Below are 71,401 nucleotides of genomic sequence, written 5' to 3'. Positions count from 1 at the left end.
GAGCGGATGTGGGGACCCTTCTAATGGAGTGGTCGTGTTACCAAGGGATTAGTATCTGATGTCACCTCAGCACCTGTCATCGTTTTTGTTGGGGGATTTGATCGATAATGATTTAATGATGTCATCTTGTGGTTTTCCATGTGCTGGTGTGTAAAAACATAGAACATGTCCGCAGGGGTCAGCTTTACTGCTGGCTAGCACTAGAGAAGAAGGTGTGATGTTGTTACTGGGGTGTAATGGAAAACGTTACAGGGCTAGTTGTTTAGTTTGGTTCGTTTGATGCCCAACTGGGTATATGGGCATTTTTATCTGGCATATTAATGTGTTAGTGGGTGTGTGTTTGCGTGCGTGTGTGTGTGTGTGTGTGTGTCAGTGCGTGCATGTGCATGCATGTACTTCAAAATCTTGTAAAGATTAGAGTGTTCGAGTGTAGTATGCATGTTGTGTTTGTGCTTCTTTCTCTCTCTCCCTCTCTCTCTTTCTCTCTCTCTCTCCCTCTCCCTCTCTCCCTCTCTCTCTCTCTTTATGTATGTGGTAGGCAGACCTTGAAGTCTGCCAAACACAAACCCTCTGTGTCATTGACAAAGTTGTTGCAATAGGGGATGCAGTGGAGGCAGCGTCTGTACCACATTTGGGTCCAAGTACCCACAGGGACCCGGGTTCGAATCCGACCCGCGGCCATTTTCCCAATTGCACTCTATCTCTCTCTCACTCGCTTCCTGTCACTTTTCACAGTCAAATCTAAATGGGCAGAAAGTCTCTAAAATATACTTAAATAAATAAAAGAAAGATGAAGAAATAAACACATGACCAAACAGAAGGGCCAGAGGAAGACAGAGGACAGAGAGAGAGAGAGAGAGAGAGAGAGAGAGAGAGAGAGAGAGAGAGAGAAGGTTTACGGACCACTCACCAGATAGTTTGAAGAGAACATATTTGGAAGTCTAATCACGAGCCGTAAAAGGCAGCTGCGTAATTGAGTCCAGAGCCAAACAGCGCACTCTTCGCCGTGAGCTTTGTGACAGTTCCATTAATCTCATTTCTCAATCTGCAGGCCAGATGGAGGGAATTAGGAGGAAGAGAAAGAAAGAGAAGGAAAAAACTGCAGCTCTGTTCCCATACTCCCACATGCAAGACTGTCTGTGCGCTGCTCTGGAGAGAACCCTAAAAGAACTAGCCTGCCAGGGTCTCCCCCTTCTCTTTCTCTCGATGTCTATCTGTCTGTCTGTCTGTCTGTCTGTCTGTCTGTCTCTCTCTGGCTCTCTCTCTCTCTCACTGTCTCACTTTGTGCGACGTGGCGTTGAGAAACTCTGGTGGGAGATCTGTGTCAGAAGTTCCAAAAAGCCATTGCGACAAAAAACAGAATCACATGAGTAGCGTCAGTCAGGCCAGTGTCGGTGTGCAAAGGTTGTGCACAGCTTGAAGAATGTGGGGCTTGTAAAAGCACTGGGGGAGAGAGAAAGAGAGAGAGAAAGAGAGAGAGAGGGATAGAGAGAGAGAGAAAGAAAGTAAGATGCTCTTCTCTTCTTTGACAACATGATGAAAATGGGAAAAACGGGCAGTGGGCTGAGGAAGGCTAATGTCAAGGCCAAGGTTTTTTTTTTTTGGGAGGGGAAAACCTCAAATGGTCTTAGTCAAAGGGAATGGAAGAGATACAGAAGGTCAGCTTTTATATAATCTCTGAGACCTTGGCAGTGCAGGCAGGACCACTGGGCTTCCTTGGAAGATTTCAGAAAAGCAATGCAGCTGTGCCAAAATAAACAGCACAGCAGGAATAGAAAATACTCCTGAGGGACACAACTAAGTTGGCTGTGTCTAAACCCCTGCTTCTGTTTCAGTGTGCTTTTTGCCCCTTTTTTATACTTTGGCTTCATGACAGTATTAACCAGAAGGTTTGTATGAGTCATAGGCGAACCCCCCCCCTTCCCTTCTTTTCCTTTATTTCTTTTCCTCCCTCTCTCCTTCTCTCTCTTTTTCTTTCTCTGTGTCTGTCTGTTTCTTTTGGTCTTTCACTGTGTCTTTAATCTCTACACAACCACAGGAAATGGGAGGGGCTGGGGGCTGGGGACAAATCAGCTCTGAAATCGACCAAACATGAAGGATAATTTGGAATCACAGAGGACACCCACTTCCTCAAGAGGGCCACAGCCCTGCGTAGCTATGTATCACCCACCACCTAGTCTTGCCCCCAACCCCCAACCCCTATGCCAATCTAAACACCACCACTTCCCCTGTCTCATTTGTTAGGGACGATTATTTACCTCTCCATGTGTGGGATGCAACCTTCATTTAACCATGATTTAGAGTAGCTTAGGGGGTTATAAGATGTGGAGAGTGAAAGAGAGATGCATGTCTGCTTGCGTGTGCATGCACACACACACACACACACACACACACACACACACACACACACACACACACACACACACACACACACACACACACACACACACACACACACACACACACACACACACACGCCCCTATCATCCTAGTATACTATTGTTTATTCTGTGCTCACATTTATACCCACATTGCTGTATCTCTGTGTTCTTTCTTTTGTGATACTACTGTGTTATTTGTAACACTATCTTTGGCAACACTGTACCAAAACAGTCATGCTAATAAGGCTCCTTTAAATTTGACTTTGAGAGAGAGAGAAAGAGAGAGAGAGAGAGAGAGAGAGAGAGAGAGAGGAAGAGGTGGAGTTTGAAGAAATTATTTCACGATATTTTCCAACGCTTCTAAACTTTCATTAGGCATAATGAAATGACTCTAGCATGTTCTTGCCCTGGAAATAATATATACAGGAACCCCTCACATGTGCCTCTATTACCAATAAATGCTGGATAACAGCACTGCTGAACTGACACTGCTGAACCATCCTTCACCATTATCATTATTCAGCAGCATGTCGCCAGTCAGTCAGTCAGCCCCAGCTCAGCACATCTCTATTCCATAGTCTCTGTCTGCTCTCTGGTGGTCACCTCTGGAAAATGAGCGCAGTAGGGCAGGGAGGAACGGGGGCAAATGTGTGACTGATCACCTGTTCTGTCTCTGTTTTGACATGGTGATGCTACAGTTTTGTAGTGCGTGTGTGTGTGTGTGTGTGTGTGTGTGTGTGTGTGTGTGTGTACGTGTGTGTGTGTGTGTGCATGTGTGTGTGTGTGCGTGTGTGTGTGTCTGTGTGTGTGTGTGTGTGTGTGTGTGCATGTGTGTGTGTGTGTGTGTATGTGTCTGTGCGTGTGTGTGTTTGTGTCCTACTACAACTGCAGCTCTGTGTGTATATTTGCATGTCTTATCAAGATTATTGCAGCATAGATGTGATACCTTTGGTCAATTACATAATCCAGTATTCCTAGTATGGAGCCTATGCATACATGGTTGACCGCACAAGCACATGAGGTGACAGGACATGATTCTGTTTTGCGTTTATTTTTAGGAAATTTTGCAGATGCTTTTGTTCAAAGTGACTTACAATGACAAATTACATTACATTACATTAACATTAACTCATTAATGATTCCATTATTGAATTTCCCCTTGGGGATCAATAAAGTATCTATCTATCTATCTATCTACCTATCTATCTATCTATCTATCTATCTAATGTCCATACACTCTTCAAACAAATGTGATTTTACTATGGGATTTCAAATGATAAATAATACATCAGTTTTAAGTCTTTGTTTTTCACCCAAACTCAATATCTCTGATACTTTGTTTCATCCTCCCTTTCACATACACACATACAAATACAAATATATCCACAAAAGTCATTTTGAAATATAATAAAGTGCTATTCTGTATAGATCCATTTAATATGTATTCCTATGAGGTTTTCAAAGAATCAAAATTCTGTTTCAAATCTCACATTTGGACCCAAACTGTGCATCTCTGACACTTTGTGACCCCCTCTCTTACTCAGACAGACTCCCCCCCACCCACACACACAAATATACACAGACACAAACTGACTCACACACAAAAGCTCACATACTCAACATAAACACGCTGACACACTAATACCCACCATTTAATTAACATTATATTGCATTATATCACAAAACCTGTACGAAAGGTAGCTTACATGCGACTCAATTTCACCATGTAGGAAAATCTGATACGTAAGCCTGTCACCCATAAGAGTATTACGTTTTTTGACCATGTGATCATAGGAACCTGCATTTCCACTTGTGTTTTTATGAATACTGAAATATAAGTAACCCCATGTGACTAACAACTAAAAATAGTATGGTAACATAAATGCTTATATCTCAGAAACTAGCTTCTGAGGTAACTACAAGCTAGTTACATCAAATGCCATTGGACTCAGGGGAAGTTGAGGTTTAATAATATGTGTGGCACTTTAGTATGAATCTGATATGTTTCATGTCAAATTGTTATTGTTATTATAATGTTTTTTTGAGGGTTTTTTTTTGCCAAAAACACAACTTTGACTTCCAATTATGGCAACTCTGTCAGGAAAAAATATATATTACTCTTGTTGTGTGTGTGTGTGTGTGTGTGGGTGTTGTGTGCTGTTTCAATGAATATATGTTTGCTTGCTCTTTGTAACAGAAGCTAAAGATTGCACAACTAGAAAAGCTACAATCTTGAAAAAAAAAATCTTGAACTTGGGTATAGGGTCAGAGTCAGTGGCCTTGCCTCAAGTGGGCCTCTTGTTTTTGTCAATGGGGCAGCAGTGGCCCAGGAGGTAGAGGACTCATTCATCAACTGGAAGCTTGCTGGTTCGAGCCCAACTCCTCCTGACCCTTTCGAAGTGTCCTTGAGCAAGACCCTTAAGCCCAGTGCTCCCGATGAGCAGGTTGGCGCCTTGCATGGCAGCCTCTGCCATCGGTGTGTGTGTGTGAATGGGTGAATGTGAGGCATGACATTGTAAAGCGCTTTGGGTGCCCGCAGGAGTCGAAAAAAGCGCTATACAAATGCTGTCCATTTACCATCTTGTTTTTGTCATGTGCTTCCACTGTTTTCAACTGTCTTCCACTGACAATCAACTCAACTATGGAACTTTAGACTCAAAAGGTGCAATGAAAATTCATTGGAGTCATCAGTATGTGTGTGAGAGAGAAAGAGAGAGTATGTGTGTGTGTGTGTCTGTGTGTGTGTAATGTTTAATTCTCACACATACATTTATTTGTTGTGCACCTTCATGTATCCTAAAGCTAGCTGCACACATATTTTATCTCTGTGTGTATTGAATGTAGCCTCAAGCTATAACTTCTCCTCTCCGTAATTTTTACAGTTAAGTGCACGTATAGTAACTCACAGTATATGAATAGAATTACATTCTAAAACGAACCCGCTCTCACCTGTTCAAAACAATTTAAGTCAAATATTCAAATAATATATTATATAGATTTATAAACTAGATTAGGGGTGTCTTGGCCTTAGATAAAATTAGTCAATTGAAACAAAATTCACAGACATAGGTCCTGTTACTGTGTTTAATAAAGTCATCTATAAAGACATCAAAGAGTACCATCCAGTGGTTTCATAATCACCATGCACAAATACAAAACGGATGCTGTATCATTCAAATATTCAAAATCACCTCACAGAGTACTCACAAAACATTATTTATCTAAAAACTAGGACCCATTTCATAAATTATAACATTTTGTGCAATTTGTACATTAGTATAAATAAGTATGTACAGATAAGAGTCTTACTTCACTTATTCGTCAACAAAGCATCTTCGTTAGTCTATTTGTATTGAAGATTAACATTTTAGAGTCATATACAAGACTAAAGCAAAGAGCCACCACTATACACCATATACATTGTATACATGCCATACTCAAAAAGGTATAGCTCAATTTACAAATAACAGAAAATGACCTTTAGCTATGTACAACATTTAGATAACACTAAAACGTTGACGACATCAGCTCTTGTCAGAAGACACAGTTCTGTAGGGTTGAGGCAAAATGCTCCATTACAAGAAAGGCCTCTCGTCTCCATAGCTGAGAATTCCAAGCGATGTTGAGGACCACGTGAGCTCAGTCAGAGTCCTCACTACTGCAGGAGCTGTAGGAGCTGTCATAGCACTCGGCCGTGTAGGGGAACTTATGGACGTTGGGGTTCAGCTTTGGTACCCAGGACCGGGGCACCAGATATGTGGCCAGGTTGAACAAGTCCACAAAGACTTTGTAGCGGTCACTGGAATGAAAATTTGGATATAAAGAACAAAGTAACACGTTAACAAGGTCATTAGTCATTTCTCAATAACTTAAGTGCAAATACTGGATAACCAATCTGGGGTGAGGTGAGCAGTGTATCATAAAAAGAACCATTAAGTAAAGCTGCAATATTACTTTACTGCCTGTCACTGATAGGAAAAGATACAAGCGAGTGTATCTTCTTGAAGAGGTTCCCTTGTTTTTTAGCCTTCCATATACTCTGAAACTAGAGCATCGTCCTAATAATGTTTTGTGTGCCCTGTACCAGTCATTGAGGAGTCAGCTCACCTGACAGTGGACCGCAAATAGTGGTAGCCAGATGAGCCTCCCGTGCCAGCCTTACTGCCAATCATGCGGTGCACCATGCACACATGGTTATCTGATGGAGAATGGAAGGTGGAGACAAATGAATATCTATACAGTTAATTGGTTAATTGACTGATTGAAAATCAAATGTATCCGTTGATTGATTAATTGATTGATCCAGTTGATTGATTGATACTTACATCTCCATTTGGTCATGAGAGTGTCAATCTCCATGAGGCAGGTCAGGAGCTGAAATGGAACCTGGAAGCGAGGCTCCTCCCTGGAGAAGAAAGAGAGTGTGATCATAAGCACATAGATTTCTATGGCTCAGAGATCCTATCCATAGAATATGCTGAGAACAGTATACTTTACCTATAGAAGTTTATCATCAGAGCTCCTTGGAGGGCTTTGAATGAGAGCCTGCGTTCACCTATGGAAAATGTGACAAAACAAATCTGTTTATTTAAAGCATTTTTTTAGCAGTTAACAGTATCCGAGAAAATGAGAATATGAAGAATGATTATACAACAACATCTGATTACCACTGACCTTTGCTCAGAAGATGTTCATGGCGTTTGGAGTCAAACAAGGATGTGAAAAGTTCCACCTGCTTGTTCAGATCATCAAGCATTTCCTCTTTGGTATCTGATTCCTGCATTTTCTGTGATCAGTTAAAACATGAGGGGACTAGTGTTGAATCCATTCATGTGTCAGATGGCCACAACTATGTCAAAATATTGTATCATACCGTACAAACCTCAATTTTTTGTCTCTCGCACTTGAGAGCCTGTTCGACGTTAGCTTGAAATTTCCCCCAGAAGTCGAAGCCATCCTTCTCCAGGCCAGGCGTTCTCTCCAGCCATAGCTTGAGGGGGAAGCGATTGCAGTTAGTGAGCGAATGAGTGATGTTTTCGAAGAAACCACTGTCACGTGGCCACAGAAACCATGATAAGCTGAGTTTGAATCCTGAGTGTGTACTAGGGTTTACCTCAACTAGCTTCAGTAGTGTTGGATCCTGCTCTGATTGCAGGAGACTTTCACTGTCCAGCCCTTGGAAGTTGTCCCTGTAGTGGCGTCTGTTGTAAGGTACCCTGAGGTTGTCGGCCACACCAATCTTGTTCTCCAGAAGACGGAACTGAAGGCTCTGGAACCCTGAGGCTGGGGTAAGGTACTCCCTGTTGACGAAGAACCGAGAACATATTATATGCCATCATTATAGATTTTTCTTTTACATCCAGCAAGACATTTATGTTAAAAGACATTTTATGTTAAAAATCAGCCTCAATGTCCTTAAAATATAAGGACAGAATTTATGAAATTTGAATTAGCAGAATTTCATAATTTATCTCTCTCAGTATATGTGCTGCATGATACCTGAAGTCAAAGAAGTCCATGGCTGTCATGGTTTCTAGAACTGCAAACTGGTCAACTAAGAGTCGGAAAATCATGGTAATCCGATGGATCCTGCTGACGACCTTAAGCATATTCCGCTCATCTCGCACCTGACAGCATAAAACATCACCACAATTTATATATCAGACAACAAAAAACAAATGTACTACGTTACAGGGCATTATTAATATAATCTGTATTAGCAATGAATGATTAGAACTACTCACGCCATCATTTATGAACAGCTCCCGAACCGAGTCAAGCTCCCACAGAATCTGCTTAAACCAAAGCTCATAAGCTGCAGAAACAATCCAGAAAAAAAAAATATTATTCCAATGTGCACACGCGCACACACACACACAAACATACAACATACAATTTATTTCCACTGACAGTTCATATATGAGCCCACAGGACTATCAACAACTAAATAGTTGCTGTTTTCAGTCTTCAGTAAACTTAATTACTTGGATTCTGCTTAACAGCACTTGTGTTTTTTTGCTGAATGCAAGTATGTCATGACCACATTACATGCATTGTTTGAGATAGGAAACCTGAATGGCCCATGCAGTACCTTGATGGGTCACGATGAAAAGGTGTTCATCATGGACTTTGTTTCCCTTCAGTTCACTCTGCAACACCTGAGCATCCAGCACCTTGTTCAGCTGATTGAATGAAATGGTTGGAATGGACCAGTTAAAATTGAGAGGATGTAAGTGAAAATGGACCTGAAACATATTTATCAGCTGTATAATGAACTAATCGTGAACTGAATCATGAACTAATCTTCAGATTTTGAGTTGAGATCTTTAACATTGAAATAGAAATAGAAATAGAAAGCATTTACCTCCAGGTAATCTCCATAAATGATGCCTCCCTTGCTTGCATTGTTGATACCTTTCTGTGCATCATCCTCCTCAGTCAAGTGTTTGCTCGTAAACAAACTGTTGGCATGATTTAAACAGAAATGAGGACTCTAAACATGTAAAATACAGCATACAGTACATAAGCATCTTGTATTGTCTATGATCAGCCATCCCCTACAGGCTAATTTGCACTTAAAGTTAGGGTCCAGTTTCTGTAACATTAGTGATAACGTATAACATTAAATAACTCAAATTGTCAAACTGGCAAACCTTTTAAAAGAAATCAGACCAAACATCAACCTACTGATTCTTTTTGGCAAGGAAAGGACAGCCGCTCATGATACTTCCTCAATTTCTTAGCTTGATGTTTGGTTTGATGGATTCCACTGTAAATATGATCTGGAAGGCTCAAAGATGTTGCCTGTTTTAAAGGTTTTGGCGCAGCCTTGGCGCAGCCAATCAAATGGCCCGTCTCTGACCCCTGCCCACTCACTTTTTGCGGGTGGCCAGTGGGATGAGTGTGTGTACACACCTTGTTTAAGGGACGGCCTCGTTTAAGGGGCGGCCTCACCTCTGATTGTTATCTGAGTAATAGGACAAGTCACGTTAATTCTTCAACAAATGCGGTATCATCAGTACAACTGGTTTGTCAGTGTCACGTGAAAAAGTATGTGTCTGTGAATTCTCTGTCATAGGTGATGAGTTACTTGTGTGCGTGAAGACATTGACTTCACGTTGGGAAATTAGAACAGGTCATATTACTGGAATTTTCTGTTGAAAATCTGTTGCCTTAGTAGTTATGGCATGTTATTAAGGCACATTTACAGGCGATATTATGTGTTCATTGAGTCACATGAATTTTTTTTATTTTTTTATTTTCAAAACATTTTGTTTCTCAGAACATAACTAAAGTAAATAAAGTGTGATAATTTGATGCAATTTCAATTTTATTTTTCAACTTTGAGATGCAGCAGAGAAAAATACGAACAGTTTGGCGGGAACAAGCAGTAATTGGGAGGAGATTAATAGTTGGATCAAATAATTAGATTGCAGCTGCATCCCTCAGTGGAGATGTAGGGCAGGAGGGAAGAACGATACACAAAACAGGACAGAACTTAGTGTCGTAGGCTGCCTTACATATACATATAGATTATGATGGTAAGGAACAATGTTACCACAGTCATCAGGTTTAGAGGCTAGTCCTTGATGGGAGAGAGCAGAGATAAGTTGTTGAAGAAATAAACTCTTAACTATATAAGAAACACAGGACATCTGATCGCAGGGTGACATACTGATTGTTATCAGTGTCCAAGTTGCTGCTAATCTTAACTCAATGTTACACAGGGCAAATTGACACAGACTGATAAACAAACAGCGTGGCATGCCTCATGTACTGTAGCCTACAGTGCACACGGAAAGTTTTCCACATGTTGTTATGTTTCAGACTCATCTTAAAATGGATTCAATCCCCATAGGTGTTGGCAATTTCTGACCTCCATGCACGTTAGCATTTTTTTAATGCGTGTTTGTTGATCATCATTCAGACACTCCATGTGAACACACAGATACACAGATAAAAAGTGTAATAATTGAAGACTTATAGAACTGAAGAATTATAAAGATGAATCCAATTAAGTTGGCTACAGGAGATAAAGCCACTGATACATGTAGGGAGACTACACCTACCATATATACCACACCACATACAGTACCACCACCACCATCACTACTATACTACTACAACTGCTACTTCTACAATTATCATCGTTGATAGAAATATTTAGTTATCATTAACTTACTCAACAACAACTTAGCAATCAAAACAGAAGCAATGTCCATTGACCTGAACACATCTCAATTAATTTGACTTTTTGTCCTTCTCTGGTGAATAAATGTCAATCCTATTGACACACACCATTGCATTTTCCTTAAGGGGTCATCAGTTCATGAAGTGTGTTTAAACATCAGTTATGTAAAGGTGAATTGTTTGTTGTTCACTCTTAAGGGACATTCATGCCATTACAGGAATTCCCTCACAGGAACACCTTCATCTCGCTAAATGTTGGATTGGGCCCAAGTAAATTGCGTCTACACTGATGACCTAAAACAACGCAGGTGATTCGACAGCGCCGTGCCTTTGACCAAAGGTTGCCTGCAAGAGAGACTCTTCAATATTTGCTGTTTGGCTAATAAGTAATTTTACAGGCAAACAAAACTGAAAACAAATGACGTGCCAGAAAATGGGCGAATGAGGGATGGATGTGACATAGACAGAAAGATTACATTTGACCTTTACACTCCTCAGTGTCATATGCTGACCTGAAAGTTTGTATTGTGACCTTGAAGTATTTTATGGGCCTATAGGCTAGCAGCTGACAGCACGTGAGTTCATAGAGTGTATTTATGAATACCGCAAAATTGTGACATGACAGTTTGTATATTGTACACATAGAGAGTAACAATGCACTTTTTATTTATTTAGTTTGAAAAAAAAGGTCTAACAGTATTATTGGAATATGACTAGTGTATAACAGACAGAGGAAGAAGAAGACAAAGAATAAAAAGAAAAAGGAGATGATGAAGAAGAAGATGGAGATTATGGTGATGATGGTGAAGATTAATACTTGTCTTTGAGTATTTATGTTATATTTTGATAAGCTTTATAGCTGTCACATTCTATAAAGTGACAATGTGAGGCCAATGGCCTTGTGGTAGCCTACTTGTGGTAGGCTTTGAGTTGTTGTACTTTGCGCCATCTGTAGGTTAGTTTCAGTATAGCATGCACAAAAAACTGGCCTGTGTTGGTTTCAGCAAGGTGTTGATTTTCCCTAACAAAGCAATGAATTTGTGTTTGATTTTGAAAGCTGAAAAATAGGCGTGTTTCCTGGCAGAGCTGGTGGACAATCAATACATTCTCGGTAAAATCATCTTCAAACTACTCATCCATGCAACGCGTGCATTACATACCAAATCAGTGACTTTCTTTCTAACAATAGTAACAATCCACCTACAATTGTTGCTAACCATAGACTGTAAAAACAGTTTCTAACCTGATGAGGACGTGTCTGTAATTTACGACTTCCTGTCACTTTTTCAAGTGTACAGGAAGTCGTCATCGTGTCAGAGAACCAAGGAAATGGAGAGGAACAGGGCCTTATCGATGCAGTAGCAGACAACATATTTTTGGACATACAACGTTGTTATGTTAATTGACGTTTATATGGTGGACTAATGTAGATAGTCGGAAACCAATGGAGTCCCATGAGGAAAAGCCTATAATCTACACCATGGAAAACAAGCCAATTGTGACGTGTAAGTGCGCCTTTGAGTTGTTGTTAGTGTGTTAGCTAGCTAGTGTGTTAGCTTGTCTGCTGGTCGTACGATGCAGTGCCTACTGCAGACCAGACTACCTTGCATTCCGGCTAGCGGCTTAGCCTGACAGCTGTAGTAGCAATGCTGCTAACGTTATTCGGGCAGCCACCGGACAGTGGTGTGAAGATGTATATCTTAGCATTGATCCATTGATTCGGCTCCTGATTTCTTCTTCACCTGTCAAGCAAAAAAATATGATAAGAACGTTTAGTCACAAGCAACCCCAATATGATTCACAGAAGATTGTTTGTGCTCGCGATACAGTTTCGTCCGGCTGTGCATGCACATTCTTATTTTCTGAGTGGACGGCTCGGGTGGCCGCCTAGGTATTCTGAACCCAATCAAGGCCTGTCATGGTGCCCACAACCGGCATTTGAATGAAGCCTGGACATAAAAACGCGTGCATGTTTGACTGGTGTTATTCAAACCCTCTAGCTACTTACACAGCCCATTCACATATTGAGTCACCTGATGAGGACATGTTCGTTGCCAGGTTAATGCAGATTTTGACACCTCTTGCTTTATTGATATTCGTTTCAGTCTGAATTTCGGTAACCTCAGGCGTGCAGTTTTACAGAAATGTCTTCGGGTGTTGCCACAGTTGGAGTGTCTCCAACGTTAGCCGAGCCAGGTAGTGACCTTCTATTTGAAGTGCTTACGTCTGTAGTGTGGACAAGCATCGGATGTACCAGGGACATCCACCGCGGTATATTTTAATTCTTGTAACGGACAGAAGAGGATAAGTTAGGTACTAAGCTCAGAAATGTGTTAGGCTACATGCTCCAGTCGCACCAGTTGTGGAGCTTTCCTTCATTTTGTAGTAATTAGGCTTACCTGAAATCTTTGGTTCAGCCCTAAATGGGGCTAATGGAAAGCATTAACAGGACTGTCTTTAAATGGTCTATTATGCATGGTCAGGCCATGTGATGTAACTAACTATTGTTGATGCCCTCAATAAACAGTGTAACCATGCACCACCAGGTTTAGTGTCTATTGGTGTAATTTGTATTCCAGAAGATCACTGATCACAAAGCTCAGACACGCCTACTAACCTATATGTCCTATACCTCTTTCACCCTCTGTCTGTCTGTCTGTCTGTCTGTCTGTCTGTCTCTCTGTCTGTCTCTCTCTCTCTTTCACTTTGTGTGTGTGTGTCTGTGTGTGTGTGTCTGTGTGTGTGTGTCTGTGTGTGTGTGTGTGTGTGTGTCTGTGTGTGTGTGTGTGTGTCTGTGTGTGTCTGTGTGTGTCTGTGTGTGTCTGTGTGTGTCTGTGTGTGTGTGTGTGTGTGTGTGTGTGTGTGTGTGTGTGTCTGTGTCTGTGTCTGTGTGTGTCTGTGTGTGTCTGTCTGTCTCTGTGTGTCTGTGTGTGTCTGTGTGTGTCTGTGTCTTAGGTGCTGGGGACCAGGCCTTGTTTGCGGCCTTGTACAGTGCACTGGCACAGCAGCTCCCGCGCGAGCCCATGGAATGGAGGAGGTAAGAGACAAGCAGAAGAGCCACACCAAGAGAAGTGCAGCGTTGCGCAACTCAAGCGCTTCCTCCAGGAGGTCAACAGTGCCTAGTCATGTGCCTGCTTCCTTGCGGGCCTCTGTAAGGGGTGGCTCAGCTGTGCAGTTGTAACCCTTTGGCGCCGGCCCAGTGCGCAACATAGACAGCCAGTGCTGGAGGTTATTGATCATGATGCATGTTGTTTTTCCACTGTGGCATTTTTAAAGAGGGAAGCAAAATCAGGGATTTTCCAAAAAGTAGCCAGTTAGTTGAGCCAACACAAACAGTTCCACTTGCTGGCAACAAGGTATATTTGTACCTTTGACAAGCCGAGGTAGCTGAGAATATCTGGCCTTGAACGGCCATTTGCCAGAGAACCTGTTATCAAATTGTTCTGTCGGAAATCTTTCAAGGTTCTTCTGTAGAGCCATGCTGATGAGGTCAGAATTGTCCGTCTCCAAAAGCAGGGTAGGGTGAACTGCACATTCAGCGTAAAGGGCCTCTTGGTCACTCCGTAGACGTAGAAAGGAAATGAGTTTGCAGTGTTCTGATGAGAACACACAAAGGCAGCAGTAGATCCATGCCGAGGCCAAGACTATTGGATCAGAATAAATCAAATTGGCACTCTGCAGTCTGCACTAGAACTGTCATGAGCGAGGATCACTCTTTTCCCGATGTGACAATTCATCCGGGTGAGATATTTGTTGTTGATTGTGTCTAATTAATAAATGGCAGTAATTTATGCTTAGTGTTTTCTGTAGCTTAACTGGTAGACTGTTAACAACATCAAGGTCATGGATTTGATAGCAAAGGTGAACATGCAGTGTACAGACCAAATGTAGACCTAGGCTATGTCTTTACACAACAGTAAGTTACTCTGGATAATAGCATCTGCTAGAGGACAGAATGTAAGACCACTAGAATGAAATCTAAAATGGAGCTTGATGTATGAGAGCCTTATGGCTTTGATGATGATTGTTTTTCTTGCCTCTCAGGTCCTATGGAAGAGCACCAAAGATGATCCACTTGGAGGCTAACTTTGTCCAGTTTAAGGAAGACCTGCTCCCAAAAGAGGGGAACAAAGCTCTCTTGACCTTTCCCTTCCTTCACATATACTGGACGGACTGCTGCGTGAGTATAATCTGTGATTTTATTTGAATAACATCTGACCTATCTGTAGATATGGTTGTTTGTATAACACCTGGTGGGTGTTTAGTTCTGGTTGTTTGTAGTTATTTATTTTAAGTGGGCACTGGGCAAATGTTCAGAATTGGTTGTGTGGTTGTATAGTTTCAGAACTTCCAAAATCCCTCCTATACTGCCATAATTGAATAGAATTGCATAGAACATTCAATAGAATTGAATAGGATTTTGCATAATGTTGTGCAGTGGTATGAAACAAGTACAACAACAGCAGTGAGTGTGCAGTCAATATTATTGTTTAGATATATTGATTTAAGATTTTGGAGTTTGGAGTTAAGCCACTGTCCTGGAAAGAGAACCAATAGACTGCAAACGGTAAACTGACAAATCATTATAAATAGCAGGATTTAAGATTAAGGATTTGTCCACAAGGCACTAAAGGCTAGGGAGACATGTATTATGAATAGGAAGATCTGATCTTGTTGGAGTCTTCTCAGTCAGTTAATGGTCCATTATAGTTCATCCTTTATGAATTACGAGGGAGTAAAATCTGACTTGTAGCTGAGGAGATTGATATAACCTTAGAAATATGATTGTTCAGAGAAATTGTGCAAGTATGCACAGTATTAATTCCGAATATTAGAATACATCTGACTGGTTAAAACAATCCATAATTGACCATGTAACGAGGTGGAAATTATGCTTGGCATGGGATTGGCGTTCTTTTCCCGGCGTTGAACTAGGCTTTTCCCAGGCCTGCAGCTTAATTGTTTCCAAGTTTAAAAAACAAATTGTCATTGTATACAACCTGTTGATTCACTCTACTGATTAATTTGACTGACTTTACATGAGGTTAGCGTGTTCAAGTGCATTGGTTTCACCAAAAGTTCAAAAAAACAAAACAAAAAGGAAATTTAACTGAAAAACAAAGCACTAATGATGTCCAGCTGAGATGTGGATTTGGTATTTTTGGTGAAAGTGTAAGAATGATATTCCACAGAATTTTCCTGAATCACAAATATTGCGCAGATATTATTATTGTTGTTATTATTATTGTGCTACTAATACTGTTTCTAGATGTTTTCGAGGTATGACCCAGTCATACTGCATAGAGGTTTTAAAGTGTTAAATGGTGCCGGCTTGAGCCTCCCTCATTTTGAGCCAAGGATCCCCCTCTAAGTGTTGGTGTAATAGACTAAGTGCCGAATGTCCCTCAGGATACGGAGGTGTACAAGGCGTCGGTAAAAGAGGACATGCTGCGCTGGCAGACCACTCTGAAGCACCATGGCTCCCAGGACTGGCTCATCGTGGTGGTGGAGAGCGATGCCAAGAAGAAGAACAAGACCAACCTCCTGCCCCGTACCTCCATCATGGACAAGATCCGCAATGACTTCTGCAACAAGCAGAGCGACCGGTCAGTACTGTACATGGCTGAGGAGGGACTTATGTTTGTTCAGGGAAAAAAAGAAAAACAATTATGTCAAGGCTTCCAGAAAGTTCTCTGTGAGTTTTAGGGTGCATTCCGATCGCCTCGTCGTGGACTGTGAAGAGAACTGTACAGGGTGTTCAGCCATGTTAAGTGATATTCCGTGAAGTTCCCTGTGAATTTTACACCTTGTGCAGTGGGTAGGTAGTAGGGAATTCAGCGTAGGGACCCTTGTAATTGGAACGCAGCCTTAGTTATTGTTCTGTTGTTACGGCGCAAGCTGAGATTGTCAGGATTGGTGGCAGCCTTGCGCTGGCTTGATAGATGCGATCCATCATTTGATACCTTCTGGGACAGTCACAGTTATAATTGGCCAATTTACCCACACACAAGAACTTTGACTTTTCAAACCTAGATTGCAGATTCTGTTGTGAAGTATAACACACGTTTGGAAGGAAAATAAGCACAATTTGGGTCTTGTTAGTGCTGAAACTGAAGGCTGTAAGGCTGTAAGCTATGTGGAATTCACTGATTTGAAAACTGATCTGTGGGCAGCAGCTGAAGTTTAAAATGTCCTGCACCCGTCCCTCCTCACCTGACCCCACAACAGCAGTGTCTGGCACTTTTTGTCAATTATATGATATCTAGCTGTCAAAGACATAAACTTCACACATTATTGGCGTGTTAAAAGAAAACAAAAACTATTTCCTGGGTGATTTAAATAGAGAATGATTCTATGAAGTAGAATATTTATGTTATTTAATGGAACCCTTTCTACAAAGAACCATCACTTGGAAGAAAATGGTCTCTTCAGGGGTGACCAAAAGCAGGAAATCGGTCAGGCAGGCATATTCTGAATGCATACAGTATAAAGAAGCCTTCACTTATGTTAAGTGAAACCTCGAGTTCTTTGATGGTGATGCACCCCCCCCCCATCTCCTAGGTGTGTGTCCCTGGCCGACCCCCTGAAGGAGTCCTCGCGCTCGCAGGAGTCGTGGAGCGCCTTCCTGACCAAACTGCGCACGCTCCTTCTCATGTCCTTCACCAAGAACCTTGGACGCTTCGAGGACGACATGCGCACCATGCGCGAGAAACGCACCGAGCCTGGCTGGAGCTTCTGTGACTACTTCATGGTGCAGGTGCAGTAGCCCCTCGGCCGGTCATGACTGTCCTCCCATCCCCGGGGGGGTGGGGTGGGGTGGTGGTGGTGGTGGTGGTGGTGGTGGTGGTGGTGGAGGGGGAGGGGGAGGGGGTAGTTAGTGTGGCGAAGGGGATGTTTGTCAGGGGCTTGTGACGGGTACAGGTCAGCAGTTCTGGAGGTGCACCGGTGATGAGAGAGGAGAGGAGATAAGCCTTTAGTTGTGAGAGGGCGGAGAAAGTAAACACAGTGAAATCAGTATGGCTACTATGGGCCCTAATTTTAATGGTGGGCAAAGCGCAAAGTCTTAAGCCTAATTGACGCTAATTTGATAGCTTGGCCAAATCAATTTTCTAAATTAACACCATGGGCAAAACATTGAAGTGCAAACAAGAGTCAGCTCAGTGCTCCACACGATGACTTCATGCACGAGAACTTTGCTTGTTGATAGACTTTGCACACCATTTAAATTATGGCCCCTAAGTCCAGAGGCACAAAAGTAGGATCAAGACATCCAGGTTAAGTGACTGAGCTGAGCTCAATGAATCCAAAACAAGAGCGTCCAGGCTTTATTGGTTGCACAAAGACCAAGCCACGATGAGCAGACACTGATTCATTATTTTTACGGGGCAGCCGTGGCCTACTGGTTAGCGCTTCGGACTTGTAACCGGAGGGTTGCCGGTTTGAGCCCCGACCAGTAGGAACGGCTGAAGTGGCCTTGAGCAAGGCATCTAACCCCTCACTGCTCCCTGAGCGCCGCTGTAGCAGGCAGCTCACTGCGTCAGGATTAGTGTGTGCTTCACTGTGTGCTGAGTGTGTTTCACTAATTCACGGATTGGGATAAATGCAGAGACCAAATTTCCCTCACAGGATCAAAAGAGTATATACAGTATACTTATACTCAAGCCAGGTGAAACCGATCCTGGATAGGGGCGTGCTCACGGCTCCCTCAAATAGACCCAGCCACTGATCACAGATTCACTGATTCACCATGGCAAGTAGAGCGGCTTCATTGCTTCTTCTACGGTGTAAAGTAGGTAGCGATAGCCTTTTCACAACAGCAACACCTCTGTTTAGGAGAATATTGCAGCTAGTGTTGCGAACACCACGCACTAGTATAAATGGTTACGGCGCTCCCGTGACCGTCACATTGTCGCACGACAGGTCGAGAATGGCGAGTATGTAAAAGACATAATTAAAAAGAAAGGCAACACCGCCACAGTGATAAAGCAAAGCAATCTTCCCTGATGACAGTGGTCGGCTGGTGAGGGACCAATATGTGTTAAATTAGGTAATATGCGTGCTTTAAATTTAAGTTAAATATTTTCTGCAGTGGCAGAGGAATTTGGATTTGGATGATTTTTTTTCTCTGTGGCCCTAATATTCCGTCATTTTATATATAGCCCTATAGTCTATGGGAAACTGTAAATTATCTAATGATTGCAACATCATCTAAAAATCATCATTTATCTAAAATGATTGAAATCAATGATCACAAATGTTTAAATAATGACAGTGGGTCTAGTTATATGTGATAACAATGTGTAGTGGGCAGAATAACTATTGGTTTCCGTTTGTGGTGACTGCTGACTGAGATGAGATTAAATAGATCCTGGAACTTACTAGGCTAGCTCCACAGAATAAATCTCCATGGTAACTTATACCATAACATATCCTACTGCCCCCTATCCCGCTTTTGTGCAACCAGATCACAGATAAATTGAGTCAGGATAACCATGATATCCTGGCTTAATCCCTTATCCTAGTTTTGTGCAACGGGACCCTGGTCTAGGAACGTGAGCCACTAGACATGTCTGTCACATTTGCGTTTGGTATTTTGTTTGGCTGAACAGGTATGGGAGAGGAAGCAGGGTGATGCTGCATAGAGGTGAAGTGTTGTGAAGTGTTGAAGTAGATGACTGAAGCTGTAGTCTTGCAACTCTTGTGTCCCAATCGTCATATTGTGATAGCACCTCAATACTGAGGGCCTGTATCCGGCCGGGAAGAAAAAGCTCCATTGTTTGGTCAACAGAACACACACCAGTGCAATCTGTACACAAGGGTTCAGGTTGTTCAGGTTGGCGCCTAGTTTTGAAGAAAGAATGTGTATGTGTATTGTTGGATGGATGTGGGACTGTCACATGCACATAGCCCTACCCTAGCATGTATTTTTCTAGCATTTGTTCCTTGGAAAGCAGTGTAAATGCACTATATTGAAAAGCAGTGTAAATGCACCATATTGAAAAGCAGTGTAAATGCACTATATTGAAAAGCAGTGTAAATGCACTATATTGACTGTAAGTGTTTTCTGTCCAGACTGCCCATCCTTTGTGACTGGCCGACATTTTGATGATGATTGTGTATGTGTGTGTGTGTGTGTCATGGCGTTTGTGTCGACATTTTGATGATTATTGTGTGTGTGTCGTGTCTCAGGAGGAGCTGGCGTTTGTGTTTGAGATGCTACAGCAGTATGAAGACGCGCTTGTTCAGTACGATGAGCTGGATGCACTCTTCACACAGTATGTGCTCAACTTCGGCGCAGGAGGTACTGTCATATTTCACATGTCATTATCTGTGTGTGTGTGTGTGTGTGTGTGTGTGTGTGTATTTTGATCAGTGTATAAGCATCGTGGTGCCCCCCCCCCCATGATAAAAGACAGCAGCAGTAACTAATTACAATTCTCAGTGCTTCACCAACTCATTGTGGAGGTGATGTCATGTAATGCTGTTCTGTCTGAGCCACTATTGGATTGCCGCAGTGGCTTTTTTTGAATGCACTAAAATGGACAACACTCAAGTGCTAAAAGCACTGAGGACGTAACCATGGACACACCCTCCTCTAGTGTCAACAGAACTTATCTTAGGTGAAAAGTACACCTCATTGAATCAACATGATGTGTGTGTTTTATTATCTCTGTTTGCACTTGTAAATGGTATATGCACTCTATAAATGTGTGTGTGTATATTGGTATGTGTGTGGAAATGTGTATTTGTGTGTGGTTAGCTGCATACATTTTTGTTCATACTGAAAAATATGCTTTCATGCCAAAATACATTATGTGAGAACAATTTGTGTTGTGTATTTGTGTGTGTGGGTGGGTATGTGTGTGAGTGTGTGAACAAGAGTGAGTGAGCAAGTTAGCGAGTTTTCTTGTATCTGTTGATGTATATGTTTGATGTATGCTCAGATGTATTGTCCTACTATATATGTTATGACTACCTTGGCAATGCAAGTGGCTATTTGTCATGGCAATAAACATGGCAATAAAGCATTTTAAATTTGAATTTGAGAGCGTGAGTGATTGAGTTCATATTCATGAGTTCATCCATTGCCACATAATGTGAAGCATCTCTCACTCTCTCTCTCTTTCTCCCTCTCTCTCTTTCTTTCTTTCTCTCTCACTCTCACTCTCTCTCACTCTCTCTCACTCTCTCTCACTCTCTTTCACTCTCTTTCTCTCTCTCTCTCTCTCTCTCTCTCTCTCTCTCTCTCTCTCTCTCTCTCTCTCTGCAGACGGCGCCAACTGGCTGGGCTCCTTCTGCCAGCCCGTGCGCAGCTGGAACGGCCTGGTGCTTCGGCGGCCCATCGACATGGAGAAGCGCGAGCTGATCCAGCGCAGCGAGGCCAGCCTGCTGGACCTGCGCAGCTACCTGTTCTCGCGGCAGTGCACGCTGCTCATCTTCCTGCAGCGGCCCTGGGAAGTGACGCAGCGCGCCCTCGAGCTCCTGCACAACTGCGTCCAGGAGCTGCGTCTGCTGGAGGTGTGTGTGTGTGTGGGATGGAGGAGGTGGAGGAGGAGGAAGAAGGGGATGATCGATTAGGAGGAGGAGGAGGAAGGGGATGATCGATGAGGAGGAGGAGGAAGAAGGGGATGATCGATGAGGAGGAGGAGGAGGAGGAAGAAGGGGATGATCGATTAGGAGGAGGAGGAGGAAGGGGATGATCGATGAGGAGGAGGAAGAGGGGGATGATTGATGAGGAGGAGGAGGACGGGGATGATTGATGAGGAGGAGGAGGACGAAGGGGATGATCGATTAGGAGGAGGAGGAGGAGGAAGGGGATGATCGATGAGGAGGAGGAGGAAGAAGGGGATGATCGATGAGGAGGAGGAGGAGGAGGAAGAAGGGGATGATCGATTAGGAGGAGGAGGAGGAAGGGGATGATCGATGAGGAGGAGGAAGAGGGGGATGATTGATGAGGAGGAGGAGGACGGGGATGATTGATGAGGAGGAGGAGGACGAAGGGGATGATCGATTAGGAGGAGGAGGAGGAAGAAGGGGATGATCGATGAGGAGGAGGAGGACGAAGGGGATGATCGATGAGGAGGAGGAGGAAGAAGGGGATGATCGATTAGGAGGAGGAGGAAGAAGGGGATGATCGATTAGGAGGAGAAGAAGGGGATGATCGATGAGGAGGAGGAGGAAGAAGGGGATGATCGATTAGGAGGAGGAGGAAGAAGGGGATGATCGATGAGGAGGAGGAGGAGGAGGAAGAAGGGGATGATCGATGAGGAGGAGGAGGAAGAAGGGGATGATCGATTAGGAGGAGGAGGAAGAAGGGGATGATCGATGAGGAGGAGGAGGAAGAAGGGGATGATCGATTAGGAGGAGGAGGAGGAAGGGGATGATCGATTAGGAGGAGGAGGAAGAAGGGGATGATCGATTAGGAGGAGGATGAAGAAGGGGATGATCGATGAGGAGGAGGAAGAAGGACTAAGATGAGGAGTGGCAGTGGGATAAGGTAGAGGAGGTGGCGGAGGAGGAGGAAGAAGAGGAAGAGAGGGATGATGAGGAGTAGGAAGAGGAGGAAGAGAGGGAGGAGCATGAGGAATAGGAGCAGCTTGATGAGGAGGTTGAGGACTAGGATGAGGAGAGGCTGCAGGATAAGGTAGAAGAGGTGGAAGAGGAGGAGGAAGAGAGATGAAGAAGAGTTATTAGGACGAGTTATTAGGATAGGCACTTCTCTGTCTTTTGTCTTTCAGTTTCTCAGTCTTTCACACTCCCGCTGTCAATTTGGTCTCGCCACGTCTCGCACACTTTCTGCAGCCATTTCTCTCACTTTCACTTGCTCTAGTCTCACGATGTGCTCATCTGTCACGTGTCGTCCGTCTAAGTCCTTAGCTTTTTTCAGTGTGTCTAGTAGAGGGATGCAAGATGACGACTTTCTTTCATCTACTGTCTGCGGTCCTTTCAATGATTTTGTCTCTCTGTGTCCTTGTTTTTGTTGGTCTTCCCTTGTTCGTCCATGTCTATTTCTTTCAGTCTGCGTCTTCTGTCCTTCATCTCTCTTCAGTGTTCTGTCTCTTTCTTTTACTTACATCCTGTTTTTCGGCGTGGCTCCTCTTTTGACCATCCTTTCTCATTCCTCCCATTCACCTGTCTTTCTACTATTGCTCTGATGTTGTCTGACTGTGAACCATTTATGTGCTGTCCCTGAAGGCATGTTCAGGGACAGCTAAAGTCCATGAGTTGGCTATGGCAGTAAATCGAGCTCATCTTGTGTCGCTGCACAGGTGTCTGTACTCCAGGGGGCGCTAGACTGCTGGGTGTTCCTCAGCTGTCTGGAGGTCCTGCACCGCATCGAGGGATGCTGCGACCGCACCCAACTGGAGGCCAACTGCTCCCACACTGTGGGCCTTTGGACCTACGCCACAGAGAAGGTTTGTGCATCACCACAAAGAACCTCTCAGTCAATGCATTTGGCTGTAATTGAGGCTTTTAAAGAGTAAAAGTCAGCAATCTCTGATTGTTATAACAATAACGCAGACGCAAATACTGTAGAGATTGTTATGTTATTTGTCATACCAATCTTGGAGGATGATCGATTACATCACGATTGTCATTGCAGCTGAAAAATTGTCATATTTCATTGTATGGCAAGTGTATTTTGTTTTGGAACGAAGACACCTCACAAATAGAACCCATTACAGGACATCACTCCTGTAATTCTCTATGTAGATGGCTGAACACATGCTGTTGTTCTGGCAGGCCAGTGGGCAGGACTCTGTGAATAAACATCTGAAGGACATGAGGAGGCTATTTATCAGATTTGGACACATTGGCCACCTGCAGTCTCACAGCAGAGTCTGGCTGAATGAATGCTGCTTCAGTTTGTTTGGTTTTGTGAGCTAATTGTCCACCTGGTTCCTGGATGCCATTTCCAGCGGGCTTCTCTCTCTAGAGCACGACTTGTTTGCAACAAGGAAACCCATTTTCTGTGGATTTGTGGAGGAGATCGCTTTGATATTGCTTCCTAATAGAAGCGGGGATTTGTCTTCCTTCCTTCTTCTGGGAAAACAAGCCCTTATTGGATCCCTTATTGGAAGAAGAACAATGCAGTCCCCACTGCTCACAGGCCTTACTAGTTCACACAGATACCTAAAAGAACATAAACACACAAGGTATTCTAGCGCAGATGCTTTCATAGTCTGTGCAACCAGAAATGGCTTAAAAACTCAAAGGTTCCTGGAATATCTCAGTGAAATCTGAAGGGTTCCTCAGTGAAACAGCCACCTGTGCTGTGTGTTTGTTATGTGCATGTGTTTGTTACATGCCTGTGTTTGTTACGTGCCCGTGGTTGCTCTCCATATATCTCTGAAACGTCTCTGCACTGTGGGCCCTATTTAAAGGTTGTATCAGCGATGACAGGGTAACGTCACTTCTGTTGACGTTCAAACAAAACAGAGAGCTAGCTTGCTACTCCCTCCCCTCCCTGCCGTGCAATTGGAACTCTCCTGAACGCGCATCTTGTCGGTTATTGGTTGGAACGCTTTATTTTGCCTTTGAGTGGTTGGCAACACTTGTTGGTAGCTATTGTTTTTGTGTGCAGATCTCAGAGCCTAGGCTGCCTGCAGAGACACGTTTTTTTGATGGCCTGCTTATGGGGCGGGCAGCTAACAGATCATTAGGAAAGATTAGACGAATGTGATTATTAATGTTTGGGCCTTTTTTGGGCCTGCAATCGCTGATACAACCTTTAAATGGTGGGCAAAATGCAAAGTTGGCCAACAAAGCTGTCAAGCACGAAGTATAGTTACCGTGTGGCACATGGGAGCATTGAGCTGACTCATCAATGTTTGCGCTTCAATGCCTTGCCCATGGTGTTTAAATGGCAAATTAATTTGACCAAGGGCAGTACCACGCAAAACTGTCACGTCCATAACGCCAACTAAATACCATGGCATTGTGTTGGTGTTATGGACGTGACAGTTTTGCTCAGAATTGCCCCCAACTAATTGAATTAGACTTAAGACTTTGCACTTTGCTTATCATTGAAATTAGGGGTCTATGTTTCACACCATGCTTATTGACCAATGTGGACTATTGTTTGTGATGTGTGTCCTTCTATACACTCAATGATATTAAGGTTAACTTAACTGTTCTTGGCCCCATAGTTGAAGTGTCTGGGAGAACTGTGCGGTTTGGTGTCTAAGAATGGGCCCGACTCAGAGGACCTGAACCGAACAGTGGACCTGCTGGCTGGACTGGGTGCTGAGAGACCAGAGACGGGTAAGTCAGCAGAACCAGAATCAGAACCAGATGTTCTGGACCACCCATGTTTCCAACAGTAGTTACAAATGACATGATCACAGGATTGAATTTATAGGAGAATAAATGTTGCATCTTCTTTGTCCATTATGAGATTGTATTCAGAATGTGCCTAGACCTCCTTCCCCCTCCCCCCCATCAAACTTTGGTTATGATTCAGAGCAGTGTCCTTGTCCCAGCTAATTAGTTCAGGGAGATTGAGCGGGCTTTAATGAACATGACTGCTGTTTTGGCAAAAGCCATAGGCCTCACTGTCTTGGGAGGGTCTTTGGCAGGCAGTAATGACTGAGCAGTGGTGAATCAGTGTAACTGTACATGAATCATGGTCTCTAAATAGACTGCCAATTTGCAGCTCCTTTATACTAGGAGTTAAAAAAATTGGCTTCATAAATCTAAGGGAATGAGTCTGTGGTGAGTCTGAGATTAGTGCTCTTAGTGCATAGAAGTCACACTCAAGGATATGGGCTGCTACTTCATTTGATGTGGGTGGGGGAGCTCACTCAAGACGTAGGCACACGAGATGTCTCCAAAAAACGAAACACTTCCATGGAACACTGTGGCCTCAATAAATACAGAGAGGAAAAGAGTGGAAAGAATAGAGAGAGACAGAGAGAGAGAGACAGAGAGAGAGAGACAGAGAGAGAGAGACAGAGAGAGAGAGACAGAGAGAGAGACAGAGAGAGAGACAGAGAGAGAGACAGAGAGAGAGACAGAGAGAGAGACAGAGAGTGAGACAGAGAGTGAGACAGAGAGAGAGACAGAGAGAGAGAGACAGAGAGAGAGAGACAGAGAGAGAGACAGAGAGAGAAAAAAAAATGTGACGTGACTACTTGGAGGTCTTTCTGATAGAGTGGAGGCTCAGAAAGTGGATGACTGTGCTATGAGGTCATTGAGGCTACACACAAAGGACAGCCTGTGAGTGTGTGTGTGTCTTTCTCTCTCTTAGTTAACAGCCTGCAGAGCCCCTACAAGAAGCTGAAGGAGGCCCTGTCGTCTGTGGAGACATTTGAGAAACATTACCTGGTGAGTAGGGTGCCGAATCAGCACGTTGATGGTTAACCCCTGGCCGAAAATAAAACACTGTCTTATCTCTCACTCACTCCCCACGATCACACTTTCCTTTCTGTCTCTTTCACTCTCTTTTATGTCTTTGTCCTCTTCACAAGTTCTTTGTATTTTATTTCATAACTCCAATGGAAGAAACACAAAATGTAGGTCAAACATGAAGTTTGTGTGTGAAATTAATTAACCTACGCACTCTATGGTCTTTACATCTGATTATCTTTTTCTTATTCTTCCTCTTCTCCCTCACCCTCTCTACCTTGATCATTTCTCTCCTTTATCTGTTTCTTTATGGCTTTGCTGCATCTTTCCCCACCCGCCCACCCCTACTACTCTTTCTCCCCCTCTCTCTCCCCCTCTCTCTCCCTCTCTCTCTCCCCTCCTCTCTCCCTTTCTGCGGTCATTAGGAGCTGTCTCATGCTGCTATGGAGATGTACACGGCGATTGGCCGCATGCGGTCGGCGCGCCTGGTGGGCAAGAGTCTGGCGGAGTACTACATGTGAGTGTTCGGCTCATGTGAGCAGTAGCTCACACGTGTATATACACACACACACACACACCACACACACATGTTCACGGACACATTAACAGAGATGCACCTGGACTAGTAGTTCAACCCGAATGGGGAGGTTGGACGTTCACCATTGTTGACTGACCTTGAGTGTGTGCTCATATAAATGACAGTGCACAAAACACATGCATTTCATTTCTTCTCTATTTCCACTGGGTAGATTTGACACTATACACCAGTGGTTTACCCCCCACAAAAAAAACAGGAGCCAAGTCTCACAACCTCCTTCTCTCCCAACACCGATTTGACAGCGCGTACTGTCAGCTGACCTGTCTGTAGAGTGTTAACCACGGTAGCAATTTATTCTTTGCAACAGGAAGAGCAATGCAAAAGCACCAGTTTATGTATTTGTCAGACATCGAGATCTTAGCTACGCAGTATGTGTCGACCCTTTCTCAATTTGTGAGCTGAAGAAAATGGTTTGGAAAATCGATTGGTATGGAACTTGGTAGAGAGATATAACCTGTCCCCATGAATAGGCCCATTACATTACAAGGTTTCAGTTGTCTGAAAGTAACTGTGTGTGTGTGTGTGTGTGTGTGTGTGTGTGTGTGTGTGTGTGTGTGTGTGTGTGTGTGTGTGTGTGTGTGTGTGTGTGTGTGCGGGGGTGTGTGTGTGTGCGGGGGTGTGTGTGTGTGTGTGTGTGTGTGTGTGTGTGTGTGTGTGTGTGTGTGTGTGTGTGTGTGTGTGTGTGTGTGTGTGTGTGTGTGTGTGTGTGTGTGTGTGTGTGTGTGTGTGTGTGTGTGTGTGTGTTTCCAGGAGGAAGGGGGACCCACAGAGTGCGGATGGCTTTCTGCAGGACTCTCTGAAGTCGTACGTGGCTGAGGGCTGGTCCCTGCAGGTCACGCACACCCGCCGCCAGGTGGCCGAGTGCCAGAAGCTGCTGGGACAGACCGAGGAGTATCCTTCACCAGCGGTTAATGATGTACATTGACATGTGGGCTGAGCCTTCATAGACAAGTCTTTTACATAGACGTGTGGTTTACTTGTTTTCCTGTCAGCAAGCAGTATATTAGTTTCATCTAGACGTGCTCTTCAATACGCTCTGAGTCAGCATACTCACACACACACACACACACACACACACACACACACACACACACACACACACACACACACACACACACCTGTGCCCAATCACTCCATATTTCAACACAACACAATCTGTTTTTAACTCTTAACATGCTTTACGCCAGCACAGTACTGCCCTGTGCTGTTCTAGATCTTTCCTACATCTGACGCGATGTATTTTCGGCTTGGCCAGAGCTCTGGGCGGTAGAAAAGTAGTGTTATATTACATCCACTAATCCCCCTGCAAATGGCACCATCCTATAAAGGCTGTTAAAAAAAGACTTTATAGCCCACGTACACAAACTATAGAAAGTGACTGATATATCCAATTTAAGCTTTACCCCCCCCCAAAAAAATAAATAAATAAATAAATAAATAAATAAATCAATCAATCAATCAAAACATAAAATGTAACATGATTATTGTGCAGATGTTGGAGCAGCTTGGTTGTCACCATTCATAACTGTCTGTCTCTTAGGAAAGATCCAGTGTAAGCACTCTCACTGTCACAATCACTGTCAGTGTTCCCTGTTTGGGTCCTTAACCGTCTGTGCCAGGTATCTCCAGACGAGTGCCCTGCTGGCGAGCGACGCCAACCTAACGGATGAGGAGCGTAAGCACTTCTGCCAGGAGATCCTGAACTATGCCAACCAGAGCAGCCAGAGCCAGGGTGAGTTGGGCAGATGGGCCGAGAATACTTTGATTTAATCCGAACCAAGAAGATGCTTTTCTTTAATCTGAAGCCAATAGATTACGCAACGAATGAGATCTATTTCCATTCTTACACTTCTGTGTGTGCTGATTGACACCCAGCAACTCTGCTAAGCTTGTTCTCTCTCCTCCCTCTCATTTGATCATGTTGCCTTGCTTTGTCGCTCTATCATCTGTTGTTGCGCTGGCTTCCTGTTTTCCCTGACAATTTGTTCCTTTCATTTCTTCTCCTCTTTCTTCTTTCTGTCCATCACTGATGCATGTTATTATATCTCATCAGTTCATCCACATTCTTCTCCTTCTTTCTCCCTAATTGTTTCCATATCCCTTCTTTTGTTTATCTTTGCTTCATCTGATATTGCTTTGGTATATTCTATTATGTATTTGAATCTATTCTTTTTAACTAATGTGGTGTTCATATATTGTAAGTCGCTTTAGACAAAAAGCGTCTGCCAATAACCATAAACATAGACTGCATGTCTCTTCTCTCTCCATGGTGGTGGTGTCAGCAGATCAGAAGGTGGCCCTGAGCATGGCGGCGTTCGCACAGCTGCGTGAGCTGCGCTTCCAGCCAGCCTGTCCCAGCGTGCACGTTGGCGCCGCCCTGCAGCTGGAGCTGCGCATGTGCAGCCTGATGCCGGTGGCCGTGCGGCTGGAGCAGCTGGCCGTCAGCGTCCACTTCAGCTTGGAGCAGCCCGGGCAGAGGGGGCCCGCGGCCCTCTCCACACCCCAGCGCCGCAACCCGGGCACGGGCACGGGGACGGGCACGAGTGGCATGGTGTCCAGCGGGGTGAGCCCGGATGGGACGGTGGTGTTCTCGGCGGTCAGTCCCGCCGGAGGGGTGCTGTCAGGGGCCGGGCCAGGGGGGCTCGGAGGGGGGGGCTCGGCGGCGGCCGCCTCCGCTCTGGAGCTGTACGAGATCCACGACCGGAGCCCATCGGACAACACGCTCAACACCACCGGCGTGGTGTGCAAGAATGTGCACCTGATGCTGCGGCGACAAGACAGTGCCACCTCCCTGGACACGCCCAGCGCCGGTGGCATCTCCGTGGCTTTGACGGGTACCGCAGCTGTTGCCATCGAAGACAGCACCCAGATGCTGAAGACTCACGATGTGACGCTGTTGCCTGGCAACAACAGCATCCCTTTTACTGCTCCAGTAAGGGCATTTAATGACCACACTTCTGATTACATTTCTGACATATTAATTAAAAATGATTCAGCGTTTATAATGCTTACTGTCTCTTTCTTCCCTTTGGTTGTTCTCTATCCCTGTTTTCTGACATAATCCCATTTCCCTTTCTTTCTCTTTCCCTTTCCTTTTGCATTCCTCCCTCCCAACCTCCCTCCTCTCCTCAGAGTCAGAAGCCGGGTGCATATACGCTGAGGCAGTTGTGTGCGACAGTGGGGCGGGTGCAGTTTGTGCTGCCGCACATCTACCCCACAGTGCAGTATGAGGTCTACTCCCAGGAGCCCCAGCTCACCATCGAGCCCCTCACAGGTCTGTCTGTCTGTCTGTCTCTCTCTCTCTCTCTCTCTCTCTCTCTCTCTCTCTCTCTGTCACTCTGTCACTCTCTCTTTCTCTCTCTCTCTGTCGCTCTCTTTGGCTGACTCTCTTTGGCTCTGTTTGTCTGTCTGTCTGTCTGTCTGTTTGTTTGTCTCTCTCTGACTGTCTCTCTCTCTCTCTGTCACTCTCTCTTTCTCTCTGTCGCTTTTTGGCTGACTCTGTTTGTCTGTCTGTCTGTCTGTCTGTCTGTCTGTCTGTCTGTTTGTTTGTCTCTCTGACTGTCTGACTGCCTCTCTCTCTCTCTATCTCTCTCTCTGGCTCCCTCTTTGTCGTCTGTCTGTCTGTCTGTCTGTCTCTTTTCCTCTTCTCTTTCATGCCTGTGTTTCTCTCTCTACCTCGGTGTCTACCTCTCTCTGACAGACCGTCTCTCCTTGGTCTCTCCTCGGAATCTCCTGAAAACTTCTGTCTGTCTTAGTTTGTCCTTCTGTCTGTGTTTTTGTAATCCTCTCTGCCAAGTGTTATGTCTGTCTGTTTGATCTTTATTCTGTTTGAATATGTCTGAATTTGTCAATGCAGTCTATTCAAATGAATGGCTTCTAATCCAGAAATGGCTCAAGGGGTGAATCAGTACTTTGTTTCCTAGACAACCTGTTGGCAGGGCTTCCTCAGAAGGTCAAGTTCACCATAGTAACAGGACACTACACGGTGAAAAAGGGTGATGCCCTGCAGCTTAGCAACACAGACTCAATGCCAATACTGCACACAAACTCCTGCACGGCAAGAATCGTGTCCAATACAGGAGGTGAGACGATAAATGTGTACACACACACAAATACACACACACACTCATATATACAGCGGGGAAAATAAGTATTGAACACGTCATCATTTTTTTCAGTAAGTGTACTTCCAGTGAGGCTATTTGCATGAAATTTTCACCAGACATTAGTATTAACTTAGGTAATCCACACATATAAAAAATCCAAACTTTAATGTCCATAAGTAGAGTTATGAGCAAAAAAGTGGAATGGCACAGGGAAAAAGTATTGAACACGCTAAGAAAAAGCAGTGCACAAAAGCAAGGAATGGCCAGGAACGAGCTGGAATCTATACGCAGTTAGATAGTAATTATTACTCATATCTGTGCAAATTAATATAAGATGTATCAGTACATATTATGAAATAAAAAGGTTTTTTCATTACCAAGGTGTCACACAATAAACATTTCATAATGGGTAAAAGCAAAGAGCTCTTCCAAGACCTTTGCAACATTACTGTTGCAAAACATATCAGTGGAACTGGTTACAGATGCATTTCAAAACTTAAGAATCATCCAGTAAGCAGTATTGGAGCCATTATCTGCAAGTGGAAGGAACATCACTGCATCATCAATCGGCCATGCACAGAATCTCCTCACAAGATTTCTGACCAGGAAGTCAGAAGAATAGTCAGAAGTGTAGCCTAAGAGCCAAGGACCACTTGGAGAAAGCTCCAGAAAGACTTGGAGGCAGCAGGTTAAATTGTTACAGAGAAAGTCATAGGTAATGCACTCCACCGCCATGGCCTCTATGCACGCTCACCCCGCACGACTCTATTACTGAAGAAAAACATGTCGAAACTCGTTGAAAGTTTGCTACACAACATTTGGACAAGCCTATTAAATACTGAGAGAATGTATTCTGGTCAGGCGAAAGAAAATGTTAACTTTTTGGATGTCATACTACACACCATATTTGGAGGAGAAATGACACTGCATCACCCTAAAAATACCATTATGAGGTTTGGAGGTGGAGGCATCAAGGTGTGGGGCTGTTTTTCATCTCATAGTACTGGCAGACTTCACACAGTTTCACAGAGCGAATTTTCCTAGGAGAATCTTGCCATCCACCAGGACGATGAGTATGAGACGTGGCTAGACCTTCCAGCAGGACAATGATCCAAAGCATTCAGCAAAGGAAACTCTCAATTGGTTTCAGAGAAAGGAAATCAAGGCCCTGACTTTAATCCAATTGAACAATTTTGGAAGTTACCTAAAGATCAGGATTTACAAATGGGACCCCTGGAATCTTCAATATCAAAAGGCTATCTGTTTAAAAGAATGGGCCAAAATCACACCTGAATACTGCAACTGATTAGTTTAGTCATACAGGAAATGCGTTGAAGCTCTCATTACAAATAATGGCTTTTTCACAAAGTATTTAAGAAATTTCAGTAGGCGTATTCAATACTTTTTACCTGTGGCATTCCACTTTTTTACTCATAACTCTACTTATGGACATTAATGTTTGGATTTTTTAACATGTGTGGATTATCTAAGTTAATACTAATGTCTGGAGAAAATTTCATGTGAATAGCCACACTGGAAGTATACTTACTGAAAAAAATGTTGACGTGTTCAATACTTATTTTCCCCGCTGTAAACACATACAACCACATAGACCCAGATGCGCACGCACGCACTATTACCTATACACCAAAAGACCCAAAACAGACACTCATCTGCAAAATTATACGAGAGAAATACTGTTACTTAACCAACACCTTCTTTTGTTCTTTCCCTCTGTCCTTCCTTCCTTCCCTCCCTACTTCAGAGCTGGTTGGAGAGAGCGCTTTGTCCATCCACTCTAGCGAGAAAGTGACCAGCATCTCCCTGCCGCCCACCCCTCCCTACCACACGCTGGACTTCCAGCTGGACGTGCTGTGCCACATCCCAGCGTCACCAGCGCGCCCGGAGACCGAGCGCCTTACCAACGGCGAGGTCCGCCACCGGACTAAGAGCAGGACCCGCTACAACAGTGGCATGGCCGCTGTGGACCAGAAGGTGTGCAGAGCTTCAGTGGCAATGCCTGACGAGCATCGAATCCATAGACGCGAATGTCGCTCGCCAGTGGGCGTTTGCCTTCATCATGGTCATTTCTTGAGGACATTGTTTGATGGTGTTAAAGCAACACTATGCAATGATAGATTTTTTTGTTATCATACAGCTAGTTTGGACGTCATCTTCACATTCATTTTGATGGTGTATTATGTCATGTGAAGAATAGATAAACGCATGTGTTGTTCCTACTATGCAGTGCAGTCCTGTGTTCTGGGTACAAGGATACAAGGAAGTTTATTGTCACATGCATATAGTTACTGGAAGTAAGAAATGCAGTGAAATTATGTCTGGTGTCAGCCTATTTGTGCATTAATGGGGGGGGTAAAAAGTGCAGTAGAAGAGGGGTTTAGTAGATTAAGTGGCAAGGGCTGCATAGGTGGGGGAGGATTGGGATTGGGGGGGGGGGGGGCACCAACAAGGAGCACCCAAGAGCAACAGGGTACAAAAGGGTAGAAACACAATGCAGAAATGGAAGAAAACCTTTCACAGCATGACATTTTCTGATTATTGTGAAAAGCCACCAGTTAGCATATTGGCAACCTTCCAGCAGTGGCAATATGACTCTGGTCAGTATTTGCAAGGGTTTGCTTGCCTTACAGGAAGTTACCTCGCTAGCTCTAGACTACAATAATAGTGCTGCTTTAAAGTGTAGAAAGAAAATGTGAAATCCTGTTCTGAAGTTTAGCCTCCCTTGGTGTTCACTGTCAGCCTTGTAAAGCTGCAACTGTTTTAGATTAAGTTAAGTAAATCCCTTTAGGATTATCTGATGGGTTTTGCTTTACATTACATATACAGCTCTGGAAAAATTAAAAGACCACTGCACATTTTTCTGATGTCATCCTACAGTTGCTAAGTGACATTTTAATGAGTTGAGTTGGTCAAATTTGCAGTGGTCTCTTAATCTTGAATATGACAGTCAACTCATTTGAATTTCACTCAGCAACCGTCAGAATCAGAAAAATGTGCAGTGGGCTCATTTCCAGAGCTTTATATAGTACATATTGATCGATATTGAAAGAGTGCCTGAACTAGCCTGGTGTGTATATGAAGATATATATATGTGTGTGTGTGTGTGTGTGTAACGTGTAATTTCGGTTCACAGGTGTCCATAGACTGTCCCTGGTCCATCTACTCAACTCTTATCTCACTGACCTTCTACATCCCCTTCAAGGCCAAGCACTCCCTGCTCTCGGCAGGGAAGAGGTAAGGACAGGCACACAACACTACACATACTTCCTGCACTGAAATGCTTCTGAATAGTAGGTACTGTGCTTTCCACTTGTATTTACTGCACATATATTAATCCCATTCACATGTGCATATGCTGTTTAAATGAGATAAAGCAGGCCTACTGCATAAATTAGTTATTTTTTAGGATTACAATTTTACAAAAAATCGAACATTTTTAGGATGTTAAATGTATGTAATAAGTATGATTTATAGATGCATATGAAAAGGAGGCAGTTTGAGCGAATGTAACCTCGTGCTCTTGATTCTCCCCACAGGAAGTACATCCAGGTGTGCCTGCAGAATGTGTCGGACACAAACTTCCGGCTGACTGACCCCAGCCTAACGCAGCGGCAACAGAACTCATCACTGGAGCTGCACTCCCTCAATGCTAAAGCTGAGCAGGTGAGTACACACACACACACACACACACACACACACACACACACACATATAAATGTTTAGATGGCATAACAAAAAGAAACAGAACAGAAGTCAGAAGTCATGGAACAGAAACCAAAGTCAAGGAACACATGCAACAAGATAACCAGAAGATAAATGGACAAAAGAGGACCAATCATCAAACATCCCAATCATAAAATGCTGTGGTTTATATTTAAGTTTGCCTTCCCGAAGTGTCGCTCGCACTCTTCAGATCATCCTCAGTTGGTACATGTTGTGTCCATCTCCCTCTTCTGCCCCCCTGTAGCTGGTGTACAGTAAGCAGTGTGTGTTCTGTAGCTGGTGTACAGTAAGCAGTGTGTGTTCTGCCCCCCTGTAGCTAGTGTACAGTAAGCAGTGTGTGTTCTGCCCCCCTGTAGCTAGTGTACAGTAAGCAGTGTGTGTTCTGTAGCTGGTGTACAGTAAACAGTGTGTGTTCTGTAGCTGGTGTACAGTAAGCAGTGTGTGTTCTGTAGCTGGTGTACAGTAAGCAGTGTGTGTTCTGTAGTAGTTGGTGTACAGTAAGCAGTGTGTGTTCTGTAGCTGGTGTACAGTAAGCAGTGTGTGTTCTGTAGCTGGTGTACAGTAAGCAGTGTGTGTTCTGCCCCCCTGTAGCTGGTGTACAGTAAGCAGTGTGTGTTCTGCCTGTGGGAGGCCAAATGGGCCGTGGAGCCGCCCGCCTGTCTCCAGTTCAGCTTTGCCGCCAGCTTCTCCCCTACCGAGCCGGCCGACGCCGAGTTCAAGCCCTACTGCTACGACTTCCAGCTGGAGAGGGTGTCCGTGAGTTCTCACACACACACACACACACACACACACACACACACACACACACACACACACACACACACACACACATACACATACACACACACACACACACATACACACACACACACACACACACACTTTTATAAAACACACAATCAGTCTTTTGTTTGTCACTGAGTCCCTTAAAAGCTGTTTAATGTGAAATATGAAACCAATAAGTTGTGTATTTGTATCACACTGTAGGGAACCATTCTCCCTGTGCGTTACTTTATGTTTATGTTATGATGACCTGGTGTATTGTGCTCCTCAGACTCTGTACTGTCTGAGGGCTGAGATCCGGCCCGCGGATGGGGAAGAGCAGTGTCGCACCGGCACCCTCTGTGGGCTGGAGGTCTCAATCACACGCCTGACTGAACCCAGTGACTCGGAGCGGGAGGACGAGGAGTCCACTGAGAGCGAAGGACTGCGGACCACCAATCTCATGTATGAGGGTATGTAAGCATGTGGATGCTTTACTTCTGATCTGAAAGGAGAAAGATAAACAGGGCTGGGCAAGCTGCAGCTGACCCTTTTGCACAGAGAATCACAGGCTCAGTCCCTGCCTCAGTCATTGCAAGCGCCTCTGATTGACACCACTATGTGGATACTGTTTTTAGAATGACTTAGATTAAGTGTTAGTTAGTATAATTTGTATTTTTGTAATTTGTATTTTAGTATATTTTTATATATTGTATTAAGTGTTAGTTAGTATAATTTGTATTTTAGTATATTTAGCATATTCTTTATCTTCTACTGTCCTTATTGCTTAGTTGTGTTTTTATATTATATACTTTAATTACTCTTTCTGATGTTAAATAATGTGTTTGTGTTGTATGTATGCTGCTGAGACCTTGAATTTCCCCTAGGGATCAATAAAGTATCTATCTATCTATCTATCTATCTATCTATCTATCTATCTATCTTTTCTCTTTCTTTAACATTTTAATGTCTATTTGACCACATGTCTCTGTCATCATCAAGGCAAATGTTTTGAGACACTGACTGTTTATAGCTGAAGCATTTCGTAATGGGGAAAAAAAAGTTTGATATACAAGAAAAATGTGTTTTTTTTTTTGCTTTTGTTTCTGTGTGTGTGTGTGTGTGTGTGCCTGCATACAGTTGTGGACAACAGTAGCAACTGGGCAGTTTGCGGTAAGAGCTCGGGCGTGGTGTCGATGCCCGTGGCAGCCAGTGCCACCCACCGGGTGCAGATGGAGGTGATGCCCCTGTTCGCCGGCCACCTGCCCTTCCCCAGCATCAAGCTCCTCAAGTACTTGCCACACAGTGCCACCCCTGCCATCCAGCCTGACACAGGTGGGTGCAGCCCCCACATGCCAGCTGGCCCATGCACCTCATTCTAAAGGAAATGTGGATCATGTCTCAGTGGCCAGTGTGATAACATGTGCACACACACACACACACACACTGGTGTTTCTTCTATGCGTTTGACCCATCCATGGATTGTGAATACACACACACCAGGGGAATTGAGTACACCAGGATAACCTCCATTTTACTGAATTATTTAGAAATTTTATTATTGTTTGTTGTGCATTCCAGGTGATATGAATTCAACTGCAATTTGATTGTTTTGCTTCAATTTACTTAACTTAAACAATCCAACTGCAATTTGATTGATACCTGGAGTGTACAATAAAAAAGCATGATTTATGAATATGTTATAAAAATGGTGATATCTGTGTTTGCAAATGAACACTTTAAGTTTCTTCATAGCTCTTTTCAGGCAATGGAATGTTCCTCTTGTCTTTGACTACATGGAGAAATAATTGTAGGTACCGGTAATGTGATGTCTGGATCTGAGCCTGATAGCTCGGAACATTGTATGGCATTCAGACCCAGCAACTCGGAGTAGGTATAGATGCAAATTCCTCACCTTTTTGATATGAAAATAGGTTAAAAGGCCGACGCCCACTAGCGGCGACATTCCTGTCTATGGATTTGACGCTCAGGAGATAGAACAATTTTCTAAACGTTGGCGTCGATGCGCATCAGACGCTGCAAGTGGGCTTTACTCCGTTAAAAATAATGGCGTTCTAAACTTTGGCTTCACCTGACACCGTCAGTGGGTATTGGCCTAAAGAGATTTGTGCCGGTCAGAGGAGAAATAATCTAAGGCGGGTAGTTGGTTGGAGCACAGCAGCGAATGTATATACAGTATACTCTTTTGATGGTCTCTGCATTTATCCCAATCCGTGAATTAGTGAAACATACTCAGCACACAGTGAACACACAGTGAGGTGAAGCACTAATTGCGACACAGTGAGCTGCCTGCTTCAGCGGCGCTCGGGGAGCAGTGAGGGGTTAGGTGCCCGTTCCTACTAGTCGGGGATCGAACCGGCAACCCTCCGGTTACAAGTCCGAAGCCCTAACCAGTAGGCCACGGCTGCCCCAGGTAGACTTAAGGAATATTATCCAATCAGACGTAGACTCAAGGAGTGTTATCGAATCAGAGGTAGACTGGCAGTGGAAAAAGATTCAGTACTCATTCTAAAGAGGAGACTGTCGAAGAAGCAGCTGACCATGGACACAAGACCAGAGAAAAACATTTAAACGTTTTATATATTTTTGGGAATATATATTTTGGGAAGTCAATTTTACATTTTCTTCTCTAATTACTGTTTATAGAGGTTGTTTGTATCAGTCTTCTTTTTTTTTTTTTAAAACATGAAAGGGTATGGGGATCAGGGTTGTGCACAATTCGAATTGCAATTCTGCTTCCTGTTTGCTACCTCAATTGAAATGCAAGTGAAAATCAAGAATTGAATTGGAATTTAAGAGCCAGTTTCAATTCAATTCTGGAATTTTGCGCAAGCCTGATGGGTATCCAGAGACAGTGTGCTGGCAGCCATACAGACTGGCCAATATGGTTTGACCACACCATGACCATGACTGGCCAATATGGTTTGACCACACCATGACCATGACTGTGGTGTAATACTTCTATAATTTCTCATACATAACAGGGCCCTACTGCTGTTGGTCAGTTGACCATGAATGTTGATTACATGACCAGTGCTCCTATGCTTTTTTTTGTCCTGCCTAGTGGTTTCTTATGGAGATGAGATTGGTTATTATAAAATACTTCATGGTTCATGCAGTGCACCAGTTGGATCTGTTCAGCGCTAGTTCCATTTGTATCCTGTTACTGTAGATGAGAACTGCAATTCATTGACCTGGAAATCTCTCTCAAGGCTGTTCAGTGAGCGCTTGACACAAATGGAAGTTAGTTTCTTTAGCTCTCTCAGATGAGACGGGATTGATGGCATCTTTGCTCATTCCAATACGTCATAGTTTGGGTTTCTGTTATTTTTCTTTACATATTACCCTCTCTCTCACACACACACACACACACACACGCGCACACACACACACACACTCTCTCAAACTCACTGTCTCTTATTAATTTAGACCTGCATATCATGTACGTACATATAGCCGTATTTGTGGACATGCACATTAACACTCATCTCTACCCCCTACCCGATGCAGACAGCTGCCTGGAAAACGACAACCTCTCCCTGCTGGACAAGGGCCTGGAGGACCAGGCCGACACGGCCAGCCTGCGCAGCCGCGGGAGCATCCACTCCCTGGGCAGCACCGACCAGCCGCTGCCCCCAACCCCCCGGGGCCTCCCCATGCCCCGCTTGGAGCCCTTCAGTCCCGGCCAGGTCTTCAACGGCAGCCAGGGCCGACAGGTTCTGGTGCTCCCGGCCACTGACGATCACATCCTGGAGGTCAACGCCACATGACCCCTGTGTGGTCGGTGACCTCGGGGCCCGTCTCTGCTTCGTGCGCCCCTCTCCCCTGATCTGAAGCTCCACAAAGACCACCCCCCCCCCGCCCCCCCACCCTCTTCAAGGCGTGGGCAAACCCAGGAGGACCATGTGTACTGTGCTCCTCCACGTTTTGTGTTGTGGAGAGGTACTGATAAGGGGAGAGGGGTGTTCAGGAGCTGAAGCCACCCCATCTCACTTCCCCCCCCCCCCCCCCTTCGTCTCCATTTTCTCTTGACTGCCAGACAGGAAGGAAAAAAAAAAAAAAAAAAAACAAGGAAAAAAAAATCTAAACGGAAACACAAACTTTTGGGTCTGAGCCTGAGAATTTGTTCGCTGTCTCAAGGTCATTCTGCTCTTTTCTCCTAAAAGCACTTCAGTTTATGTTTACCCCACTCCCTTCCCTGACTTATTCTCTCTCTCTTTCTCTCTCTCTTCCTTCTTTTCTTGAACATAGCAAAATAACTTGGGTCACAAGAGTGCTTCAACCTTCCTCTTTCCTCTAAACATTCTGACTCATGTCCTCTGTCCTCCCGTCACCCTGACTCTTCAAATGGGAACAGCTGCATCTATATACACACACACACACACGCGCTTACATATGGAGACAGACACACTTACATGTGACGTCAGACACACACACACACACACACACACACACATACACACAGACACACAGACAGACATTAACTCGGTCATTAGATTGTCAGGGAGGGCAGTGGGACTGCCTCGCTGTGTTTTGCGCATGTAAAAGCTTCGCGGGCTGTGTGCATCTGTCTTCGCACACATGACTCATGACCACCAGCGAAGAATGGTGGTGGTGGTGGTGGGGGGGCTGAGGAGGAGAAAGGAAAAAGAAGATGGAAGGAGAAATAGTTGGGGGGGGGGGGGAGAAGAGCGCAGAGCTTGTCAGTCCTGCTGATTATTGTCCTGTCGAGTGCTGCTGCTCCATTGTACTTCTCAGTGTTTCTGTGTTACGTGTGTGGGTGTGTGTGTGTGGGTTATCACTGTGTATTGTGTATGAGTGTGTTGCTGGATGCACAGGTGTGTGTGTGTGTGTGTGTGTGTGTGTATGTGTGTGTGTGTGTGTGTGCACGTGTGTGTGCGCGCTGTGGGGGGGGGGGGGGGGTTCTCTGAGGCACGTCAGATGCTCTCACACTCACCACGACTGCTCTCTCCTTCCTGCAGCCATAGTGCCATCTTCAGGCCTCTGTAAATACTGTTAATACATAGATATTATTTAAGGAGAAAAGAAATCACTGTATAGGCTGCACCCAAAAAAGAACAACTATACAGTTTTAAAGCAGGACATAAACAGAATATCCTACTTCTTTTGTTTTTGTCAGTGCTGAGTGTGAGAGTCACATAATCAAACTACTTAAAAGCGAAACTCTATCCAGCCTTTTTTGTGTTTTTTTTTTTTTTTTTGGGAACGATTATATTTGCCTTATCATTTTTCTTTTTATTTTCATTTTATCATTTGCTCTGGTTCAGAAATGTCGAGCACTTTTTCTTTGTGAAAGAACCTTGGAGCATGTACAGATGCAGTCAAAAAGCATTTACCTTCTTCGTCAACTTCCTTGCGGCTTGTCTGTCGTCGGCGTCGATCATTCAGTCGTCTGATGTCCCCCTAAGTGCGGGCGATCGCATTACTCTGGCGCGTGTCAGGATTTTGTTGGATCCCCATGGCAACAACAGCCTGGGGGCGGGGGGGTGACAGGGAGTGGAGCATGGTAACTCAGCCAGGTGACCACAAACACGTTTCAGTGTTAGTTTTTTATTATTATTATTTGGATTTTTTTTGACAAGGTTGTTGAGGACAATCCTGTCAAGTGTGTGTGTGTGTGTGTGTGTGCGTGCGTTTGTGAACGTGATGCTAATTTGTGGTGATGTGCTGCCGCCCTTACACACTGCTGTTGTTGCAGACCACTTAGCCAATAGTTTGATGCCAGTCTCGGATACTACAGAGAAAAATGTCACTGACCGTATTAATCATGGGAGCCTATGAGGGCTTTTTGGGGCCTGAGGCAGAGCATGTAGGATTACCCCATCCATCTGGAGAGTGCATTGGTCATATGCCTTTGGAACATGTGGGGCTACCTCTTCCTAGGTGATTGTGCAGCCCCACTGAAGACAGTAGCTCTGTGGAATCTACTGTATGGCAGAATCTGTTAACAGGGTAACGCCTCACTTGGCTGTCTCTCGTCAACAGCTGCAGCTGTTGAGGGGGTGTCAGGATAGTATCAATGGTCTTGACCTACTGAAGATGTTTGATGCACAGAGACACAAGTAATTCTAGGTAATGTGGTTTGCATTCGGAATATCCAACTATTCACTACATGGTACAGTGTATAGTGAATTATTATTCACTACATGTATATAGTGCAATTTGTAGTGAATGCATGGATGTTCCAAATGCAGACTTGATCTATTGAAATTTAAACTAGACAGTGTCTGTGGATACAGTCTAATACTGGTGGAAAGGGCCTTGTCAGTTCACCCATCCATAGATGTGTTGAGGCTTGGAGAGGTCAGAAGCTGCTCTGTTCTTATCATGATGGCCTCAGGTGTAGCTGTCTCCAGTGTAGTGTAGGAAGGACTCAGAGGAAGTTGGTGCACTTTTTGTTTGTTTGTTTGTTTGATTGATTGATTGTCTTTATTGAAGTGTGTCTGTTCTCAGTCTGAAATGTTGGTGGGTGCATTGCATAAAATTTGAAGACTGCTTTTGCCTGTGCTTGTTGCTCTGTGCTCTGTGTAATGCATCTGATTCTACCCTCTATTTATTTTGCAAATGATATTTTTTTTCATGCTTTTCTTTTTTTATAGACTGTAAGTAATTAAATTATTCAGCAACTAGAGGCTGGATGGGGATCTTAGCCTTTGTGGCTTTCACACTAAAACAGGACCTCTGCTTTAGTCATGTGATTCTTTAAGGGTTCCAATGACAATTTTTCACTTTTTTGTTTGTACATTACTCCATTAGCATCCAGCACCACAGATTGTATTTAGAGTAATTATTTAAATGAAAAGAATATGTACGCATTACACAATTGAAAATATACTTATGTTTTAAAAGGATGGATTGTGTGGCTGGTGTTTTGTTTTACCATTAGTGGACAAAAGGTCATGAAGAAGACTAGTTCTGCTTCTCTGTCCTGATTTGAATAGTTCTGTTTATGTGGTTGTAAATGCTAGCCATGCATTTTAAGGCTCTGTGTGTTTTAATGATATTTCACTATGAACTGTGGAAGAACTTAATTTAACACTGTGGGAGAATTTAATTTAATACATTCATTGTCATTCAGCATTGAACAGATATCTAATTCATTCACTAAACAAGATATATACATCGTAACATTTTGAAACATATTGCATTACAATTTCCTAACCAGACTGTATAATGTAGATATTGCAATTTTCCTATAAAGAAAGTTCACAGTCCTCTTCAGTGGATGAAGTAGTCATATCAATGCATTTGTTACCAATACTTTTGAAAACAAAGGTTTGACTTTTACATCCTTAGCAATGAACTAGGGTGTGTTTACTGAATAAAGGAGTTCATCATTTTATGAAGACATTAATGTTTGTTTAAACAAAGTTAATATCAAAATTGTTGAGATATAATATAAAAAAACCTTCAAGATGAAGGACATTTATTTTGATAAGTCGTTGCAGGAAATGTTAGCGGAAATACGAGGCATTTTTCAGGAACTGAAATTTGGCAGGTATTTGTTATGATGTAACGTTAACTAGCTGGAGCAGGTAACGTTGGTCTACGAACAACGAATTTAAAGATGAAAAAGTCAACCAAATTTATACATCGACCTGCTATTTTGCCGATTATTTCTACTATCTGGAGCAAAGCCGAACACTCAAGAAATGTTGATATGTTATTCTTATGTTACATGTAACCACATTGCTAGCTCGCTGGTCATAGCCAGCTAGCTAGCTAAAACTGGCTGTGGTGTGTCGCTGTAGCCTTGTCACTGGTTTTATTTTTGCTGCGTTAACGTTACATTTTGTCGTGAACCTGTGAACCATGGAAGGAATGCTTTACAAGTGGACTAATTATATGACCGGTAAGATGTGCAATCTACATGTCACACGACATTGCCAGCTGTAAGCTAACGAGGATGTTAACTTGTCTCATGAACATCATAATATATCCAGAATGTGTGTTTCGTCAAAAGTTACTCCGAGAAAGTACTATAAAAATGTATGTTGTGGAACATTGTAAAAACATATTCGGTTTTGAATTAGGAGGCAGCATGACTAACGGTAGCTACATCAGATGTAAATCATGTAGGCTATATTGACTTAGCATACAAACCAACTTTGAGACTTGACGCCGTCCATTCGCTATCAAACTTCTTGGATTATTATTATTTTCTCTGCATGAGTCTGTGCTGAAGAATACTAGCTAGATATCATATTGCACTCCCTAACTTAATCCAACGTTAGATGAGAGGTTTCGTCTTATCTCTGTCTGCTAAAATCAATTTGCAGGATGGCAGCCACGCTGGTTTGTTTTGGACAGTGGAATAATCTCCTATTATGACTCTCAAGATGATGTTTGCAAGGGGAGCAAAGGAAGCATAAAGATGTCCGTCTGTGAAATTAAAGGTAACATTGTCCTTGTTAAAAGTTAACAATATAAAACAGCAATCCTATACTTCTAGGTCTGTTACACACCAAGGCGTCAGAGAGTAGCCTATGCTGAATTTCTAATTTCTAAATAATTGTATTTAAAGAAATACAATTCAAAATAATCTAAATAATTGTATTTATTCATATGAGTAGAGTAGCCTATTTAAAACGTTCATATTCAACTGCTTTGAATTGAACAGTTATTGTTTACTCTTGTGCTTGAACAGTTCATCCAACTGAAAATACCCGACTGGAGCTGATCATTCCAGGAGAGCAACATTTTTATGTAAAAGCTGTGAATGCGGCAGAGAGACAGAAATGGTTGGTTGCCCTCGGAAGCTCTAAAGCTGGTCTCATCGATATCAGAACCAAAAAAGAAAAAGGTACGCAAAGAGAACTTCCTTGTTATGTTGACTCATTTCAACTTTGTTCTTCCTTCTCCCAAAACTGGCCAGTGCACAATGAATATACCCTGAATTCATTATCTTGATTCTTTCATGTGTGAAAATGACAAAATGTAGTGTTTGCTTTAAAGCAACAATCACACTACCAAGATTTGCCCTAGGTTTTCAGTGGGTTTAGGTGCTCTTTATTTTTTGACAAAGCATTTTTTATTGCATAAGACCAGAGAATGAGTGTATCTGTCACATGTTAATCACACTCATCCAATTTTGTTGATTTTGATGATAATTTGGTGCTGCACCTAAGTCTTTATAATGTACGGGACACCCTGCACTTCTCATACACCAATTAGTGTATTAGATAGTCAAACAAGGAAGTACATTAACTTTTGTTAACCTTGGATGGAGATTTCCAAACAAACCTATGATGAACATGGTTAACCATTTGAGGAATTTAGAAAATAGTGAGTGTTTCCCTCGTTTGTCTCAACATACAGTATCTTCACCTCTTGAATTTGTGTTAAGAACTGACAGAGACCACGGAGTCTTTGAAAACCAAGATGTCGGAACTGCGGCTCTACTGTGACTTACTGATGCAGCAGGTCCACACCATTCAGGAGTCCGTGGCTCCAGATGAAGACCAAACAACATCCGGCACTGAGGTGACCAGTGTTAACTCTGCGAACTCTGGATAAGAATATTAATTTGAATAGAGACTCAAGACCATGAGGTTATCTCTCCTTACAACATTCATCGCCTTATAACCTTTAGGGGAAAAAAACAGTTCTCCACATGAACAAGCAAGAGAATAATATTTCTGGCAAAAGCTAACGCTGGATAAGAATATTAATTTAAATAGCTTGTAGAGACTTAAGACCACGGGGATCCCTCTCCTAGCGTTCATCGCCTTATAACCTGTAGTGGGGGGTGAAATCAGTTCTCCACATGAACAAGCAAGAGAAAAATATTTCTGGCAAAGTGTGTGCAAGGTTGTGTGAATATGCACGTCACGAACATGCAGTGGAGTTTTATTTCCCTTCTTTTGCTGCTTAGTCACAACCCTGACAATTTCTAACAGACTTCTTCATTTGATTTAATTTTGCTTTTGCTTATGTCTCTGTTTCTTTTCTTTCTTTTGTTGGGTTAGACTATGAATGAAGCGTCGTCGTTACTGAGTGCAACGTGCAACACGTTTATAAAGACACTGGAGGATTGTATGAAGATTGCCAACTCCAAGTTCAAGACTGACCTTCTCCAGCTGACCCCGCCTGACCCTCTGATGTCTCCGGTCTCTCCGTCCCCCATACAGATGGCCCGGGTACTCCTCTATCCGCGCTGCACGCACCACACGCTTAGACACGCAGAGCAGTCCTGGATTTTCCGTTCAGGAGCTTGTGTGTCCTACTCAGACCCTTGTACCATATCATCTTTTTATAATAGTAATTAAAATCAGTAGAAAGGCTCTGGTCCACACGCTTAGACACGCAGAGCAGTCCTGGATTTTCCGTTCAGGAGCTTGTGTGTCCTACTCAGACCCTTGTACCATATCATCTTTTTATAATAGTAATTAAAATCAGTAGAAAGGCTCTGGTCCACATGCGTAGACATGCAGAGCAATCCTGCTTTTTCTGTCAGGGCGTCAAGTTCTCAGGTACTATGCAGGACATTCAGATGTGGGCAGGGTTGTTTAAGATTTGAAAAGTATTTGCTGTGTGTGCTTGTGTGTCCTACGCAAGCACTATACTATATAATATTTTTACAATTAAAATCAATAGAAATGCTGTGCTCCAGTGAACAAAACGATATATTTTTAGTTATTTTATAGTTTATTTTTTTTCCAACAGATTGCGTAGTATCATATGCTTAAAAAATGGAGATGAATTTAAGTTATGACAAATAATATTTTGAAACCATCAAAATGTATCAGTATTAAGCTTGAGTTTCCTGCGGTCTTACTTTTTATTTTCTCTTTTCAGATGAAGCGGTCTATTAGTCACCCAGGCACCTACAGTTTCGACAGGTATGTGTTTTCACTAAAAACATAAACAGACAGGCACACACACACACATACACACCCACACACACATAGACTGTTTCTGCGCTGTTGTGTTATTTTGGCATTTGAAGTAGGCCTGTCTGCTCCTCCCAAGGTCAAGCCATTTGCCAAAGGACGGGCTGCCGCCACCACCTCCGCCGCTGTCAATCCTGCCGTCGCAGAGGTCGTCTCAGAGGCGCACGCGCACGTGCTCAGACACAGAGGCGCTCAGCGACAGCTGCACAGAGGAGACAGACCGTGAGTCACCCAGACAGCTCCGCTCCAAATCCGGCCCAAATCTGCCATCCCCAATCTCATTTCACTCTTAGTTTAGCAGGGAAAGCTGCTTCAAAACTTTTTGTCATATACAGTATATTTCCAAAATAATTTGTTCCATGTGGTTTCATTTTTGTGTTTGTTATGCAGAGCCTAGGGTTGGAAGATTTAGTTAAGTCATGTAAAAGTATCCTATTGATATTCAAAAAGTCTACAGACAAATGACAAAAGTCAAATGTCTTAAAGGAGAATTCCGGTGTGATTTTGACCTAAAGTGTTTTGAAACATGATACCGAGTGTGAACGTATGTCTCATAGCCCATCTCGGCTTGTCCCCTGCACTCCGATTTTAGTCACGATAAGTCGAGCGACGAGTAAGAATGAACAGGTATGATAAGGGATCAGATTCCAAAAATAATTCCGTGGAAATGCATGGATTACAATTTCTTCCAGTAGCAGCAACTGGAATTCATGCATTTCCATGGAATTATTTTTGGAATCTGATCCCTTATCATACCTGTTCATTCTTACTCGTCGCTCGACTTATCGTGACTAAATTCAAGATGGCTGCAAACGCTAAACTTCGAGAAGATATTGTCTGTATAAATCGTCTTGTAAGTAAACTACCAGTGCTTTTTCAAAGTTCTCAATGTCTCGTTTTAAATGTCAGGGCCCTCGGAAGTCTACCAATGAAGTGTGGAGATACATTGAGCCTCGTAAATGGTGTAAAACAGTGATTTATTTGCATGGCTATGCCGATGCCGAGGCACCACCATTGACCGCCTTGTTGGTAGCATCGGCTAACTAGCGCCAGATTTCGGAGTGCAGGGGACAAGCCGAGATGGGCTATGAGACATACGTTCACACTCGGTATCATGTTTCAAAACACTTTAGGTCAAAATCACACCGGAATTCTCCTTTAAACTATTTGAAAATAGTTCAAGACTGGCATGCTGTTACATAGAGAGGCTAGATATCTCTCTCCACCCATATGCTTTAGTGTGCAGAAAAACAAATGTAATTGGAATTGGTTTGAACATATTTTAAAAAGAAGTTGATGCAGCATATCTGTTGTGAAGTTTTCAAATCGCTCAGGGTCTCATGAAAGAAGAATATGAAGGCTCAAACCTAGACTGCAATGAAAAGAGCAAGTAAACATTTTTGCGTACCCATCTGATATTTGGAACGGCGATTTTCTTTTTCATTTCTCACAAGGAACGATGCCATATTCCAAAGCCACGGTCAACGGAGACTCTGCTCCCTGCATTCCAGAAGAAATGAGTGCAAATGCAAACCGGACAGCAAGGTCGCCCCTGGAAGCGGATACTCCAGAGTCGGATCTTTCGCTCTGAAAACTGGGCATTCTTTTTTGTTTCTATTTTCAACAACAACAAAAAAAGTCATTTGTCTTTTAAAATATTTTACTTTAATAGATACTGCTATGCAGTCTCAGCTTGCATTGCATTACTGGTATTGTAGGAAATATACTTTAGTATTATTTCCTGTGCAAGCATTTATTTGCACTTTAAAAAAAGAAGGAAATGAATGTTTGTATACGTAAAGGTATTTTTAAACATTGTCAATGCTAGGTCACGAGTCATGTCTTGACTGATACAGAAATGTGGTCATGATTCATCAGTGTGTTTTTGCAGATGTTCATCTGCAGTTTCCGTGGCAGCCTATCCAAATGAAAACCTTTAGAGAACCTTTGGTTACTGTGCCAATGAGCTAAGCTCGTTCTCTTCTGTGTAAGACAATAACAATAATAACAACAACAACCAAACACTTGGTATGCACCAGTGTCCACACCATTTTCTGGAAGTAAGTGAGTGTTCACTTTATTTATTTGTATGTTTTTTCTAAAAATGTTCTGAAGAATGTGCACTGCTCACATCGTGTCCATCCCCTAACTGTTTTGCCTTAACATCAGTTCTTCTCATGGAAGGATGTGTCTGACTATTGACAAGTACTGATTTGTGCAAAATTGAGTACAATAAATATATGGAATAAGGAAATATTTTCACATTTGCGTCTGTACTACATGCTGCTTACATAAATAGCTTGAAACGGTGGAAAGGTCATTTAATGTGGAAATCTTAAGAATTTATAATGAGTGGTTAAGTTGGTGTGAAGAGGGGCTGTGCAGCATATTGACACAAACAATTCCATGTATTGTCTAATCACATTTAGATATCATTGCAAAATCATGAAACAACAATCGTCTCCGAACTGAGCTTCTGATCATGACAAACCGTAGGGAACATCACTACCTTACTCAAGGCTCTGTTAAGTAACTAAAGACTTCATTTTCTGTGAATTTTCAGTTGACCTTCCTCACAAAAGCACAAAACCAATGCACTTGGCTGTCTGTTCCAAGGTCCTCCATTCTCCAAAGTCTCCAGACTGTGGTGCAGAGACTTGATATAGTTAACCCTTCATTTGCCATTCACCACCACCGAGCTGTGTTTTGATTTAGAGACAAAATATTTTTACCTGTTTATTATTAAATATATCTGTTATTAGGCAGGATGAGGCTTATCTTGTAATGTATTCCCTAAAACGAGGAAAATATTTACAACACGGCAACATTTCATTGATTTACAAGTATTAAATCATTGGATTTCTCTCCCTGTAGTTCTTTGCTTGACACCTACCTTCTCTTCATTTTATTGTATAAATGGAGCACCTGCAATGAGAGATTACCTTTCCCTTAAGTAGAATTACAAATTCTGTCAGGAGTCTTAGTCAAATTCACCTGTTTTTGAGTGTTTTTTGTTCTGCAAATGTAAAGCAGAATAGCAGAAGCCAGAGCATGCATCCACATGTCTTCCTCGCATTTAGTAGGAGACAAAGGATTTCATTAACGATGCTGGAGAACCCAAAGGCCATTCATTGGAGCTCATAATAGACTTATTGTAGTGCCTGTGCTCAAGGAAACCTTGTCTTTCAGACAGGGCATTTGGGTAGGCTACTCCTGTGTCAGAATGAGCCACTAATAGCATTCTATTACAGTGGCACACTGATTACCTGGATAAAGAAAGTGTGGAGGTGTATTGTGTGGAGAGGCAGTGGAGTTAGACTTACGCTGATTTAGACTGAAGTTTGGGTAGATGCTCACTTGCAAATTCATGGTGCTAGCAATGCCACAGAACAACCTACAGACAGTAGGCTATTCCATCCAGACAGTACTGCTACTAAATTATAGGCCTATCACTTCACACAATTTCAACATAAAGCTATAAGTAGGCCTATATATACTCTTTTGATCCCGTGAGGGAAATTTGGTCTCTGCATTTATCCCAATCCGTGAATTAGTGAAACACACACACAGCACACAGTGTACACACAGTGAGGTGAAGCACACACTAATCCCGGCGCAGTGAGGTTCCTGCATCAACAGCGGCGCTCGGGGAGCAGTGAGGGGTTAGGTGCTTTGCTCAAGGGCACTTCAGCCGTGCCTACTGGTCGGGGTTCGAACTGACAACCCTCCGCTTACAGGTCCGAAGTGCTAACCAGTAGGCCACGGCTGCCCCGTAAAATAAGGCGACTGTGTTCAGTATGTAGGGAGACAAAAATACACACCAAGGTGGTGATAGAATTATGCACAATGTAAACTTGCTCCATTTCACTCAAATAAGGCGATGCTATAACCTAGTTCACGTCCAAAACCTGCGCTCCCGCGGGAGAGGCGGCGCTGCACAATAACAGTGTCGGGCTCTGGGGAGTATCTCAGTCAGCAGCTGGACGTGAGAGCTGGTCCACAGAGCCCACTGAGAGACAGCATGGGGGCTCTCATCCAGATGGCTCGCCGCGGCGGAGACAATGCTGCTCTCTGCTCACGGCTGTCAAGTCTACGGCCCGGCCGACAGGATGCACTGTAGCGTGTGCTACGGTACAGGTGCTAATCACAAAAGTGACAAAATCCCACAGGTTGCTCTAGTCAGCAAGGTCAAAGAAGAACAATGTGTGTTGTGTAGCCAGTCCAGATGGTTTGTGTTTTGGAATAATGTGATTTTGGGGTAGTTTTTCCATGTTTTTATCACCTAGTAAAAGCAGCAATGGACCTAGAGCTAGTAACCATTCATTGTTGTGACTGAATTGTTAATATTTCAGAGACACATTGCAAATTGAACAAAGTATTTCATTTTATTTAAGTCTCGTGTAAATTCGTAAAATCATTATTTGAGTTTTTAAAAGATCATAGGCTAGGCCTACTGCATAAATATCCTCTCCAATTTCAGGAACTACACCTGTATTATATGTAGGCTTAGACCTAAATAAATACATATATAGATAAATATGAATAAATAGATAAAAAAGATAACTTTCTATGTTCTTATACATGTTAATATAATGTTACGACTAGCACAATACCTAATTGACAGACCTAAATCTGACTATAACAGGAGGCAGAGTCTGGAGTTGACAGATTTAGGCTGGTTGTTGATTGGCTGTGCTCCTGAGATGGTGTGGGTGGCTGTGCTCTTGGTGTTTGGATCCTCACTGGCCACATCAGAGGACCGGGCACTTCTTATTCTGTCTGGGCGCTCAGAGACTACAACGGAAAAGTTGATAGAAGCCATATGATGCAATTCTTTTTTTCCATTTGTTCATTAGTCAAGTACCTTGACCTCCATTTATCCATAGCACATTTACCCTTAAAGCTCATGAACATCTCAAAAAATACTTGATGAATAAAATACTTAAAGGGAAAGATTGAAGTGACCCTACACAACTTCCTATCTAGAATTCCTCATTGATAACTGCACTGATAACAGGATGAAAGTAAAGTAGATATTTTTGGCTTCCCTCGTAGATGGCCATGGTAATTGTAATGAGCCATATCAAGCAGGGTCCTCACCTTCTTAAATAAATTTAACAACCTGACATGGCATAGTTTGAGACACGGATACAGGTTAATTACTGTAACAACACTGACTTTCATAATGTGATCTGGAAAGCTTTACAGAAGCTAACACACAACAGTTAAAAAGAAAGAGAAGCTTGAATGTGTGAACACTTCTTATCTGTCCTGTGTTATAGTGACAAAGAGACTATATTGACCATGGTTGGTGGGAACTAGACTATGTTACTATTTGCCTTTTCAAACACATACAACAAAGTATATAGCACTTTCAATGGACATGTCTGTTTTCTGGTCAAATTTACAAAGCCGGAACCCACCCCATCCCCCATATTTTTTTTCACATATTGTACCCCCCCTCCCCATGATCCCCCATGTCTGTGCTGGTTGCTGTGTCTGTCCACTCACCTCTGCGGCTCTGTACCCTGCCTTCTGGGGCGTCCCTGTACAGCTCCTCCGGCTCCCTTCCCATGATCTGCTCTTCTGTGGCGTGAAGGTTCCCCAGGAGGAAGTAGGTGGACATCAGACCTTTTCCCTTCACCTCGATCTCCCCGCGCTCTCCAATGTCGAAGCCTTTACCCTCCAGGGCCCTGACGAGGGAGCCGATAACGAGACCTCAGGACTTGGGGCCAGTGGTGCTAATGACATGCTTCTAAGGGTCACGCTGGTAATCCCTCGGCACCCAAAATTCTGTTTTTTCCTTTGTGGCGAGTAGCCAGTTTGCCATTTGTGTCCATTAATGTTTTTGTGTGAGTGTTTTTTACTTGTTGTTTTGTATTTATTCACTGTACATATCTATCACTGCATTGATCTGATTTGTTTACAGTATAAGGAGATAGGATCATATACATCTATGTTGTATATTCAGTATAATTAATATACCTAAAACAAGGCGTAAAACAAATACATGTTGGTACTGTGTATATGAGGCTTTCTCTTCATTTGCTGGCTGTGGTTTTGTTTATAGCTCTGATGTTCTGTTTCTATTTCCCCTTAACCCTCTGAAGAGTTAGCAAGAAGTAGCAAAAGCTTAGGCATTTCTGTGAAGCCTGACATTTACTTGTGAATGAGAATGAATGTTTGTGTGGGTTGTGGAATGATTTTGAATGTGGAATTTGAATAGGGTTTTTGAATGTTATGTGAATACTGTAGGACAAAAACATGTTCATAACAAACCGTATATGTGTAAAATGCATGGCAATGTTCATCCTTGGTTGGTAAATTATGTATAATACATTACATGTCTGCTTACCTGTCTGTCCGTCTGTCAATCAAAGCGCAGTGCATCTACATGCATCATTTGTTAACTTCAATTCGCAATCATGACTCTGTTTTTCATTCAGCATATAGGGTGAGGGTTAGTGTTCATATACTTAATGGCAGTTGTGTTTGCAGCTCGTACCTGTAAGTAAATGGACTCAAGTGGATGTGGTCGGGAACTCCATGACTTTCCATGCGAGAGGCCGTGTTGACCGTGTCTCCAAACAGGCAGTAGCGCGGCATCTTGTCCCCTACCACGCCAGCCAGCACGGGCCCCGTGTGGAGACCCACGCGTATCTGCAGCACATGGAGAGAACACAACCAGAAGGTAACGCCAGAGTGTTGACTAAACCCAATGCCATTATTGCCAACTTAATGGCATTCTTTTGCATTACTCAAACCATGGTCTGCGTAACCATTTAGTGAAGTACATTTTGACTTGTCATATTCTGTTAAAAATAAAACTGCCCTTCATTTAACCACATACAGCCATCTTTGGGTTCGGGGGAAGAGTTTTATGAAAAACAAAAACAAAAAGATGTATATTATTACTGCTTAGAAGATCTGGAATAGGGAAGATAAATATTTTTTCCATTGCTTTTTTCTGGGTTTGACCTACATTTAAGGCTTTCACTTAAAATAGAGATTAGCATATTTGCTTTGGAAGGACTACTTATTTCCAAAGCTTTGACCAAATATGTATGAATTTGGTGAGGAATAAGCTGAAATTGAATTAGCACTACATTTCTGTATGGGTGGTCTGCTCAGAGATTTACTTGTACCTGTATGGGCTCTCCTGTGATAGGGTTGGTCACCTCTCTGGCAGCAATCCGCATTCCCAGGGCAAAGTTGCCCACCCTCTCCGCGTGCGTCTCTGTTGGAATTGGCACACCGCCAACGACCATGTAAGCATCACCAATGGTCTCGACCTGACAAAGACACAATGTTCAGCCATTTCCAGTGAGTCGTTCATCATAACAGAGTGCTATGGGAAAATAGCTCCTAACAAAACTAGTTTTACATTTCTGTCCCCATTCAAGGGCATGTATTATCAAAAGCAAAGGTATTTTTTCTCACAGTTATAGAAACAACATACATTGATGCATAGAACTCATGCGGTATCCTGAATACCCTCGTTACCTTATATACATCATGGACGCTCGTGAGGCGATCAAACTTTGAGTACATGGAGTTCAGCATGTGGACTATCTGAATGGGCTCACAGGCAGCGCAGATGTTGGTGAAGGTCACCACATCACTGAAGAGGATGGTGCACACTTTAAACTCTCCTTTAAAAGAAATTAGGAAAAAACATGAAAAATCCCACCGAAAGACTCCCAAGACTCTAACGCAAACTCAAGCATGTACAAATTGCATTGCTTTATTTTGCACTATATATTATACTGATTACTTTGTAAGATAGTACATGAATGTATATAGTATATCTGCATGTCATGTCATGTCAACATATATGTGCTTTGAGTCATTATGCAAAAAGTCTCAATGCCATACACATGTATAGTAAAAATTGGGCCTTACGTACAGTGTTGAGACTGCATACATGCACACACACACACACACACATACACACACACACACATACACACACATACCTGCTTCTACTTTCTTGCCCTCCTTCAGCTGGTTGGCGACGTGGCGAGGCAGCATGGCGTAGAGCAGTATCTCGGTCTTCTTCTTCTCCACCTCCAGGTGGCGCGAGAGGACACGCAGCTCTTCCTTCTTGCGCTCCAGCTGGTTGGAGAGCTCGATTTCGGCCAGCCGCTGCTGGTTGAGCAGGATGAGGTCGCGTGTGGTGTCGTGCGGTGCGATGTCGGACAGGTGAAGGCCGCGCGCTTCCAGCTCCTGAAGGCTGCGCAGCTTAGGCGAGCACAGGTACACCATGCACTCCAGAGACTCCATCCACACCATCTGCCCTAGAACACACACACACACACACACACACACACACACGCGGATGCAAGCATGCATGGACATACACACACAAATACAACTTTTAGACTGAAAATCCTTGTCCTTGGCCATAAATGTAAACGCTCAGGCCAATCCAAACTTTTCTCATCTGTTGTTCCTCGTTGGTGGAACACACTGCCAGTTCCTACAAGGGCAGGGACATCCCTCTCCATTTTCAAAAAACTCCTAAAGACCCTGCTCTTTAGAGAACATCTCCTCTCATAGCAACACTCACAACAAGTCTTGCTGATCCTAGCACTCACCAGCCGTCTTAAACTGACACGTAACTGTTAAAAACAGCACTCACTGATGCACTTATTCTTACTGTACTCTAATGTTTTTTTAAATTGTCCTAATATTGTTGAGAATTGCTCTAAAACTTAAACTGTTTACCATGTTGTTAGTCGCTTTGGTTAAAAATGCGTCAGCCAAATGTAATGTAATGTAATGTAATGTAATGTAAAATGTCATCTGTCTGTCCGTTCATATGAGTGATATGAAAGGGTGCTCTACAAAAATGAACCTTTTCATCTTTTTCAACGCCTGAGTAGACTGGAGGCATAAATTATTATGTCCTCCAACATGCTGACTGGTAAAGAGCTAAGAGCTTACCAATCCTACGTGTAAATCTGAGAGAAATAGGCGAAAAAGCTGAAATCCTGTTCTGTCTGTTGTAGCCTTTTTTGTTTATGCTTATGTTTATGGTATTTGGCAGATGCTTTCATTTATCAATTAATTTTTCATTTACATATTTATATATTTGTATACAATTATATATTTTTATTTTATATATTTTATTTTATATATTTGACCTCTGAGCTTCAGCATGGCCTGCTGCTGGACACACTCCGGCATCATCTCCCGCCGTGTCTTCAGCACAAACTGGCTGTTGATGAACTTCTTGATGCTGTCGATGTTGAAGGTGACCTGGGGGTGGACGATGCTGAAGTACTCGTCCAGGCGGATATCCATGTTCTGGAGGCCAGGTACAAACTTCTGGATGTTGACACCTGTTTGCTTCACTTGCAGCTACCAGAGACAAACAACATTCTCTTAACATTCTCCTAAAAAGGGTGTTATTGTATTGGTATTATGGTTGGTATTATAAGTTAGAGCCCTTAATGATTATTTGCACAAGTGACAGAATTCTCTTATGACAAGCCCTCATTGGCCTACTTTGGTTGCCATTTTAGGTGTGGCTCTATGAAAGGGCCCTGGCTTGTGTGAAATCACATTTAAGCAATAAGTTCCATTTGATGGTCTCAATTAATGTCTTACGATGAGAAATTTACATTTTAATTACCTGTAATGGATATGATCAGACACTTAAAATCTGTGATCTATTGCAACCAGTGAATCATCTAATGCTTATGCAGATCATATTTTGTGTTCATACTAAAAAGGCAATCTGCTGCAACACTCCCATACACATGCTAAAAGGAAGGATAATAAATTATGCATTACTGGCAGTACAAGCACTAAACTTCATGTCGAAGTTGCGATGGACTTCATTAAAACTGCATATTAGAATCGTTAAAGATATGCTACATTAAAAGTGTCAAAAACATAATCCTGAAAGAGCCAGGCATAAATATAAAAGCTTAAAAAGGTGATTAAAAAATGGAAAAGGAATACTATTCCTTCACCCTTGGAAATTACCCGACCGACAGCCTTATTAAAACATTAATCAACTATAATCAATGTAATAAGTCTTCATCTCAAATCCAGAATGTGAAGAGCAACAGGGTGGAGACTTTAGCAGGAGTCATGACTCACATTTTTATTGAAGACAATGTGGAAAGGAAAGGCATTACAAAAGGCCTTCTCCTCAATCCACAGCCTCTCCGGATACTGTGGGATGAACTCAGTGACGAAATTCCCTGGAAACACACACGCACAAAAAAAGGCACAACATGGAAGGTTGAACATTTCTTTTTGTCTCCAACAACCATCATCACTCTAGGTACATTTCTTGTGAACAGTTTTCCGTTTTTAGACAAAAATAAAGGGACAGTCTTCAAATTCTGGTGAAAGGCAACATAACAAAATAAGTGAATGATGAGAAGCGTCATCTAAAGCAATATTTGCATATGAAATAATAACTGTTTTTTGCTCTGTAAGAAATATATTTTTGACTATAACTATCCTTTCATTACATACAAACATACATACAAACAAGAAGACAACAACCTTGGCCAAATCGAACAATGCTCCTGACAATGTCCCAAGGTGCCCTTTTCCTTGGACATGCAGGAAGGCTGCTGTATCTGTCCTTCAGTCTGTTCATGGTCTCTTCCACCTCCTGTTTTACAAGGACCAGTTGCTATGGTTATTTATATAAATATATATGTCCTTTTTTGTTCTACACTGGGTCTTGTATAAAGGGCCTCTTTATGATTAACATGTACATGTACTGTAGTCAGAATTGAACTTTTCAAAGTTTGAACTTTGCAAATTCATACAAAGTAATACAACATGAATGTGCTTGCTTGCTGTAGAGCGAGACAGTGGGGAATCATGTTTCCCCATTGTCTATGGTATTGTGCCTATGCCAGTATTCTTTGACTTTTTTTGCGGAAACATCTAGAGCATTATTTACACAACCATACCAGTTTAAACAAATGTGGTTAAATCATTTTTAACCAATCAGCCTGTTGGACACTATCAGCTAAGCGAACAATGTCTCAAAAGACTCTGATCATGCAAGGCTGATCGTGGCGCACAATCAAATGCCCTGCCATGAACCTGCCAATGTTGATTCACTATCAAAAACAGTGTCATTAAAGCTCTTGACTGACCCAGGTAATTTCCCGCTCCCGCTCCATGTCTCTCTCCCACTTGCTTCCTGTCACTGTTTTCACTGTCCTATCACATTAAAGGCATACCCCCCCCCCCCCCCAGAAAAAAAAGATAAATAAATTAATAAATAAAAATAATGATAGACTTTGTCAACCAGCAAAAGCAGCAAACACGCAAACGCAGAGGGAACTCCTTATCAACACTATTGTCTCTGAAAGTGGACGTTTTTGGCCGGTTCCATTGGTTCCTATGGTTCCATTTTCTCTATAGAGCAACATTGATAATGGGCATTCACCGACCTTCTTGTATGCCTCTTTTTGAACTTGAGCTTGTCCATCACTGGGCTGAGCTCTCCTCTGTGCCTGGTTAGGCCTCTGGACCACGAGAAAGACCACATGTTCCTTCTTCCCCGTGCGCTCATTCTCCTCTGATTGGTTAAGCACAGTCATGTCCACCTCACTATCAAAGAAGTCCTTTGCTACCGCCTCTATAATTCCTACAGACGTGGACAAAAAGGGGAAAATATCAGATATCAATGGAAAAGGCTCACAGCGGTAGTAGTTTTGGGGGAAGGTGATTGATGTGGAACCTCACCAGGCACTATGTGATACAAGCCTTTGCGATCAGAGTAGTAATGGAGAAGCATTCTGTTGTCATTCATTTTCTCAACCCGAAAGGAAGGTGCATTCATCTCCTGCAACAAGGCAATGGCCATGACATGATCTGACATGTTCTCCGCTCAAAGTGAAATACATACAGGACATGAATAAAATAGATATATACACCCAGAAAGGGTGAATACACATTTTCATTGTGCATTCATCATAGTGATGTTTGTTTCATAACAATATTCTTTTCCTTTATGTGTTAATATGCTTGGTTGAGCACACATGGCTTGGCAAATCAGAAGCCTGACAAATAGTTGAAAAAAGCAGTACATGAAATAGATAAGAGCTATACATGTGTTCTTGGAAAGAGAGTATTCTGTGGAATAAGTCTTTCATGAAAGATCATTGAATCCCTGAATGAAAACCTGGAGGAAGAATCAATTTCAATCAAAGATGAAGTCATTTTACAATACAGAGACTTACTTGATAGGACAGCGCTAGGTAGCTGTGAAGAGCGTCCAGGTTTTCGATAAACTCCACCAGGTTGCCACCGAGTGTGCGCAGCATGGTGTCGTAGCCAGACATCTTGCAGAAGCTGAAGAAGTACTCGCCAAAAAGCTTAAGCACCACCTCTGAGGACACATCTTCACGAGACAGAGGTCAATGCTAAATATGTTGTTTATGTTTACGTTTACGTTACGTTTATGTTTATGTTTACATTGACGTTTATGTTTTACGTTTTACGTTTATCTTTATGTTTATGGTATTTGGCAGACACGTTTGTCCAAAGCGACTATAAGCACTAAATTATTAGTTACAAATAATAGTTTGAAATGAACTTTAGATTCAATTTATAGATGATAATGTACAGAGTGAGTTACAGATGTGGAAAAGGAACATCAGTACTTGACTGGTGAAACCAATCTTTGTTCCTGCTTGTCACTTGCCAGCCAACAATGAAAGGCACACTCTGTACTTCTGCTATCACATCTAACCTGCAATACAAATGCACATCATCTTGATCATGTATGTTCAAATGTTGCCTGTTAAAGTTAAGAAGTTAAGTAAAAAAAAAAAGTTAAGTGTTGCCTGTCTAATTAAAGAATTCCCTCTGGTCATACCAGACCACAAATGTCAACCCTCAGTAAGGATGATAGAACTGGTTGTTCTGTAATTGTTGTTGCATAAAATTTTTTGAACACCTGGTAGGATGGGCCCAAGAGGCCTGCGCAGGTGTGCGAATCTGTCACAGAATCACACCTTCATTTTTTTGTTGTCCATTGGCTTGGGTTACAGAGGAGTGAGTTACATAACAACACCTACACTCCCAAGGAGGGATGTCCATCAGGGACATTGTTAGCACCTGTGTGGTCGCGAAAGGCCAACACGCAGTCCACCCCTCCGCCAAGGATAAAGTTGATAGAATCATGGCCAGCTCAGAGGCCGGGACCATAACTGCTTTCACAGTTGTCACAAAATACACTGTGCTGGGCTCTATGCCGCTCTGTGCGTTATTGCCACTATAATCCGATTTTACAAGTGGACACATGATGTGGTGGGTGGAGAAAGACAGAAAGGAACGGCAAGGGTTCACTCACCCAGCATCGCACAAGCCTCCGAGACCAGCCTCAGGGTCATGATGTCGTCATAAATTTCGTAGGTCATAAAAGTGTCCTGGACCTCGGCCAGTGTCCTGTACAGGAAAACGCAGTTTGGTCCAGGTATCATAAAGATACCACAACAGACAACCCCCAACCTGGTACTCTGACTCAAATGGACGCAAACCATGAAACATAAACTGTGACAAAGCAATTATGATGATGAATCATCTGCCTTAAAAATGACCATGCTAATGGAACCAAATATTTTTTAAAAGGCACCTTAGTTTTTCCCAAGTCTCTTCACCAAACTTCTCTATGACCAGGGATTTCAAACAGGTGTTGATGAAACCGTACTGAACAATGAAGAAAAAAACAACAACATGATCCCCAGGCCTAACATTTGTATTAATGAAAATATAAGTAAAATTGGTACACACTTACCATTTTTTACCAGCTTGTTCAGACTTGCCTTATCCTCACAGTGCATTCACAGCTCTAGACCCATCTCTCACATCACACACACACACACACAATAGGGGAGGGGTCTGTGGGAGAGAGAGAGAGAGAGAGAGAGAGAGAGAGAGAGAGAGAGAGAGAGAGAGAGAGAGAGAGAGAGAGAGAGAGAGAGAGAGAGAGAGAGAGAGAGAGAGAGAGAGAGAGAGAGAGAGAGAGAGAGAGAGAGAGAGAGAGAGAGAGAGAGAGAAATTGTATGTGTGAGAAACATTGGGGGAGAGCCTGCCTCCGCAGACTGCATGTAGTTTACAATCTCTAAATAGGCTACACATATTCTCGTGATAGTATAGATTTATAATGTGATTTGAAAGAAATATTTACATCTCACTTGTTCTACAGAGAGACTAGGAGCCCAATTCTGATTTCATATGCTGCCTTTTTTATTTGATTATACATGACTTAATTAACTTTAAAAGATTGAGATGTTTTAGTTAGTTCAGTGACTGTTAAGTGAAGTATTAAGACATTGAAATGCTACAGTAAGAATTCTATGGACTGTCTGTGAACTACAAAACAGATTTGAGATCATATGTTGTACAGCTGCTACCCACCCATCCCGGACATGGTCAGAGAAGCAGATCTTTCTGAGCTGTAAAAAGATTTGACTTTATACTCATAACAGCCTACTAATAGCCTAATAGCCAAATCTCATATTAGACTGATTAGACTGTAGCCTACTATCTATGTTAGTGAAGATTGACAGCGCTGCTCTGCCTATTTAATTACCGCCAGGGAGTTTGTTTGGTTACACTTTACTTGACAGTGTCGACATAAGAGTGACATGACACTGTCATGAATGTGTCATTAACAAGTCATAAACCTTTGTGACATAACGCTTATGTGATTAAGTGACATTTGTTTTTTTGTAATAACATAACAAGTTAGGATTAGGATTAGGGTTAGGTTTAGAGTTATGGTTAGGGTTGGGGTTAGGATTAGGGTTAGAGGTTAGGATTAGGGTTAGGTTTCATTTGTCATGACAGTGTCATGTCACTCTCATGTCGATACTGTCAAGTAAAGTGTTACCGTTTGTTTTTTATTACCATTTATCTCTCTGTGCCCATCTGTCAGGAAGATTAGCAAAAACTACCTGATCTGATTTTCTGAAACTTGGTGCAAGTGTGGAAAAACTATTTAATTTTGGAGTGGGTACAGATCAAGGTTCATATCCAGGATTTTTTTGCCGCTTTCCTTAATACTGCAAGATAGTGCTTTTGGCCTTGGCTGAGGGCTGCACTCTCCTAGTGCCCCTCTAGCTGGTAGTTTAACTCTGAGCTCTAGGGGGAGACACAGTAGCCTGGTAAACCAAACTCATTAATGAAGACACTCACAATGTTAGCATTTACATTACTCTTATGTTTACTATTGCTGCAAGAGGAGCCACTGCCAAAACCCAAGATTTGTACTCCTTTGATGGTAGGCTACTGTTGTTCTGTTTCAGACTTTCAGAAACAGAATAAAGACTTTTACAGTAACTAGCTTCCATTTCACCAAGGGACTTTTTGACCTTGTTAGCCTGTTTCATAGCCTGTTTTATGGATAATAAAAAAAGTATAAACTATGTCAAGCTTAAGTTCTCTTTGCCTTTTCTACGCCTCCAGGGGCAATTCAATTGTGGAGTAAAAAGTAAACACCATAAAGATTAGGCCAACTCGTTTATGTTTGAAAATACAGTAGGCCTATGCTATATTCGTTGAATTTATTCAAATAATAGCGAAAAAACATTTTACTTAGAAAAAGCTGTCACAACATCAGCACAACACAACATCATCACACATACATTAGGCTACTCTTATTTATTTACTATTGCAAGTCAAGAGCTATATATACACTCCCTTTATACACTTATAAGGTGTAACAATAAATTAATGTTGAATCCTGAATCTTGAAAAGTTTATGTATCTGTATCTGTGAATGTATCTGTTCATGGATCAAAGCTGTGATGGGAACCCAGTGTTAACGCCAAATTTAACTAAACATGCAGGCTTTGTAATAAACAGTACATTAAATGCAGATATTTTAGGAGATCATATTAGTGTCCCTAGGACAACTCACCTTTGGAATAACCCGGCCATCACAATCCAAAATACGAAAAAAAGTTGGAGTTCATGGATAAACAGAGGAGTAATGACCATCTCAGATATCATTTTTCAGAATGAAATTATTCCATTTAAGCAGCTTAAAAACAACTTTAACTGATAACGAAATATTCCGATATTTACAGTTAAAAAATCAGATAACAGGAAGTTTTGTCCTTAAATATGACACAGAACTGTCACCCATTGAAAAAATACTCTTAAAACGAGCAGGACATTTTTTTAATAGGTATTCCTTACTGATTAAAGCCCAAACAAGAAAAATATTCCTTGCAGAAAATATATGAAAGCTGGAATAAGGATCTTCATCATTCAGATACAGATACATGTTGGAAAGAATGTTTACATTTAACAAATGCTTACATTTAACAAATCACTACCAATGAAAATCTCCGTCTTATACAATATAAGCTTATGACCAGGATATACATCAAGTCCAAAATACATACATTTCATTCCTCTTCCTCCACCCTCTGTGTTAAGTGCTGCTCTCAGGAAGACACCATTACACATGTGTTCTGGGAATGTGTGAAGATTCAAAAGATCTGGATGCAAATCCAAAATTGGTTAAACATAGAAAAAACAATCCATAAGGACAGAAATAAAAAGCAGCAGTTTAATAAAATATAGCAGGAAATCTATAATGCTTTATGAAGGGCAGAAGTAAAGAAAACTGATGAGCTTTGATCGGGAACCTTTTGTGTTTTGTGTGTGTGAGGGTGAATGTGGATGTTTTGTCTATGTTAGGTGTGGGTATGTGGGGGTGGAGGGGGGGGGGTATTGGGGTAGTTGGAGGGTATGTGGATATGGGTGTAGATTTATATTATGTGAAGTCTATATGGGTTGAAGCCTATGTATTGTGTGACAGAGTGATTTGTTGTAATTGAGATTATGATAGTAAATATCTAATATTCTGTTTGATATGCATATTGGAACTCCAATGTAATGTCTGAAAAGTAAATAAAAATAATGATAAAAAAAAACCCACCAAATGTAAAATCTCACCACTAATAAAAAGCCTAGATTTTTCAGTTTTCTAAGGGCCGTTCACACCAAGAATAATAACTATAACAATAACAGCAAAACATATATTTCTAGCTAATATGAATGACAATGTCCACACATAAACAACATGAACAAAGATATAGTTGGGGATCACTTTCAGAAAGCTGACAGTCAATCAGAATTCATAACATTTTAGCCATCACATTCAGACACAACACAGGGAGAGACTTCACTTATCATGTGGACACTTTTATCGTTATAGTTATAGTTATCATTATAGTTATCATTCCTGGAGTGAACGGCCCTTGAGGCTTAATTCTGAATTTCCCATTTGCAAGACATGATCAGATCCTTTTTTTACAGCTGTGTCAAAAACAAGCAGACACGCATAAAATATGGGGATTTTTATTTTCACTTTCATAAGAAAAAGTACCTTGAATACCTAGGGGGAAATCGGGGACAAACTTTCCCACTTGAACTTTCGTCCTGTGCCTCGTCAGAGTGAGCTAGCGTTTACAGCACCGTCTCAACAGGAGCTGGTCTTTCCCCAGGCCATATACGCTTTGCAAGGCTGAAGCATCTCCCAGCAGCTCTACTCGTTAATAATTAATCATTCAAGGCCTCTCAGCTTGAATGCTGTATATAAACCTCTTACCTGTGTATGGAGAGCAACTCACAGACTTGCTGTTGTTACCGGCTCCTGTCATCTTCTTACTCCTTGCCAAGCAAAGGAAACGCACTTATTCAAAGGTATTGCAAACTTACTACAAATATAATGATAATGTTACTTTCTGCTACTGAAAAAGCTTTACTCAATTATCTTAGTTGTAGTCTGACAAGTGCAGGGTCAATAATGATCAATCTTCCTTGTGGAGGTTTGAACTTGTTGAGGAATTTCTGTATTGATTGCTGAGTCAAGACTGTACAAGTCTGACTGAGAGTGTTTTTAGACCTACATTACTGGATGTAAGTAACTTAGTAACAAGAGTTTACAAGTCGGACTGAAAAAGCTTGTAGACATGATACGGAGTTTGTAATTCACACCCCACCATGTCTGTGTGTCCTGTGACAGAAATGCAATGTTGCAGCCGCCTCTTGTGCAATAGGCTAATATGATTGAGCATCCCTCTAGTGTTCATATATCCTACCATTTCTTTTTCTTCTAAGTATATAGCCTCTCTTGCCTTCATTCAGGTAGGAGACTGACAGGGCTGAATTGAGTGTGAAGGGAGCATCTACTAATCCTCTGTGTGCTGTGTTTTTGTAATTCCAGAGGACTCCCAAAGGGCTAGCTGCAGCAGCTCTTAGTCACACTGGGAAGATGATTTGCGAAGGTGCTCTATGGGTTATGGAATACATGGAAGAGGCGAAGGCTCAGAAGCCCTCCACGCGGCCCATTATGCTCCTGAACATGGTAGCCGACAACGCTGTCTCTGGTGCAGCGGCCATCTTTAGTCCAGTGGGGAGCAGCTCGAACACATCCCGAAACAAGTGGATGGCAAGGAAGGAGAGCCAGACATCCGAAGACTGGAGTGCTGGCAAACTACCTAGACTTCCTTCTCTACAGGAACAGGCATGGAGGAAGACTTGACATATTGCATTACATTTCATGACATTACATTTGCATTTAGTCATTCAGGAGATATTTTCTCATATTTTCTCTAAAAAAAGTTAAAATTACTCTGCTGGGAGAGTTCTAGTGATCAGTTTGCTCTTCACTATTTTCTGGAAACTGAACTACACTTGGAGCTAGGTATGAAAGGCCTCTTTTCCTTCCAGAGATGCGATGGATCTGAAACTTTGGCCAAGGAACCAGTGCACTACTGCTTTGGAACCTTTCAATAATCACAGATCGTCAATGAAATTCAACCAGACAAACAATTTGTTATTTTATCTTTTTTTTTTATTCCTATCTAAAACAAGAGTGAGTCAAATTAACACAAATTCAGTAAAAGTGTAGTGCACACTATGCATGGCCAGTACATGTGGACATTAAACTAGCATATTGAGCCAATCTTCATGTCTCATCCATAGTCTACTTCTTGACAACCTGGAATAGGATGTCAGTATTTTGACACAGGTCTCTACCAAACTCTCATCTTTGTGAATATTGTCTGTTAACATTTTTTATTTAATTTATTGTCCTTGCTACTTATTTTTTGTTTTTAATGTAAGTTAAGTATCAGACTATAGTTGTATTTTCTTGTTTAGTGTTTTTGCCTAAACTGTGCCTTTACTGTGGGTCTTATATTCTCAAAGGGATTATTTTAATTGTTATGGCGTCTATGGCATGAATTTCACTTTTATGAGCCCATGTTGGGGAAGTCATGTTTTAAGGACATTTTTGTGTGTGTATAGGGGTGGGGGCAGATCACAGTTCACTGATAACATATACTGTATGACACATGTTCCTTGGACATCTCATTAAAAATGTACTGCACACAGTGTTACGAAACAGTCACTTTCACAATTTTCTTTACATACAGAACAGTTCAAAAGGTCAGAGCATGTGACTTGGCAGGTGTTATATACGCTGATGTCATGTAAGCTGTTTTACATTCAGTTTGTAAATAAAGTGGAGTTCTCTGGTATTGCTTTGTTGACTGTACTTATTCAGAACAAATCAATCATCGTTTATATATATATAAAAAATAAAACAAAAATATAAAGTCTGTAAACAAGAATTTTGTGCTTTATCCTTCTACACAAGCTTCATGTGTGAAAAATATAAATCACAGTGAAGAAGAAAATGACTCAAAGCTAGGCTCATGCTCGGTAATGGGGTGAATGATGCTCATCCACAAGCCTTCTATGTTAGTTCCTTAGATGTTACAGCAGAGGGCAGACTCCACCAGACTGGCCCTTTTTCAGTTGCAGGTGGTTGAAGGACATGAAAAACTTTGGAGGACTTAATTATGTTAATCTAAGCGAAAGGGCCCAAACTTTCATGCCACATTTTAATGAAGCCTGAGCTGGAGGACTCAAGGACTCAAGAACATTATCCACCACATTCATAGAGTCCTGTTTCAGTGACACTTTGTGTTGACATTGCATGCCTCTTAATTTGTTGGTGAATCAACAAAAGTAGGCATTGGATGCATTCAAGAATTATGATCAGAGAGAGAGAGAGAGAGAGAAGAGAGAGAGAGAAGGACAGACTAGAGGAGGCTGTGAAATTCACTAAGATCTTATAAATAAAAATGAAATATTTATTGATTTGAACTCAGTTTTTCAAGGAGAAATGAAACTGTATGGCAGGTCATTAAAAAGGGATTGAGGACAATGATTTTAATCCATATGGGGGTTTGTTTGCTCAGCCCAAGGACATGCAATACAAAGCTTCACATTTGCATGGAGACCTTGGGAAGCAAATGCCTTGCGCTTCTGTAGACCTCCCTGTGCAGTAACATGTTGGAGCGATCTAATTGGACCAGACCACTATACCTCACCACAATTAAGCTTCTGAGCAGGAGTGAGTGAATGTTATGGAAACTTGAAAAAGTATAGCTCGATATAATACCTATATACCTGCCTTTCAGCTGGACAAGAGGAGCTAAAAAGGTGAAGGTGAAGAATATAACGAGATTACAGTGTTAAAAAATAATATACTCAGATTCGGTATCAGAGATCAACTAGTCCATCTAGATATGCTTGCAATCTTACTCATATTTCAGACATGACATTGTGGCCCAGCCTTCACTGTCTATTACAGACAATCATTAAGACCTAACAAGACCGATTTTAGATTTCTCAATCATTAAGACCTAACAAGACCGATTTCAGATTTCTGTTATGTGGACTTTTTGCTGTTGAATAGCATTGCCAGATCAAACCTACGCATTGTATACATGGAAGCAGTTTTGGCAGAACAGCAGCAATATGTATCTGGGGAAGTACATTGTTTATTGGATCCAGTGAAAAACCATCTGCCACTCACGTTGGCCAAGGACAAGGGCATATGGGAAGAATCATATGCAAGCTTTAAAAGCCAACAAGGCATAAATAAATAAATAAATGAATAAATGAATGTCTATATTTTATAATTATATAATATTAAAATATGCAAAATATAACTTTACACTCAGCCCACTCTGAAAGGTCTTGCCTTATGTTGAAATGGAAAATAGCCTATTGCATGAGGCATTTTGTTTTTGTGAAAACATTTTTTATAAAAAAAACTCATGATGTGACAAAATCACATGACAAAATCTCATGACAGAAGTACACATAGTCTTTTGAGTTATCTAAACATGTTTAGACATGTAATACTGAAAATAATAATACAAATACAATAAAAGTAATAATATTAATAATATAACTAAATAATAATAAAATATACATGTACATACACATACATATACATACATACACACACATATATATACATACACATAAAAATATGTATGTATGCATGAGGCACTCTTCATGACATCCAATTCTTTGTCTAATAAACCTTCAATAACGTTTTTCCTTTACTCCTACTGTCTTATTGTTGTTCATGTAATACTTACACAGAGTCCGCCATGTTGTGCCGGCCACAGTGTTTTCTATGGTAGCCCAAAATGGACAAACCAAAACAAGTTTGATGGCTAGCGTATTTCTACCACCCACTTGGACATGTAGTGACATTCAACTGGCTGCAATTTGGCAGCCTGATCACTAGAGGCCACTAAACCCTACACACGGTGCCTTTAACAGCTCAACCGATAGAGCGTGGTGCTAGCAACACAAATCTCATTCTTTTTGGTGCTTAGTAAGCAAATATGCTACCAAACTTGTATAGGCCTACCATTGCTTGTTGTAAGTTTGAACATAATATTTATAAATGCTGACATGCTTAATTCAATCGCACATGCAGGATCTAACTTTTCCTCTCCACAATCACACATCCTTAGTTGACAGGGCATCAGAGCGCAGGAATGAAAATCCAGAGTGAAGACCGCATACTCAAAGTCTAAAGTACGACAGTCACACAAACAGTTGCTTGTTCTCAGCCACATTGGCATTGCTTGCAGAACTGAGGCAGTCTCTTTTTCCAAGGTATGTATCCTTGAGGTCAGGGACACACCTTTGTTGCCTTCCCCAACCTCGCTTTCAATAGGCTTACCAGGCTGTCTGTACGCACAAAGAGGAAAGTTATAAAGGAATAGGGAAGGAAAAAGTGAAAGACATAAAGACGAAGGACAAGACGAAAACAATTCAATGGAAACATTTGAGTCTGTGGCAAGACATGACAGGCGAGATACAAAGGAACAAATAAGTGTCTTTTATGGGTTCGTGAAGTAATTTCATAGACACAAAACGATATTAGTAAAGAGGCAGGCAGAAGCAAGGACACTGCACCTCAAATCAAATTGGAGGTCATTCCTTTCATCACAACAGATATTCTCCCCTCACCACACACACACACACACACACACACACACACACACACACACACACACACACACACACACACACACACACACACACACACACACACACACACACACACACACACACACACACACACACACACACACACACACACACACACACACACACACACACACACACACACACACACACACACACATCATGCTATGTCCCCATCCCTTTTACTTCTGTTGAATTAACCTGTGTCTGTCTTGATGAGTTCAGACAATGAATATCATGCTCTTTTCAATATCCACGGCACATTTCAAGCACAGTGAGTGCAACAATGCAAACAAATACTGTCAGAGTATCATGGCACTGTGATTATTTTGGCTGTCATTTGTTGAATGGGTTCTACACACACACACACACACACAAACGATTAGGAGAGAAGGGGAGTGAGAGAGACAGACTATGCCACAGCACAGGTAGCAGCAGTAGCTGCAGCATGTCACTTCCCTTCGCCTTCCCTCACTGGCAGCGTCGTGGAGCTAAACACACGTTACACTCCTCCTCTTCCTTCCCTCTCTCCCTCCCTCTATCCATCCCTCTACCCCCCTCCACCCCTCCAATAGCAGTCGGGCCGACCCTGACCTTGTCCCTCTTTACTCACATCCTCTGCACCACAAATGGGTTCTATTACAGGTGCCGTGGGGCCTGATTAATGGCCGGCCGTGTCTGCGGCGGCAGCTGGGTCCGGGGCCGTTCTCCTTCCACTGCTGGGTCTGGCTCAGCCACGGCGGAGGGCCACCTCCCTCCCTCCATACCTCCCTCCCTCGATCCCTCCCTCCGTACCTCCCTCCCTCGCTCCCTCCCTCCATACCTCCCTCCCTCGCTCCCTCTCTCACACTGACAGGCTGCTTCCTGACACCTGACATGCAGTCGCGGCAGACGTGGCACACCCACTCATAGTGTGTTTGTGCATGCATGCATTTTGCATATGGATAATGTATGCAAGTGTGATTCTATGTAGAAGAGACATGCAGGGGTCAAGTAAGGAGAACTGGGGTCATGGGAGAGGCTTGTCCTTGGTTCACATGGTGTGTCTTTTTTATGTTTTGTATAGAATAGAGTGTGACAATGTATTGCAGAATAAATACGTACATGGCCATTTTTGTATTGTGTTGATATACATTTAATTGGGTAAGATCATCCAATCCAATCCAATCCAATTTGGCAGAACATCACAATGCACACACAACACGTACACACACACTAACAAACACACACCTATTGGTCTCATTTAGCATTCAATATTCTGAAGGTCTCTTACAGTAATCCCTCCCATCTCTCTATCTCTCTCCCTCTCTCTCTTTCTCTCTCTCCTCTGAATTGTAAAATATGTAGCCGGACATTTCTTTGGATAAATGCAACCGGAGCAAGGACACACTATTTAATAACTGGCTATTTACATCTGAAGTCTACTGTTTTATGGTGGCCTTGGAAGAGACACTTGTTTGTAATTACATCAGCACCCCCCCACACACACACACACGCACACACTCACCTACCTGCATTCCCTCCCCCCTCCCCCACACCACCCCACCCCAGGGACATAGCAGACGAACGGAGGTTTTATGCCATACTCGGCTACCCAGCTGATTGACAGGAACAAAGCGCTCTCTTTCCTAGTCAATGAGAACCTCAAGGTTCCTCACTACCTACGGAATGACCTTCACTGGGCGAGCCTACAGGGAGAGGCCTTGAGAGGCGGATAATCGAGATTTTGCTCAGGAAAAGATTTAGAAAATAAATAAAAATAAAGCGAAGGCCCAACCGACCAAGTCTGTGTGTGTATCTCTCTCTCTCTCTGTTTTTATTTTGTTCTTGTTCAGGACTGAGTGCGTTTAAAAAGAAATGACTCTGAAGGCAGTGTTGATTTGCATCATTGAAAAGGCAGGGGTAAAAGCCATAAAAATTATGCCGGTGTTTTCTCCCAAGACACAAAGCAAAAAGACATCAACAAACTAAAAAACTGTTTTCCTTCTTGCTCTGTGTCTCATCTATCTACTTTTCATGCTAAGAAATCTCCTTTTGGGTGAAGACACTTATAGGCACAACTTAAACCCAGCAAAGCTTATGTAAATTCTGTATATTATTCAATACCACTAAAGGGTTCACTATGAGATTTGCAATGGTAATGTTCTTCAAAAGCATGACCTTCTACTTTGAAACAGTGTTACCTTGCTTTACCTTTTGTGTCATAAGTAATTGAATGTCATTATGACAACAGAACAGAATGCACTGCATGTCCTGCAATGTTTTGTAGTAGGACATTACGACATTTTACTCTATGTGAAGTGTAGCGTATTACTGTATACTATGAACTCACCAGTTGTATAATTTAATGACACCAATCTTCCGTCTGTTCATTTCAATTCAATTTTGTTCCATCAAATTCTTTTTAGTCTCAGTCAGCATACCTAGCAATCTATCAAAAGGTTATATGGGCTCTGTGCACTGGGTTACTTGAAGTCGGCAAACCAGTTTCCTGTTTGTTGACATTGCTGTCAAGCACCTGAACCTGTGCTTCAGTTGTACCAAAACGTGTGCTCACCGAAAATCCTTCCCTCCTTATTTTGTGCAGCCACTGCAGGCTGGCATGTTTAGGAAAAAGGTGAAAGCTCAAAATCGCTTTTATAACGCTTTTATATGAGTGGCACAGCAGTGCTCTTCAGAGCCGCCTATGGACATTACAGTTTTTCTCGATTGCTTTTACCTGCTTAAGCAAACTGGAATCCACTTGGTCTTCATGACTACTTTCTTTGCACAGCAGAAGTCATCTCTTGCGGATGTGTTCACACATTTTCATTGGGTTCACACATTTCTCACACCCTTTTGCAAAACAGTTAACACAGTTGTCATTCAAAATCCCCAAACTCTGTTGGTTTTCCCATGCTAAACAAAAGGAAAACATCTTTTCACAGGTGGTATAGATTCCTTGCATAAGTCTGAATATCTGATACA

At 42.4% G+C, this 71,401-nt stretch overlaps 4 protein-coding genes across 5 annotated transcripts; 2 read left to right on the top strand and 2 right to left on the bottom strand.

The window, feature by feature from the left end:
* Positions 1–5,464: 5,464 nt before the first annotated feature.
* Positions 5,465–10,815, bottom strand: LOC143141759 (tryptophan 2,3-dioxygenase B). The gene is made up of 12 exons (XM_076302470.1): positions 10,802–10,815; positions 8,746–8,842; positions 8,473–8,563; positions 8,126–8,196; positions 7,881–8,008; positions 7,495–7,681; positions 7,264–7,371; positions 7,056–7,167; positions 6,879–6,936; positions 6,707–6,786; positions 6,489–6,579; positions 5,465–6,180 (listed from the first exon to the last, which is right to left on the bottom strand). The coding sequence occupies exons 1-12, from the start codon at positions 10,813–10,815 to the stop codon at positions 6,021–6,023; spliced, it is 1,197 nt and encodes a 398-aa protein (XP_076158585.1). The 3' UTR covers positions 5,465–6,020.
* Positions 10,816–11,909: 1,094 nt separating this feature from the next.
* On the top strand, positions 11,910–40,062 carry trappc10 (trafficking protein particle complex subunit 10). Its single transcript, XM_076303237.1, has 23 exons — positions 11,910–12,076; positions 13,527–13,608; positions 14,616–14,751; positions 15,981–16,177; positions 17,133–17,328; positions 19,761–19,872; positions 20,842–21,089; positions 22,841–22,987; positions 24,722–24,836; positions 25,822–25,898; positions 26,345–26,436; positions 27,268–27,408; positions 28,137–28,249; positions 28,803–29,449; positions 29,650–29,791; positions 30,441–30,599; positions 32,389–32,618; positions 33,778–33,878; positions 34,181–34,307; positions 34,959–35,123; positions 35,422–35,602; positions 36,270–36,464; positions 38,661–40,062. Exons 1-23 carry the CDS (start codon positions 12,016–12,018, stop codon positions 38,918–38,920), a joined length of 3,924 nt encoding a protein of 1,307 aa, XP_076159352.1. The 5' UTR covers positions 11,910–12,015; the 3' UTR covers positions 38,921–40,062.
* Positions 40,063–42,655: 2,593 nt separating this feature from the next.
* plekha3 (pleckstrin homology domain containing, family A (phosphoinositide binding specific) member 3) lies at positions 42,656–48,928 on the top strand. Of its 2 annotated transcripts, XR_012990928.1 has the most exons (9): positions 42,656–43,023; positions 43,451–43,567; positions 43,819–43,974; positions 44,518–44,654; positions 45,140–45,310; positions 45,969–46,012; positions 46,143–46,285; positions 47,518–48,123; positions 48,627–48,928. XR_012990928.1 is itself a non-coding variant. In XM_076303236.1 (8 exons), exons 1-8 carry the CDS (start codon positions 42,984–42,986, stop codon positions 47,652–47,654), a joined length of 945 nt encoding a protein of 314 aa, XP_076159351.1. In that variant the 5' UTR covers positions 42,656–42,983; the 3' UTR covers positions 47,655–48,317. The 2 variants fall into 2 exon arrangements, 1 of the variants encoding a protein (XP_076159351.1); XM_076303236.1 differs by lacking the exon at positions 48,627–48,928 and having other exon boundaries at positions 47,518–48,317.
* A 1,107-nt stretch (positions 48,929–50,035) lies between these two features.
* On the bottom strand, positions 50,036–59,892 carry gucy1b2 (guanylate cyclase 1, soluble, beta 2). Its single transcript, XM_076302469.1, has 16 exons — positions 59,875–59,892; positions 59,685–59,758; positions 59,403–59,497; positions 58,288–58,448; positions 57,791–57,890; positions 57,496–57,692; positions 56,588–56,699; positions 56,174–56,277; positions 55,210–55,426; positions 54,040–54,360; positions 53,567–53,715; positions 53,209–53,355; positions 52,569–52,723; positions 51,575–51,756; positions 50,701–50,857; positions 50,036–50,189 (listed from the first exon to the last, which is right to left on the bottom strand). Exons 1-16 carry the CDS (start codon positions 59,890–59,892, stop codon positions 50,036–50,038), a joined length of 2,343 nt encoding a protein of 780 aa, XP_076158584.1.
* Between the last annotated feature and the right edge of the window lie 11,509 nt (positions 59,893–71,401).

Source organism: Alosa pseudoharengus, unplaced genomic scaffold (assembly GCF_046254945.1).
Source record: "Alosa pseudoharengus isolate Yale_2024_CS ecotype anadromous, Long Island Sound unplaced genomic scaffold, YU_APseudo_1.1 YU_APseudo_1.1_scf_24, whole genome shotgun sequence".
In the NCBI taxonomy this organism is placed as follows: domain Eukaryota; kingdom Metazoa; phylum Chordata; class Actinopteri; order Clupeiformes; family Clupeidae; genus Alosa; species Alosa pseudoharengus.
The sequence above is the reverse complement of the archived record's forward strand: the minus strand, read 5'-3'. Positions and strand labels throughout refer to the sequence as shown.

Bases quoted from the DNA above. Each gene is read 5' to 3' on its own strand.
- LOC143141759 (XM_076302470.1), bottom strand. The intron at 8,564-8,745 runs GTAAATGCTTTC...TCATTCAATCAG, and splicing joins TTTATGGAGATTACCTGGAG to CTGAACAAGGTGCTGGATGC. The intron at 6,181-6,488 runs GTGAGCTGACTC...TTTTCATTCCAG, and splicing joins TATTTGCGGTCCACTGTCAG to TGACCGCTACAAAGTCTTTG.
- trappc10 (XM_076303237.1), top strand. From the start codon at position 12,016: ATGGAGTCCCATGAGGAAAAGCCTATAATCTACACCATGGAAAACAAG. The intron at 30,600-32,388 runs GTGAGACGATAA...TCCCTACTTCAG, and splicing joins AATCGTGTCCAATACAGGAG to AGCTGGTTGGAGAGAGCGCT. The intron at 35,603-36,269 runs GTATGTAAGCAT...GCCTGCATACAG, and splicing joins CACCAATCTCATGTATGAGG to TTGTGGACAACAGTAGCAAC.
- plekha3 (XM_076303236.1), top strand. From the start codon at position 42,984: ATGGAAGGAATGCTTTACAAGTGGACTAATTATATGACCG. The intron at 43,975-44,517 runs GTACGCAAAGAG...ATTTGTGTTAAG, and splicing joins CAGAACCAAAAAAGAAAAAG to AACTGACAGAGACCACGGAG. The intron at 46,286-47,517 runs GTGAGTCACCCA...ATTTCTCACAAG, and splicing joins CTGCACAGAGGAGACAGACC to GAACGATGCCATATTCCAAA.
- gucy1b2 (XM_076302469.1), bottom strand. The intron at 57,693-57,790 runs GTGAGGTTCCAC...CCACGTCTGTAG, and splicing joins CTTGTATCACATAGTGCCTG to GAATTATAGAGGCGGTAGCA. The intron at 50,190-50,700 runs GTCAGATTTAGG...CCTGTACCGTAG, and splicing joins AGACTCTGCCTCCTGTTATA to CACACGCTACAGTGCATCCT.